The sequence below is a fragment of the Piliocolobus tephrosceles genome, chromosome 10 (assembly GCF_002776525.5).
Source record: "Piliocolobus tephrosceles isolate RC106 chromosome 10, ASM277652v3, whole genome shotgun sequence".
Lineage (NCBI taxonomy): Eukaryota > Metazoa > Chordata > Mammalia > Primates > Cercopithecidae > Piliocolobus > Piliocolobus tephrosceles.
In genome coordinates this window covers 44,834,140-44,902,762 of record NC_045443.1, presented here as the reverse complement: position 1 = coordinate 44,902,762, position 68,623 = coordinate 44,834,140, and the positions used below count along the sequence as shown (strand labels likewise).

At 53.9% G+C, this 68,623-nt stretch overlaps 2 protein-coding genes and 1 long non-coding RNA gene across 15 annotated transcripts; 1 reads left to right on the top strand and 2 right to left on the bottom strand.

Annotated features, from left to right (window-relative positions):
* Positions 1-12,927: 12,927 nt before the first annotated feature.
* On the top strand, positions 12,928-51,806 carry HDAC7 (histone deacetylase 7). Of its 11 annotated transcripts, none has more exons than XM_023231234.3 (26): positions 12,928-13,369; positions 32,027-32,077; positions 35,353-35,540; positions 35,673-35,763; positions 36,106-36,217; positions 36,819-36,934; positions 37,182-37,307; positions 38,053-38,144; positions 38,335-38,445; positions 38,584-38,764; positions 39,043-39,167; positions 39,418-39,591; positions 40,783-41,002; positions 42,371-42,504; positions 42,669-42,789; positions 43,067-43,116; positions 44,443-44,550; positions 44,785-44,840; positions 45,015-45,102; positions 46,200-46,319; positions 46,556-46,653; positions 47,824-47,942; positions 48,663-48,796; positions 49,077-49,161; positions 50,321-50,459; positions 50,649-51,806. In XM_023231234.3, the coding sequence occupies exons 1-26, from the start codon at positions 13,351-13,353 to the stop codon at positions 50,692-50,694; spliced, it is 2,904 nt and encodes a 967-aa protein (XP_023087002.1). In that variant the 5' UTR covers positions 12,928-13,350; the 3' UTR covers positions 50,695-51,806. The 11 variants fall into 11 exon arrangements, with proteins under 11 accessions (XP_023087002.1, XP_023087000.1, XP_023086996.1 ...); XM_023231232.3 differs by having other exon boundaries at positions 39,397-39,591; XM_023231228.3 differs by having other exon boundaries at positions 38,971-39,167.
* LOC111555302 lies at positions 48,546-49,905 on the bottom strand. The gene is made up of 2 exons (XR_002735485.2): positions 49,732-49,905; positions 48,546-49,290 (listed from the first exon to the last, which is right to left on the bottom strand). It is a non-coding gene; the product is annotated as an uncharacterized LOC111555302 (long non-coding RNA).
* Positions 51,775-61,380, bottom strand: SLC48A1 (solute carrier family 48 member 1). 3 transcript variants are annotated; one of them, XM_023231240.2, is made up of 4 exons: positions 60,932-61,225; positions 55,292-55,459; positions 54,240-54,384; positions 51,775-52,310 (listed from the first exon to the last, which is right to left on the bottom strand). In XM_023231240.2, the coding sequence occupies exons 1-3, from the start codon at positions 61,065-61,067 to the stop codon at positions 54,248-54,250; spliced, it is 441 nt and encodes a 146-aa protein (XP_023087008.2). In that variant the 5' UTR covers positions 61,068-61,225; the 3' UTR covers positions 51,775-52,310; positions 54,240-54,247. The 3 variants fall into 3 exon arrangements, with proteins under 3 accessions (XP_023087008.2, XP_023087007.2, XP_031792160.1); XM_023231239.2 differs by having other exon boundaries at positions 51,775-52,613; positions 60,932-61,222; XM_031936300.1 differs by lacking the exon at positions 55,292-55,459 and having other exon boundaries at positions 51,775-54,384; positions 60,932-61,380.
* Positions 61,381-68,623: the final 7,243 nt, after the last annotated feature.

Genomic DNA, 68,623 nt, shown 5'->3' with positions numbered 1-68,623 from the left:
CCAGGGCTTAATCTCCAAGTCCTAAGGCTAGAGGCCTTCCCAGCAGGGCATTCCTCCGGTGGAGCTGGGCTGGGGAGGTGGGTGGGTGCCGTCTGGACCTGCCCTAGCCCCTTCCCACTGTTCCCCAAGGGGTCAAGTGGGGAGGAGAGGGGTGGGGGTGGGGGAGGCGGCGCTGAGTTTGGGATGCTGGGGCTCAGGAAGACAGGGTAAGAGCTGGGCAGGACACCGTGGGAAGAGGAGTGGTGGGACCTAGGAGGGAGGGGTACAAAGACCAGGGTGCCTGGGAGCTGGAGGTTTTAATACCTCTTGACAACAAATGAATCATAGGCAAATTCTGTGGAAATGATGGCGTAAAGAAAGATGTGTTATTTCAAGGCCCCAGTGTGTTGTTGTGGGAAGAGAGTGGAGGGGGAGGAGCAGGAGGCCCAATGGCACTGCAGGTGGGGGCCTGGGTAGAGTTCCTGGGGGCGCCGTGGAGGTGATGGCCCCTGCATCTCATGTCACCTTCGGGGTGATGTGAAACAGCAGGTGGCCAACCACAGCCCACCAACCCCCACCCCAGAGCAGAGAGGCCCTCATACCCGCTGAGCTCCTCACCTCACTGTGGCCACTACTGTAGATGCTCTGTTCCTCCTGCAGTCGGCCCTGTCCTCTGGGGGCTGTCCCCACAGGCGCCTGCCATGGCCTGCTCCTCAACAGTAGTAGAGGAGACTATGGGGCTCCAGGAACTTCCCATGCATGGGAGGGAATCCGTGGTGAGCACCTGGCCGGCGTCCCTCATGGTGGGCTTTTTCCTATCAGGAGAGTGCTAAGCTGATACCCACAGTGACCGCACCTGCCTTGCGGTCGGAGCTCAGTCCATTAAGTTGCCAGATAAATGCATTCATGGCCTCTGGAAGGTTGTCAGGTCCCTCCCTATAGCTGAGACCCAAATCTCAGCTTCTGGTCAACCCTCATTCCTGCTCTCCACAACGTTAAGACTCATTAGATGAGACCAAAACCATATATACCCATTCCACGCTACATAATCATTACCTATGGCACATACTTCCTCTTTACCTTCTCCTCCATGCATATATGTTTTTTAATACAGTTGCAGTCATAGGGTATGCACCAATCTATGTTCTCTTGTGATGCTAGGTTGCATATAAACATCTTAACAGTTTCATGGTTTTCTATTAAGTGGAAATATAATATCATAATTTGCCTCCACAATTTTCCAATCATAGTGTTCAAATTGTCTCTAATTTTCTATATTATAAGCAGTGTGATGGGGGACATCATTAGGCACATATTCTGCTCCTCCTCCTCCCCCAATTGTGGCTATAGAAATGTAGTTTAGGATATACTGAGTGGGGTTATTGAGCCAAAGGGTGACAGCACGTTATAGCTCTTACTATATATTGCCAAACTGATTTCAAAAGAGGTTACGCCATTACCGACAGCACACACACTTCACCGAGCTCTTGCTAATGTTTCAAAAAGGCACCTACCTTTGTCTCATTTTAATTGGTATTACTTTGATGACAATCAGGTTGAACATACCCCTACCTTTACTTGTGAGTTGTGTTTCCTCTGTTCCAGAAGAGTCTGTTTCTGGGCTTTGAACTTTAGTCTCCACTCTTCTAGTGCTTCTTAACAGTTTGTGTGAGCTCTCTTTATAAGAATGATGTTAGGGCCAGGTGCGGTGGCTCACACCTGTAATCCCCAGCACTTTGGGAGGCCAAGGCAGACAGATTGCCTATGGTCAGACCAGCCTGGCCAACATGGTAAAACCCTGTCTCTACTAAAAATATAAAAATTAGCTGGGCCTGGTGGCAGGTGCCTGTAATCCCAGCTACTCAGGAGGCTGAGGCAGGAGAATCACTTGAACCTGGGAGGTGGAGGTTGCAGTGAGCCGAGATCACACCACTGCACTCCAGCCTGGGCGACAGAGCACAACTTCATCTCAAAAAAAAAAGAATTATTTTAAAGCATTGTCAACTGCAACCAAGTGTGAGTCTCTGCTTCTTGATATTCTCTTCCACTTGGGATTCCAATGTACTTCCTCTTGCTTCACTGAAATCTGTGACTGCTCCTGACCTCCTCCAGCTTCCACTCCTCGCCCATCTGAAATCTTTGTTTTCTCAGGTTTCTGTATTTAGCCATCTTCCCTGCCCTCCCGTTCTCTCCTCTCTTCTCTCCTGCTCTTGTGATGTCATTCACTCTTATAATTTCATCTCTCACTGATGACCTCCAAATTCTTCCCTGAGCTCCAGATACCAACTGTCCACTCAACAGCCCCCCTTGTTCATCCCACCAGCACCTCAAACTCCACCTGTGCAAAGCTCCATTCTGCATTTTCTTCCAAATTTGCTTCTCCTCCCATATTCCCTAACTCAGCTACTCAAATACCTTTGGGGTTGGAGTCGCTTTTGGAAGAGGAAAGAGGAAGGTGGAGGCTAATGAGCCTGAAGAGGCAATCGGATTCTATCAACCTTCTGCTCAGAGAAAGAGCGCTGGGAAGGGCAGGAAAAGGCCAGTTGTCAGGGAAGATGCTGCTCCATGCCTCAATTTCCTTGTCTGCCTGGACACTAGAACTGATCCAGGTCTAGAGGCAAATGCTTGAAAGCCAAAGGGAGTGGTCACCCTCCTAGAGCAAATTAACCCTTTACACTGACCTCACCAGCGTTTTCCTTCACCTCTTGAGCCTCTTCTCCAACAAGAGACTGGAAGGGATGCAGAAGAGGCAAAGCTATAAGTCTAAACTTGTGCTGTTCATACAGTAGCCAGTGGCCACGTGTGGCTACTAAGCACTTGAAATGTGGCCAGTCAGAATTGAAATGTGCTATAAGAATAAAATATACACTGGCTTTCAAACACTGAGTATGGAAAAAAATGTAAAAGGTTTCATTAGTAATTTTTTGTTTTGATTGCATATCACAAAATAATGTTTTAGATTTACTCCATTAGGTTACATAAATATACTACTAAAATGAATTTCACCTGCTTATTTTTCCTTTTTTTGATGTGGCTAATAGAAAATAAGTTACATATGTGGCTCACATTCTGTTTCTATTGGACAGCGCTGATCTAGACCCTCCCAGCAGGTGAAATGTGGGGCTCCAGGCTCAGGAGACAAGGGCAGTCCATGACAGACACAGGTACAGACCCTACTAGAGGTGTGGGGCAGCCAGAGCTCCAACCAGATGTCTCCAGACACCGATGGACAGATTCTCAGTGGCCAGCCTCACTCAGGCAAAGCAAAGCCAGGCAACATTTCCTGGAAAATTCCTTCAGTCTTTGACTTCATGAGGGTCTCTGGACTGAGGCTTAGCTCTCCTGAGCTTGTCCCTGTAGATGCCCCATTATTCTGGAAAAGCACTCACTCAGGACCACCCAGACCTTTGAATTGCCTCACCTTGATAGTTCATTGGAAGATTTTTCTATCATTCCACCTAGGCCAGGTCCTGGATCTCTTTCCAGAAGCCCAGAAGTGTCCTTCCCCCTGTCTAGAGCCCTCCCTCCTACCCACCTGGGCTCAGGCTCAGCTCCCCGCAAGCTGGGAGGGGATGAGAGATGGAGGTGTGCTCAACCTGACCTTGAACCTCCCTGTATACTACCTGGGTCACAGGCACATTTTGAGCTCCATTTCTAATGCCTATCCTTCTTGGGGAACAGAAGGAAACAGGAGGGGACCAGGGGTGGCAGATATACTCCATTGGGCTGCCCTTCTCTGTCTCATTCTCCTTTTCCTGTGCCCCGGCTGCGCCATTTGAGGGCACTGAAGCTGGGGCCCAGTCTGCGTGGGTCTGCCCCTCCCTCTTCTTGCCTAGATGACTCCACCTCTCCCAGGTCCTGGCTGGGATCCGAAGGCCCCAGGCAAGTGGGGGAAGGGGAGCCACTCCCACTTTCCCAGAAGCTGCTGCTGCCTCTTCCTGTTTTGCTAAAACTCTGGCTCTGGACTCAAGCAAGGAGGGGGAAGTCACCAGCTCCTGCCCCCCAAAGGTCAACCTTGGCCCCCTGGTCCTCTTAGTTATTTATAACCCCCTGACCCCCCCACCCCCAGGCACTGGCTAAGGAGCTGGATGTCTCCTCCCTCAAATAGCAGCTGTGGCCATTGCCCCAGGGATGCAGCCAGATGGGCAGATCACTCCAGATGTGCAGTGTTTTGGGAGGGGAGGCCAGGCCCTTTCTGCAGTCCCTGTGGCATTCCCTGCAGCCTGGTCCAGGTTCCCCTCAACTTCAAGACAACACTTGAGGATCTCAGGAGGATCAGGAAGGTTGCACCTATTTTCCCATTTCTGTAGCCTGGCTGTACACCCTAGAAAGGTCAGCTTGGGCAATAGGCCCTATTGGATTCATTTGCATAAATCAGCTCAGTGATCACTTTGAGACCTCAAATTATAGAGGAAAACAGGTTTAGGGAGACAGAAGAGACAGGACACTGTCTTTCTTCTATTACTGATGTGAGCATTGGAGCTCTGTCCCTAACAGCTCAGTGTGTGTCAGGCACTATAGCTAAGTACTTCATGTCCCGATCTCATCAGTCCCTGCAACAACCCTAATATAGCAGGCACTTCATCCCCTAATCTGCAGATGGGAAACCAAGACTCCTCGAGGCTAAATAATATTGTAAGGTCAAGCAGTGGGGAAGCAACAAGCTCCAGCCCAAGCAGCTCGATACTAAATCTTTGTTCATAACCACAGTACAACATCTCCTCACTCTGTCCACTCCTCTGGGTGCTTTTAAATGATCTCTCTTTTTTTTTTTCTTTTTGAGGTGGAGTCTCGCTCTGTCACCCAGGCTGGAGTGCAGTGGCACAATCTCAGCTCACTGCAACCTCCGCCTCCTGGGTTCATGCCGTCCTCCTGCCTCAGCCTCCCGAGTAGCCGGGATTACAGGCGCCCGCTACGAGGCCTGGCTAATTTTTGTGTTTTTAGTAAAGACAGGGTTTTGCCATGTTGGCCAGGCTGGTCTCGAACTCCTGACCTCAGGTAATCTGCCCACTTCAGCCTCCCAAAGTGCTGGATTTACAGGTGTGAGCCACCACGCCGGCCTAAATGATCTCTTAAAAGCTCAGTGCAGGGGGCCGGGCTTGGTGGCTCATGCCTGTAAACCCAGCACTTTGGGAGGCTGAGGCACATGGATCACCTGAGGTCAGGAGTTCGAGACCACCCTGGCTAACATGGTGAAACCCCGTTTCTACTAAAAATTCAAAAAATTAACCAGGCGTGGTGGTGCGTGCCTGTAATCTCAGCAACTCGGGAGACTGAGGCAGGAGAATTGCTTGAACCCAGGAGGTGGAGGTTGCAGTGAGCCGAGACTGCATCATTGCACTCCGGCTTGGGCAACAAGAGTGAAACTCTGTTTAAAAAAAAAAAGAGAGAGAGAGAAAGCTCAGTGCAGGGAACCCTGGAGCCCAGGACTCAGGGCCTGCTCAAGGGAGATGTCTGCACATTGTCTCTGCCTCCTCTGCCTTCCCACCCCTAGCCATTTAGGCCAAGCTGGAGTGAGGGATCTGATGAGACAGACTTCTAGAATCACTGTTCTGGGTTTCCTCAGATCCCAAGCACAGAGGAGAGCAGGCGAGGGCAGAACCGTCTCCCCAATCCACATTGATCCCAGGATCCATTAGGTCTCTCCCTGCTTGGAACTCTGGTGACTCTGAATCCACCCTCTCCTTTGTGGCATATGTTATTCGAATCCCTCATCCAACAGTTTTCTCCACTGCAGGTTCTGTTCTTAGACTGTATCCTGCTCCCCAGGAGGTGATGAATTCCTCACTGTGGCTTTTTTTTTTTTTTTTTTTTTTTGCCTCTGTGCCTGAGAGCCTGACACGGTGCCTGGCACAGAGTAGATGCTCAACAAATGTGTGTTGATGAAGAGGAGTATAATGGTGATCATCACGGGTGGAGTTTTTCAAGTTCTCAGCCAGGACACCCCTGCTCGCCTCCCAGCTTAGCCGCCCTCAGCTCATTGCTCTCTTTCCTGCCTCTAATCTCCTGATTCACAGGTGCATAATCCAAACCCACCCTAAAAGACACTCCTGGGGAAAGAGAGGTGAGTGTCCTCAGGCCAAGACCTTCTCAGGGGTCTCTCCTGGAGATTCTGGAGTCAGAGGTACGTGCCTCCAAATAGGAAGCATTGAGATTTGTAGTAAAGTGGGATCCTGTCTGCCAGCCAGTATAGCCCCTGGGCAACTGGAGGGTTGTGCTGGGGCCTATGGCAAGGCCGAAGCTCAAGCCTACCAGCGGGAGGATCACAGTACCCCTGCAGGGGCCCACTGGAGCAAGTAATGGTAAGCTGGCTGCAGAAAGGCATTTTGCAACTCAGACGAATTTCTTCTCACTCATGATTAGAATATGGCCCAGTGGCTGCCTCCCTGACCATAATCTCTGCTGGCACAGGCATCTCCGGGCTGGGCAGTGAGGGCTGTGGAAGAAGCGCTGACCTAGAAGCCTGGGGGCCCGAGTTCTCTGCCTGCCCCGGCCCTGATTAACCATGTCATCTCTGGCAATTTACATCCTCCTCATGTCTTCCATTTCCTCATCTGTAAAAGGAATGGTTTGGATTAGACCAGGGAGTCCCAAACTTAACCACACCTTAGAATTACCTGTGGTGCTGCAGGTTCCTGGGTACTATCCAACCTTCTCAAAGAGTCTGATGGGGTCTGGGATAGGACTCAGGAATCTTTTTTTTCACAGGTTCTTTTAAGTGGTTTTTATTTACTTATTTATTTTTTGAGTGAGTCTTGCTCTGTCGCCCAGGCTGGAGTGCAGTAGCGCAATCTCAGCTCACTGCAACCTTGACCTCCTGGGTTCAAGTAATCCTCTGCCTCGGCCTCCTGGGTAACTGAGATTAATGGCATGTGCCACCACACCTGGCTAATTTTTGTATTTTTAGGCGAGGTGGGGTTTCCCCATGCTGGCCAGGCTGGTCTCAAATTCCTGACCTCAGATGATCCACCTGCCTTGGCCTCCCAAAGTACTGGGATTACAGGCGTGAGCCACTGCACCCAGCCTACGTGGTTTTGATATAGTGTTAGGTTTAGGGGATCCTGGAGACTAGATAATCTTATAAAACACTTGCAGCTTTTGGGAGCAAATATTCTAGTAAATGGAATGGGTACATCGTGAGGTTTTGCTGCTGAGGGGTTTTATCAGAGAGCAGGTGATGGGTAGTTTTATTTCATCATTATCATTATTATTATTTTGCTGCTGGCACCATTGTTATAGAAGGATGTGGTGGGTGCCCATCTGTGTGTTTCCGCCATGAACAAGGTTCTGGCCTAAGCGGGGCCTTGCTTACCTCAGGGTTGGGAGTGAAGCTGGGAGACGAGGGTAGGGAGGGAAGGGCTTTCCCTGGTGGGTGGGGCCTCTTGGCAAGGGGACCCTGCTTTCCCTCTCTCCTGGGTGGAGTTTGGCTCCACAGGCTTTGGCACCGAACTCGAACTCGGGCTGAGAGCGTCTCTCCCCACCCATATTCCTCCCCCACTTTCACATCTTAGCCACTCAGCCCTGGGACTGCCTCCTTCTAGTCTTCCTTTCCCAACTTCCTCCCCAGGCCTCTCCAATCCTGCCAACCTCATTCCTGAGCCTGGCTAATCTGTTTGCCACCCTCTGCTTCCTTGCCTCGCCCTTGCACATGCCATTCTCTCTACCTGGAATGTCACCCCCTCTTCTCTCCCCACCCTGATTCACATCTCTGGGCTCTTTCAAAACCCAGTTTGACCGACACTTGCCAGCTTCACTGAGGCCATGTTGAGCCCTGATGTACTCCGGTCTTCCCTCTTTGCGATACATTTATTTACACTTGGACTAACAGAATCAGAAAACTGCTTTAGACTCAGAAAAACAAATAGAGATGATCTAAAGCAGCCCCCTCATTTGATAGATGAGAAAACTAAGGCCCAGGGTGGTTGCAACTTGGCCAAGATCACACAGTGAGATTTTTAAAATAGTTGGCGTTGCAAGAGGCTTTCAAGTATTTTATGTGTTTGTTTTGTTTCCTCAACATTCTGTGACCGATAGAAGGGCAGGGGCTTTGTTTTTGTTTTTGTTTTTAATGTTCTTATCTCCGCACTCTGGGTGTGTTGTGTATCCAGGAACTAAAGTAAGCAATTGTAATATTTGTTATGCCATCAGGACAATAATTCTAAAACTCACAGTGGTACAAATCCTTTTATGTATTCTTCATCTGATTTCAGGCCAGCCCTGTGAGGTAAGTAGCCAAGATATTGCTATTTACAAAGCAGGAAACTGAGACTTAGAAAGGTGTGACCCAGGAAGTTAATGGCAGAACTGGGCCTAAAACTCAAGTTCCCTGACTACCAGCCCAGGCTCCTGATCCCCACAATGTCTCCTTTCTAGCTCTCTCCTGATGCTCCTGGCTGGGGACCTGGCATAGTCAAAGGGGTGACCGTTGCCATCTTTTCATTCGTGGTACCTTCTCTGTCTTGGGCTTGAGGAGACTGTCTGGCTTCCTGCCCCTCCCCATCCTGTCCCAGTGCTTTCTCCTTGTGTCCCCTGCCACATAGTTGGCACATAGACACATACACGTATATTCAGAACTGCAGGTGTCTAGGGCAACAGACCACAGGGGAAACCACATCACCTTTGTTGACTCTGTAGGGAGATGGGGGTAAGGGGAAGGGACCAGCTTAGTTCTCTCCACCTGCCCCAGTCCCCACAGTCATCTACCCTCCCAACCTGAGGCCCTGGTACTTATAGCCACACTGCAGCCTCTTCTTGATCTAGCCATCCAATTCTAGCCCAGAAGGATTTGGCACCTCTTCCCTTAGATCGTGAAATCCTAGATAGGGGACTGCCTGCCTGTACCCCAAAGCCACACCCCCAACCCTACCTAGAATACTTAGACGGTTCCTCTGATTCTGCCTGTGCTGTGCAACAGAGAAGGGTGGGAAACAGGGATGAGACCACATGGTTGGGGTCAGAAACTCGGCATCTGGAATGAGATGTATAGGGACCTCAAGGAAGCAGGCTATACTGAAACAGGAGACCCTGGCAATGGCTTCTTCATTGTTTTGACCTGCTAGGAAATTGTACAGGCTCTGAATCAGACATACTTGGGATTAAGTAACTTACTGGCTCTGTGGCCTTGGGCAGATCATTTTGTCTTTCTGAGTTTTACTTTGCTCATGGAAACAATGGGGATAATAATGAGATTTAAGTGAAAGGGCTTTGAACAGTATGTGATATGTAGAACATGCTCAATAAATCCTAAATTATCTTTCTTACCTTCTTTTTCTTCCAGGCCTTCCTTCCCTCCTTCCTTTCCTTTCCTATCCTTTCCTTCCTTTTTTTTTTTTCCATTTCTTCTTTCCTTTCTTTTTTCCTTCCTCTACTTCTTATATCTCTTATGTCTGGTCCCATTAAACCCTTTATTTGGAGTTGGGGACCTAATCTCCCCTACTAATCTGCAAGTCCCAAACCCTATGAACTGGCATTTGATTCCAGATCCAGAAACTGAAATGCAAGATCCAAACTAACCCAACACAATGGGTGTCCACTGAGATCTCACTGAGGCCTTGGGGAAGGAGCACTTTCTGGTTGGCTTTGTGGGAAGTGTGTGAGGATAAGCGCAGGCTAGGGGAGGAATTGTGGCTGTGGCCTCCACATCTAGAAGGTTGGGAACAGAGGGTATCAGAAAGTTTGGATAATTTTCTGGGGCTTTAAATCCTGGCACAAAGTAGGCACCCAATAATATTTGTTGAATGAATGAACGGCCCCGTCACTTACTAGTTGCGCAACTTTGGTCAGGTTTCAAACATAAAGGCCATGCTTACTCATGAGCATAACAAGAATTATTGTTAAGAATAAATGATCTAATGTTTGTCCAGGGGATAGCAAGGACTACTACACAGTGAATGGTAAACAGTAGCTAACTAAGGAAAGAAGGGGAGGAAAAGGAGAAAGAGAAGGTCAAGTAGGCCCAGAGTCCCAAAGGGAAGCAGATAGGGGTGTCTTCAGGCTTTGTGCTGGCCAAAGACTCTAGAGAAGGCTCAGGAAGCCAAGGCAGGTCCTCTGGGGCCAGTCTCTTCTGCTAGGTGTTCAGCTGAGCAAGCTATGAGAGGCCTGGACTCAAGAGCTTTTTAAAAAAAAGGCTCCCCACGGTAACCAGGCTACAGGAGACAGAGGTAGCTTGCATTTCTCTGTCTCATGTCTCTAAGGTTCTTGGAGGCTTTCTAATTTATCCTGGTAAGGGACATGTGACTTAGAAACTGGCTTAGGATTCTGCCATGAGGCGGGGTCTGGTAAGTACATCTGGCAGGGGAAGGAGAGACACAGTCCAGCTTTCCCAGATGCAGGTTGCACATGCTGTCTTTTTCTCTGACCGTATGTTGGAGGCAGTGAGTCCTGGTCTGTGTAGAAAGCCACATGTTGGGCAGTGTGTGGACAGACAGGCAGGGAGATAGCCTTTTTACTCAGATCACTCAAAATCCAGTGATGAGGTTAAAAAGAGAAAGAAGACTCACAAATAAATGCATGCACAATGCACATGGAAGAAATGAGCATAAAAGGGCCTGGCTTTAGTACAGAAATAGCTACATAAGAGCTACGGATATGTGTGTGTTGAGGGTTGGGAGCAATTGTGGAGCTAGACAAGGGAGATAGCAAGCATGTGGCTGGGGGTCTGCAGTAACCAAGTAGTTTTTCAGGAGTCTGTGGACACCAAAGAGGCATGTGGAAGGAGGATGATCTGGCTTGGAATTGAGGGCTGGGGATGACATCCCTAAGGTGGAACAGCATGTGTCTTGGAGAGTCAGCATGGGTAGTTATGGGGTGAAAGAGTGTACTGTAGGTGTCCAGTTGGAGTCTCGCTCTGTCGCCCAGGCTGGAGTGCAGTGGCCGGATCTCAGCTCACTGCAAGCTCCGCCTCCCGGGTTTACGCCATTCTCCTGCCTCAGCCTCCCAAGTAGCTGGGACTACAGGCGCCCGCCACCTCGCCTGGCTAGTTTTTTGTATTTTTTAGTAGAGACGGGGTTTCACTGTGTTAGCCAGGATGGCCTCGATCTCCTGACCTCGTGATCTGCCTGTCTCGGCCTCCCAAAGTGCTGGGATTACAGGCTTGAGCCACCGCGCCCAGCCTGGAGAAGGTTCTTAAAAGTCATGAACATCAGTCCCAATTGGACAAATAACTCACAACAAGTTTGAATTCTGTGCAAGACACTGCAAGAAATGCACCCATGACTAAGGCAGTAGCTGCACTCATGGATATCCACTCTTGAATGCTCTTGGAAGGAAGAGTTGATACAAGTAGACTAGGTGGGTGAAGGTCAATGTATAAAGATCACACAGTTCAGGGAAGAATCCTTCTTGGCTATGGGAATCTGGGAAAGCCTCCCGGAGAAAATGGTACAGTCACTTTCTTTTTCTTCCAGTCCTTCCTTCCTTCCCTCCATTCCTCCCTCCCTCCCTCCCTCCCTCCCACTAGATAGGGAGTGGGTCTTGAGGATTGGAAAGATTTCAACAGAAGGAGAACGGGGCTGGGGAGGACATTTATTTTGGAGGGAGCATGGTAAGCGAAGGCAAGGGAGTGCGGAAGCGTGAGGACATGATGGGAAGCAGCTAGCAGCCCAGTCTGTTGGAAATAATGATAGTAATAATAGCGACTAACACTACTGAGCCCGAAGTACCAGGAGGCACTGGGCAGGGATGTGTATGGAGTCTGGTGCCAGGTTGTAGTAGGGCTTGAATGCCAGGAAAGGCATTTGGGAGGATAAGTTAACAAGCGCAGAAGGGTTGGATCTGCCTGTCAACGGAGAACTGGGACAAGGAAAGGGGTTGAAGTAAGAAGTCCCATGCTGAATATGCTGGTAGCAACAGATAGTGAGTCCTGAGCTGTGCCTGAGGGAACAGAATAGAATCTATGGTTTGAAGTTCACGACCAGCATGGCCAAGCCCTCCTAGGCTACTGTGGGCTCCTGCTTCCGATCAGACCTGACTCCACCTCTGGGGCTGCCTCAATTTCTCCTTCTCTGGATTCTTGGGGTTTCTTAGGATTGTGGGAGATAGGATGGGGTCAGGGGAAGCTGCTCCTTGGTTTGCAGTGGTGGCACCTCAGGCTGCAGAGGCCAGTGTTCCTGTGTGGTGGACCTCTCCTCTTCCTAGGAGCAGCTCCAGATTGCTGGAGGCGGACATGGTTGACCAGCTAGCCCAGGAAGCACAATGGCGAGGTCCTTAACCCCTGACCCCTGACCCCTGAATCTGACCTTCTCTCCAGCTAAAAGAGGAGGGAGAGGCAGGGAGGGCCACTGCCTAAAGCCGGCCCTGAGCTGAGTTTATTAGCTGAGGGAGGGCTGGAGGCGGCTGCATTCCGACTCACAGACTGGAACATTTCTGTGATCCGCTGTAATGCACTGGGGGACACTGGGCACATTGCTGAAGTTTGACTCATAGGGACCGGGAGGGGGAAATAGGGGGGTTGTGGAGGGAGAGGAATGGGAGGAAGAGAGGAAGAGGAGAGGAGGGAAGGAAATCCCTTGAGAAATTTCTTTAAAAAAAGAAAACTTTCAAAATCTGCACCACCCCCACACCCTTTTTCTTTTAATAGGAACAGGCTGGACCCTTCCGTTCCCCTCAGCAGGCATGGTGTGTGTGTGGGGGGGTGCCAGGGGGGGAGGGCTGGGCAGTGATTCAAATCAGATCCTGGAACTTTCCTGAGGCAAGTCGTGCTTATGTGTGTGTGTGGTGGGGGGTGTTCGTCTGGGATTCCTTGTATGGGACATGGGACTCCACGCGTGTCCCACTGTGCCCGCGTGCTTGTGGCCCGTACGGATATGTAATGTGTGCACGGGGGTCCACCCCGAAGCCCCAGTGTGTGCTGTGTAAATGATTCTGCCCCTTGTAAACATGGATGCGTGCTCGTGTACGCTGTGTATGCGAGGGTGCGTGCGCCCAGGTAGCTGGGTTTCCGGGAATTGTGTACTGCACCGAGCGCCTCGCGGCGGCTCGGGCTCGGGGCCGCGGCCGGCGTTCCGGCTTCGGCGCTGCCTCCCTGGCGGTGCGCCGCACCCCGCCGCGATCCGGCCGCGCGTGGTGTCTGCGGCCCGCCTGTGCGCCGCCCGGTGCAGTGTCTGCCGGGGCGGTGTGTCCCAGGGCCGCGAACGCCTGCCCCCTCCCTCCCCTCCCCCTTGGCCCGCTCTCAGACTCAGATAAAGCATTTCCTTCCATTGTCATCCTACCCGGCCGGCTGGGCTGCCAGGGCCCTCCCCCTCTCGGCCCCCTCCCTTCCTCTCGCCGTCTCACAGTCGCTCTGCAGCCTCCGGCGACTGGGGGGATGTGAGGCCGGCGCCCCAGCCCCCCGCCCCGCCATGAGCCCCCCGCTCTGAGGGCCCCGGCCCCTGGATGCACAGCCCCGGCGCTGGTGAGTACTGGGCGGCCGCCCCCCGCCCCGCCCTGCGCGCGGCACCCAGCGCCGCCCGCCCAGGCTCGGCCTCCGGCTCCGGCTCCGGCTCGGGCTCCGGCTCGGGCTCCGGCCGGCCCCGCGGGCCCAGCCCGGCGTGCACCCCCAGACCGCGCCCGTCCCGCCCGGCTCCGCTGGGCTCTGGCAGGCTCCGGGTCGGGGCTGGTTCCGGGGGCCAGAGGGCTCGGGCCTCCCGCGGGGCGCCCACATCCGCCCGCCCCGGGGCAGCAACAGGCCCGAGGGAGGGAGTTGGAGGCCCCGGCCGCCGGTGCGCGGGCCCCACGTCCCATCACCCCTGTTCCCGGGGAGGACGAACCGAGGAACCGGGGAGGGAGGGACGGCAGCGGTGGCCCGGCGAGGGGGCGGTGCTCCGGGGCGGAAGGTTTGGAAGCGCGAGGGCAAAGGGCAGGACCCACTGAGTTGGGGCTGGGCTTTGTGGGGCTGGACATCAGCGCCCCCATCCCGTGGAGCCGGGCAGGGCCCTACTCAGATCCTTCGGCGGGGAAAGAGGTCCCTTGGAGGAGTCTCTGAGTGGGAGGTGTCTCTGAGCATCGCCCCCCATCCTTGTTCACCCATCAGGGTGAAGAGACACCTGTGCCCTAGTGAGCTGTGGAGGTCAATGCCGGCAGCGGCGCGGGAAGGGGGGTGCCACAGGCTGTGTGAGGGATGGGGGACAGGATGTGCACCCCCCAGGCCTGGGGTCTGTTAGTGTTGGGGAGTGTGAGAGCAGGCGGCAAATCTGGCGGATGGGCTGGGTTGCCACCACCAGAGTTTTAGGCCTGTGGGCTAGGAGAGAGCCCTTTGGGGCGCTCAGGCCACCTAGTGCCCCCACCCCCATTGCTTCCCGCTGTGGCTGCCTGTTTGGGTCTGACCTCCCCAGCCACGGCTGCTCCTCACTCCTCATCCTCTCTGGCTGAGGAGGCCACCCAAAGGCCTCCTGCACACCCAAAGGCCTCCCCCTGCATCTGGACAGTGGCTGTCTGGCTGCCAACACTCCTTGCCCACTCTCCTAGGCAACATCTGCCTGAGGCCCAGCTCTGCCTGCCGCTTTCTAGGGTGAGAATGGGGCATCGGCCCTCAGCGGCCCTGCTGGGAGCTCAAGATCGACTTCTCAGCCTGTTCCCTGGACTTGCATCTGGACCTGTGGGACCTTCCTTAGGACCGCTATTCAGCCATAGGGCTGGAAGGAGACTGTGACTCAGGTCCTTGCCCTCTAATGAGGCGCTTTGGTGGCCTTTTCCTCCTCCATAGGCTGCTGCTACCCATGAGTTATTAAGTCATTTTCTTCTTCTCTGCAGTCATTTCTGAGGGAAACTAAGGCACAGAGTAGTCCCACTGAGTGGTACCCATCCCAGCAAGCCTAGACTGTAACCAGGTCTTGGATCTACTGGGACTAGTCCTCTGCCTTTAGTCCCCTTGATGTCCCTCCTTGCCCAGCCGGGCCAGGCTCAGACGCAAGCTCAGAGCTGCCTCCTGGTGTTGCACCTGGAATGGTGCTGGTGCAGTGTTCTCCCGAGGCCTCTGTGTCCCTTATTTGGTGGGTGTCTCTGTGGCCACTAGGTCTTACAGTGGGTTTTGGGGCAGGGAAGTTTGCATGTCTAAGCAGTTCACTCCACTTTCACACTGAAGTTCAGTTTCCCCTTCAGTAAAATGGGGAGAAAATTCCAAGCACACTTCTCAGAGCAGAGCAGGAGACGTTGACTGTGGAGAGGAAAATCAAGGTTCAGTGCCATTATCCACCGCCTCCAGTTTGCTTAGGGATAATGGACCTCAGCTTTAGTCCTTGGTGTCCTCTGGGCATGGAAGCTGGAACTTTCTCAATTCTGATATAAAACCCTTGGGCAAGAGAGAAACTCATGTGTGATGGGGTAGGGAGTGGAGACCCTCTGGTAGCTGTGGGCATGCTTGCCCAAGGACTTGGAAGACAGAAGCCTGTGAAACCCCATCTCTCTTTGCCTTCTTTCTCCTGGCCTTTCATTAAGGGCTGGTAATTTTGAAGTTGGCAGGGGCCTGAGAGAAGGTGAGCTAATGCAAGGCCCAGGGTCACTCAGTCAGGGAATGGCAGGCAGAGGGGGGCCAGAACCAGGCCTTCTCACTCTGCCAGTGCCCATTCTGCTGGCCCACCCTCCACAGCTTGACTCTTCCTGGCCTGCCCTCAGACTTGAGACTGGGGCCTCCAGTGTGGTGTGGGGCATTGCTGGAAGCAGGGCCTGAATAAGGCCTGGGGCCAGGGGGAGGGCATCTGTCCTCCCGGAGGCTCCCAGGACTGTGCGTTTGTGTGTGTTGGATTTGTTCACTAGATGGGGCACTTCCTCTGGGGCAGGAAGCTTTGATTTCCTGTGGTGATGGTGAGGAGGGGTTGGTAAGGATTAGGAGTTGGGGGCTCTTGGGGGCTCAGCTCTGGGCCATCCTCGATGTTGTTGTTTGGAACCACGGAGGGGCAGGGTTTCTGCTTAAGACTACTTCTTCCAGCTCTTGGGAGGCAGGAAGGAGAGCCTTGGTAAGGAGGCCCAGGCAAGGCTGGAGAAGGAGGCTGTGAGAGCAGTGAGCTGGGGGTGGGCAACACAGCAGGAAGCCCGGTCAGCAGGTGACCCTGCCGGGTATTGTGTTTCCTTGTAATATTTTCCCCCTGTTTCTGTGGTAACCTTCCCTGGAGGCCCCAGGCCTTAGGGCTATAGGAAGGTGCCCCCAGACAGCCCTTTCCTTAGAGGCCTGAGTATTAGGAGGAGTCCCTAGATCTAGCCACCTCCCTAACCCTTTTGGCGCCCTAGGACCAGGGGCCTGGGAATCTAAGCAAGTGGCCTGAGTGAGCATGGACTCGGGGGCTGGGTGGAGGCCCTTTGGCATCTTCTGGGGGGAAGGGAGAGGGAAAGAGGGGAGCTGGACACCCGGAAGGGCTCTGAGCAGCTTGAGTCGCTGGCCTAGCCTCTGCCTCCTCCCAACCCATCCCCACTGCCCTCCTCCAGTCTCCCTCCTCCTACAAGGGAGAGGTGGGTAGCATGCTGCCTGGGGCAAGGGGCAGGGGTGGGGGTGGCAGAGGCGGGAGGGATGTTTTCATCAGCAGAGCATAGCTCCTTTGGTCCTGGACCAGTTCCCAGAGGCAAAATAAATTCAGGACAGCGTCTGTTTAGTGTGGGTCTGCATGAGGTGTGTGTGAGCACACACTGAGTGTGTGGTGGGTATCTGTGTGTGTACCCCTTCCCCCCGCCGTGTATGCTGATGTGGTGGCTCCCGGCTATTTGTGATCTATGTGGTGGTTCTGTGTTAGGTGTTTTGGGAGTATGCACACATAAAAGACAGATGTGTATCATCTGTATGGTGCACACCTTTGCAGGTTATGGCCCTGTGTGGGGTATGTGGAATACATGGACATGTTTTTTGGGGGTATATACCTGGGCAGGAGTGGCTTTTTAATAGAAGTCTAGATGTTGGCTTGTAAAACACCATCTCATTCGGGATTCTCAAATGCGGGTTCCTTGACCATTTGCTTCAGAGTCACCTGGGGAATGTGTTAAAGATAAAGATCCTGGGCTGGGCGGGCGCGTTGGCTTACACCTGTAATTCCAGCACTTTGGGAGGCCGAGGCAGGTGGATCACCTGAGGTCAGGAGTTCGAGACCAGCCTGGCCAATGTGGCGACACCCCGTCTCTACAAAAAAATACAAAAAATTAGCCAGGTGTGGTGTGTGCGCCTGTGATCCCAGCTACTTGGGAGGCTGAGGCAGGAGAATTGCTTAAACCTGAGAGGTGGAGGTTGCAGTGAGCCAAGATCAAGCCATTGCACTCCAGCCTGGGCGACAGCAAGACTCTATTAAAAAAAAAAAAAAAAATTTCCTGGCTGGAAGCGGTGGCTTTGGGAGGCTGAAACAGGCAGATCACTTGAAGGCAGGAGTTTGAGATGAGCCTGGCTAACAAGGCAAAACCCCATCTCTACTAAAAATACAAATTTAGCTGGGCACAGTGGCGCAGGCCTGTAGTCCCAGCTATTTGGGAGGCTGAGGCAGGAGAATTGCTTGAGCCCAGGAGGTGGAGGCTGCAGTGGGCCGAGATCGCGCCACCACACTCCAGCCTGCCCAATAGAGTGAGACTCTGTCTCAAAATTAAAAACATTAAGATCCTCAGGCCCATTCCAGATTGACTAGTCAGAATCTGAGGGGTGGGGCCTGGGAATCCAGATTTTAACATGTGCTTCAGGTGATCCTGGGACAAGGCTGTATTTGAGGACCACTGCCCTGGGTCAACCTCTTCATTTTTTCTTTTGAGGGAACAGACCCACAGAAGGTATGTAGTTTCTCTAAGGTGCTGGGCCATTAAGAGGAAGAATCAAGAGAAAACTCAAGGCTTCTAAGACCTGTCCAGGACTTTGTGCTCACCCATCTCCCCCCTGTGTGTGTGTGTGCATGTGTGCTCATAACTACACTTCGTGATGACGTGAACCTGATTGGGCTGGTGCTGATTGGGGCTGATCTTTCCTCTGGGGTCTTGGCTTTCCTGTTTTCTGATCTTGTTCTTCCTGCTACATTCTGCTGCCTCCTTTTTGGAGAACTCCTGGAACTGTTGAGTGTCATCCCTAAAGGTCAGTGTTGGCAACCAGGGAATCATGTTGCTGAGCCAGTCATTCAGCAATTCATCCATTCACTGGATCCTAGCTGAGCCTTGCAATGTTCCAGGCACTGGGTACAGATATTCAGTGAACACATAGGCACAACCTCTGACCTCAGGGAACTTCCACTCTCGTGGAGAAGACAAACAGAACAAGTAGGCAAGTAAAGGAATGAGTATGTGTGACTAGTTACACACTGTGATAAGCCTTAAGAAGGAAATGAACGAGGTATGGCAATAGAGAATAACAAGGTGGGACTTCCTTTGATAGGGTGGCCAGGGGAGGACTGCCTAAGAAGGTGACATTGATGCCGTCTCTCGCCTCCCCAGGCTGGAACTGAGCTGTCAGAGCCTCCGGAGCCGTGCTTGGGAACTCCCTGGATCCAGGTGGAGGCCCTGGGTTGAGTAATGGCTGAGGGTTGGAGCTGAATTGCCAGCCTCTCACTTGGCATGGAAGATAGCAGTCTCCTCGCCTCAAGCATCCCCAAAGGCTAGCAGAGGGGACAGCAGAAGGGGGAGCTGTACAAGGCCAAGATCAAGGCCACTTCCTTGCTTGGGGAGCACCTTTTTCTTCCATGGGTCTGAGTTCAGGGCCCTGTGGCCATACTGAATGTTGAGAAGGAGGCCGCATCTCCCCAGGAGCTCTCCTGTTTCACCTTCCTCCCACCTCCTTCCCTTCTCCGCCATCTCACCCATTGGGGAACTGCTGTGCCAAGTCCCTCCCCTCTGGTCTAGCCTGTTGCCTCTGTGGCCACTGGGATTTATTTACTTGGCTCAGGAATCACCAAAGAGAGAGGATCAAGGCCTAGAGAGGACCTGGGCCCTGGAAGAGAGGACAGAACTGGAAAGAAGGGCTGGGGTCGAGACAAGAGAGGACAGGGCTCAAGGGAGGGCGGAGGCTGGGACAGGAGAGGCACACGGGGAAGACCTGAGCCCAGATGGCCCTTTGGCTGGGCTCTCCAGAGTCTCTCCTGGGCCCTTGGAATCTGCTGCCCAAACTGGGGGAGACTCTGAGACCAGATGGCCAGATGGGGCTGATTCAAGCCGCGGGCTCTACATCAGCTGGGAGGAAATGCCCCGGTGGGGTCCACCTGCAGCTCTAGGGCTTCACCCCTCTCAGGAGGTTAACTTTCACATCAGCAACTGGGGCGTCAGGTTTCGGCTCTAGACCAGCAGGCCTCACCCCCTCTCACCTCCAACCTCTTCTCCCAGGAAGGTTTTCCTGGGAACCCAGAGCTTTGCTGCAGGAAGGTGTTGCCTGGCCCTTTCCTTAGATTCTTGAGTGTCCAAGGAGCCCTGACACCAGGCCTGCTTTCCCCCCTGCACACTGCCAAGGCTGTCTTCCACCCTGGGCCTCTCTGGAGGCTGCTCAGTGCTCTTCCCCACTCCCAGGCCTTCCCCACCCAAGCTCCACAGCAGGATGGGGAGGGGACTTCTCCTCCTGAGGAGGGCCCTGGGCTAAGCTCACCATCCCCACCCTGTCTCCACACCACTTCCTTTTTCCTCCATGTTGCCTGCAGGGATTGTAAACCCTGGTGGTCAGAAGCTTTGGGCCTATAGGGTCAGCCTCTCACCCTGGGGATCGGCAGGGGAACTCCATTCCCCTTCAGTTCAGCTTCCTCCCTGCAGGGCCCGTTCCAAGGAGCCTAGCTTAGGCTCCTGAGGTGACCCCAGCCCAGAAGTCCCATTCTCCTCTACCCCAGCCCCCAGAATGGCAGGAGGAGCAGGGCAGTCGGGGAGTGACAGGTTCGGAAAGAGTCTGGGGTGGGGGAATTCGGCGATTGGGCTGTAACCGTCTTGTTTTGCTTGCCCCACAAACCTGCACGTCCGGGGCGTCCGCTGCGCCCTCCCGGGCGCGTTCAGGTTATAGAACTGCTCTCAGAATGACAGGCTGGTGGCACCCGGCTGGGGCGGGGGGTGGGGAGGTGAAGGGGGGAGCCCCAGGCAAGGGGGAGCTGGAGGGTTAAAAATAGCAGCAGCCTTGTTTCGGTTAGCAAATGTGGAGGCGGGGAGCTGGAGGCGGGGCGGGCGGCGGACGATGTTTGCCCGCAGCGCAGGGCTGTGCTTCCCCTGGGTCCCGGGAGTGAGTCACGGCGGAGACGCTGAGGAGGTGCTGGCGCAGCACCCCACCCCCACGGGGCGAGGGGCTGAGCGCAGTCTTCGCCCCCCCGGATACCAGCGCTAAAGGAGGTGTGGCAACCGGGGCCGCCTTGAGTGTGAGCCAGGGGCATCGTGTGATAATAGGGAAGAAATGTGCCATTCTGACGCCGGAGACCTGAGTTTGAATCTAAGTCGAAAGGTCTGGGATCTTGAGTAAGGATGCAGATGGCTCTGAGACTTGATTTCCTAGTTTCAAGTGGGGCTTTTCTCTAAGCATATGTAAACACTTGGTGCTTAAAGCACTCTGCAGATGTTAATTATCGCCTTAGACCCTACTGTATATATGGCAACGCCTGGCAGGAGAGCATCCTGTAAGGACGCAGAGGGAGGAATGGGATGGCCTTGGCTGAGTCTTGGTTTCTCCTGCAAGTGTGATTATGGGTACATTTTGCTCTGTGCCTCCACTTCTTCATCTGTAATGTGAAAATAATCACAGTTTCAACTTTATGGAGTTGCTATGAAGATTAAAGGAGATAATGTAAATAAAGTTAGCTCCGTGCTGGTATGAAGTCAGTGCTCACTGAATATTCATCATCATTATTAATGTTATTGTTCATATTTTTTGAAGGTCAGGGATAGGGAATGTTGCAGACACGAAGAACAGAAACTGGGCCTAGCCCCAGTTCACAGAAAAAACCAGGCCAAATCCCTGTTCCAGATTCCTCCACCCATCAGGGCCTGGAACAGCCAGAGCTGTAGCCAGAAGTCATAGGGTGGACCCCTGCTTCTCTTGTTCACTCCTCCCCCAGCCTCACCCAGTGAGGCAGGGTGAGGAGGGACCCCAAGGCCCTGAAGCCAGCTGCTCCTGGAGAGGGGCTGCTGTGCCAGCCTGGGGAGGGTCTGGGACGGGGCTGCCCTGATGGCCCCGATGTGGAGTACCTTGCCAGCATCTGCTGGGGTGACCTTTATTTTAGCCCTTCCCTTGTTGCTCTTATGAAGAACAGAGGAGGGGTGGGCAGGTCAGTGATGTCAGCAGTGAGTATTCCCAGCACAGCGGCTCTGGAAGAGGCATGAGGCATTTCTTTCAGGAAATGATCATTATTCAGCCAGAAGGCATTCATTAAGTAAGTCCTGACTTTGTGCCCAGCCCTGTGCTAGGCCCTTGGCGAGATTCAGGAGAGGCAGAGGACGCTGGGTTGTAGATAACACGGAACCTCAGAGGATGTATGGTCCAAGAAGACACGGGGGCGATGAAAGCCCTGTGGACTAATTCTCACGGGAGCCCGAGGTCACACTTTGACTTTGCTACCATGGGCTGTGTCTATGTACGTATATATGCTGCTTAATTATTACAGAGGCAGTCCATGTGCATTGTTGATACTCACACAGGACAAACCAGTAAAAGCTAAAAAATAAAAAATATCACAGACCCATCAGTCAGAGATCACTGCACATCTTTCCATTTCCTTGTGTGTCTTTGTGTGTTGTAATTTTTTTTTTTTAATTCTCCCATTTCATTTATTTATTTTAATTTTTTTTTTTTTTGAGATGGAGTCTCGCTCTGTTGCTCAGGGTGGAGTGCAGTGGTTTGATCTCGGCTCACTGCAAGCTCTGCCTCTCAGGCTCAAAGGATTCTCCTGCCTCAGCCTCCCGAGTAGCTGGAATTACAGTTGAATGCCACCATGCTTGGGTAATTATTTTTTTGCATTTTTAGTAGAGACAGAGTTTCACCATGTTGGCCAGGCTGGTCTCAAACTCCTGACATTGGGTGATCCGCCCACCTCAGCCTCCCAAAGTGCCGGGATGACAGGCGTGAGCCACCGCACCTGGCCAATTCTCCCATCTTAAGGATTTAAAACTTGAGGTTTAAAGAGGTATAGCCGTCTGTCCAACCTGTATAGCCAATGCTAAGATTTATCTCTATTTAAAATTAGCTGGTGAAACTTGTGTGGGGTGGAGTCAGAAAACAGGGGAGGGCAAAAGTAAACAGGTGATGAAAGAACAGAGTGGTAGGGGAGGAAGAGGGTGAAATGGGAGAGAAAAGGAGAAGAAGGCCAGGCACAGCGGCTCACACTTGTAACCTGAGCGCTTTGGGAGGCTGAGGTGGGAGGATCACTTGAGGCCAGGAGTTCCAGGCCAGCCCGGGCAGCTCAGCAAGACCCCGTCTCAACAACAACAAAAAATGAACCAGGCACGGTGGTGCGTGGCTGTAGCCTTAGCTACTCAGAAGGCTGGGTAACTGGGTCAGGAGGATGGCTTGAGCCCGAGAGTTTGAGGCTGCAGTGAGTTATGTTTCTGCCACTGCACTCCAGCCTGGGCAGCAGAGCCAGACCCTGTCAAAAACGAAAACAAAAATAAAAAAAGGTGCTGCAGCGGCAGAATGGTTGGCGGTGGCAGGAGGCGCAGGTCCGGCGGGGAGGGGGCCTGAAGATGTCGATGGCTTCTGGAAGTTCTGTGAAGAACTGGATCCTGAAAAGCCTGCTGGTCACTTTCTGCAAAGCCTTGGGCTTCAGTTAGTTGGTCCTTCTGACATCCTTGTGGAACAGGGAACCACGAAGATGAAACGGAGAGATAAGAAAGTTGTGATGAAGGTCATTCGTGGTGCAGGCTTGGCTGTTCCAGTGGATAAAAATCATGTTGGGTACACAGAGCTCCCTGAAACACATGCTTGTGTGTTGTAATTTTTATGAAAATGAGATTACTCTGCATATACTGTTTTTTCAATCAGTGATTTCCACCTTCCATTACGGTAAATGTTCATCTTACTGAATTCCCAGTTGGCCAGAAATTGTCCTTACAGCTGGTTTGTCCACATCAGTACCTAGGACCATGCATCTGTCTGTTGAGTGACCTGAAGGCTATGTGAGCACCCTAGTTGTATTTGTGATCTGGAAAAACCCCTTCAACCAAGTCTCAAGGGCAGCCTGACTTCAAAAGGGAATCAGGTCACCTGGAGAATCTGCCCACTAGACTTCTGCCATCTTCCAAAATAATAGGCAAAAGGAGGGGGATTCTAGAGCACCACTGGGATGGGACCTCTAGGGTATTTACTGTCATTAATGTGAATGTGACATCCCTGTGAGTGTCAGGGTTCACAGCTTGTGGCTATTCACATCCGAGATGCCTCAGTTTGGTTTGCCTGGTTCTTACTGAGTGCAGACCAGGGTCTCCATTGTGGTTTTTGCCTTCCTCTGCCCCAGATCCAGGGATGCTGATAGCCATGTGGCTGTGTTCCTAGTCCCCAGGAAGCGGCCCTGAAGGTAGGTGCTCCCTTTTGCACTTGTGGGTGCTTCCAGCCCTTCCACCTGCCCAAGGCCTGCACGTGAGAGGGGGAGGAGAGAGACACACACACAGAGAGAGAGAGAGAGGGGGACCTTTTCCTCCCAAGGGAATTCACCCCCCAAGTACCCACTCTGAGGGTGACTTGCTCTGGTTATGCAACCCACATTTTGTAGAGGGCTTGACAGTTTCCAGAGAGCTCACGCAGTGTTTGATCCTCTGTGGCAACCCTGGGAGGTTTGCTTGTTTAGTTATACCCTGCTGGAGGCAACTAACAGGAAACACTGTAAAGCGTTTAAATGGTACACTTTAAAATGGTAAAATGTACATTTAAAAAGTAAGGGAAATAGATGATGGAAAAGGAAGGGAGGATGGCAGGGGTGGAACACGGTGCACTTTGTGGGAACAGGCCGGCACTGGGGGCATACCCTAGGACCTCACTGTGTCTTGCATCCCCTTGTCCCCTTGGTGGTCTCACTTCATCCGCTAATAGGAGGCAGGCTGAGTAGGAAGTCCACGCCAGTGTACCGATGCTAAGCTTAGGTTCTGGAGTCCCAGCAGCTCCACATACCATCTGTGTGACCTCAGCAAGTTTCCGAACCTCTCTTAGCCTCAGTTTCCTCATTTGCAAAATTAGAATAATAACAGTATATAGGCGGGGCGCGGTGGTTCATGCCTGTAATCCCAGAACTTTAGGAGGCTAAGGTGGGTGGATTGAGTGAGTTCAGGAGTTTGAGACCAGCCTGGCCAACATAACGAAATCCCATCTCTACCAAAATACAAAAATTAGCTGGGCATGGTGGCTTGCATCCGTAATCCCAGCTATTTGGGAGGCTGAGGCAGGAGAATCACTTGAACCCGGGAGGCAGAGGTTGCAGTCAGCCGAGATCGTGCCACTGCACTCTAGTCTGGGTGACAGAGTAAAACTCTGTCTCAAAAACAAAACAAAACAAAACAAAACAAACAAACAAAGCAGTATCTGCCTTACAGAGTTGTGAGGACTACTTGCAATAGTAAATTAAAATGCTTAGTGTGGGCCTGGCGCGGTGGCTCACGCCTGTAATGCCAACACTTTGGGAGGCTGAGTTGGGTGTATCACTTGAGGTTGGGAGTTCGAGACCAGCCTGATCAACAGGGTGAAACCCCATCTCTACTAAATATACAAAAATTAGCCGGGCGTGTTGGTGCATGCCTGTAATCCCAGCTACTCAGGAGGCTGAGGCAGGAGAATCGCTTGAACCCGGGAGGCAGAGGTTGAAGTGAGCCGAGATCGTGCCACTGTACTCCAGCCTGGGCGACACAGTGAGACTCAATCTCAAAAAAAATAAAAAAAAAAAAAAATAAATAAATAAATAAATAATGCTTAGTGGGAGGAGGTTGCCCTCCCCCCGCCAAAAATGCCTGGGACAATAGCCAGCACACAGTAAGCATTAACACATGATTGATCATTATTAATATTATTAATTAATTAAAATAATATAACTATTGTTGATATTGTAACTTAAACATTTCCCTGGCAGTCTTGGGAATGGGCTGCGTGGCCTTGTGGGTGGCACAGGTAAGAAGAGTGAGGAACGCACATCTCCTCTCTCGGCCTGCAGCTGGGAGAGGCAGAACCAGTGGGCAAAGCAGGAGTAGGGTACATAGAGGGGCAGGGTCAGCCCGAGGAAGGCCCAGGAACTGGGGTGACAAGGAGGGCAAGGGAATGAGTGTGACATCTCAGAGGGGAGAAGAAGCCGCCCCTAGAGGCAGCCTGGGCCAGTGACTGTGCTTCCTGTTGGGGCAAACACTGGCCCTTGAGAAAGACTGGCTCCCACTGGCTGCTAAGAGGGAGCAGCTGGTCTAAGTGGGGCACCAGAGGGGTAGGGGAGAAGGGGAGAGATGAAGGCAGAAACTGGCCGACTTATCCCCATGTTACAGATAGGGCCTCAAATCTTGCTTGCTCAGGATGTTTTGCTTATGATAGGACAGATTGTGGTTAGACATCATGGTGAACTTCCTATCTCAGGGACTGAAGATACTGGAGCAGAGGAGTGAGGATGAGTGTGGAACTTATGTCTTTGAGGGCTTTTCGGAACTGAGAAATCCTAGGGCAGTGTGGACTAGGGGAACCCACTGGCTCAGGAATTCCCTAAGTGGGCAGAGCAGTGCAGGGGCAGGCCAGGCTATAAGCCGAAGGCCATGGGTAATAGGAAGTAGATGCAGGCCCTCCAGGCCTGCCACCCCAGGAAGTAGCTATGCCCTCCCCTTCACAATGGACTTGCAAGGAGGCTGAGTGGTGGCCCGAGAGGTCCCGGGAGGGGGACAGGGCTGGGAGGACCCCTGTTTTTCTCTGTCAGAGGTCAGTAAGGGTCCCCAGAGAGTGCCAGGCCCGGAAACCGACAGCCATACGCGACTCAGAATGGCTCAGCTCCCTGGCCTCAGGTTCTGCCAGGTCTCCATCCTTGAGAGGCCACAGGGTGGAGCTGGGGATCTGGGGTGGGGGACAAAGAACCAGGGAGGATGCTTTCCCACCCCCAGGGAGCTCAAGCTGCTGCTGCCATGGTTACATCTGCTTCCTGTTTGATTCATCTCAAACAGCAGAAGTGGAGGTGGGGTGGGGGGCGACGCTGGCTCCTTGCTCAGGCGGCCGCTGCGTGGGGCTGTTTACAACAGCCGCGTGTGGGATTCCCAGAAAGAGACTCCAAACCGGACATCCTGCGGCTGCAAAATACCCAGGTGTCAAGAGCTAAAAATAGCTGCCTCAGGGCCCCAGCTGCCCCGAGGTGGCAAGAAAGAGGCACGCTTGCTGTGGAGGCAGGAGGCTGGCCTCGCCACCCTTATATCCAGCCTCCTGCTTGGTGTGCAGGAGCTTCTCTGTCCCCTTGCCTCGGACTGACGGAGGCCTTCGTCTGGGTAGACAGGCATCCTGGCTGGCTCACCTGGCAGTTAAGCCGCTGCCCTGATGGGCAGCTGGCTCCTCTGCCAATACAGAGAAATGGTGGAGCTTGCTTTGGGACGCTAATGAGGAGTCCTAGAGGGACTTGGGAGCTTCTAGAGAAGGGATATGGCAGGGCACTGAGAACAGGGGAGTTGGAGCCGAGGGTCCTCTAAGACCCCAACCCATTGCCAGCCCCCTGTTCCCAGCATACAGTCCCAAATCATTGCTTGGTTTCTACAAAGTCAACAGTTGCTCCAAATGCTTCTTTGGGATTGTCTTCACGGGTACCCAAAGATGACATAGCTTCTGCCCTCTCACCTGCACAAGGCTGGGGATTGCTGCTGGCATGGGTCTCTATGGGGCTGTGTGATTTTTTTTCATCTTTCTGCATGCCCATCTAGGTCCCGCATGTGTCCCGTGCTGGCTGGCCTGTGGCGAGTGGGAATGCTGGGGAGGAGGGGTAGAGTGTATTGGTTGAGAGCGTGGATTCTGAAGCCCAATTTCCTGGGCTCAAGTCCCAGCTGAACCTCTACCACTTGTCTGTGGCCTCAGACAAGTTATCTAATACTGCTGGGCCTCAGTGTACTCATTTACCTAATGGGGATAAAACAAAAAATACCTCATAGGTTTGTCATGAGGACTAGATCAGTTAGCAAATGTAAGGCACTTAGAACAACTCCTAGCACATAATAAGGTGTTCGCTTACAAAAGTTCAGGTGAAAGAGAAAGGGAAGAGTTGGGAGAGGCTGGCGGTAAGAGCTAGGGCAGGGGGCTGGGCATAGTGGCTCACACCTGTAATCCTAACACTTTGGGAGGCCAAGGTGGGCAAATCACCTGAGGACGGGGGTTTGAGACCAGCCTGGCCAACATGGCAAAACACCGTCTCTACTAAAAATACAAAAATTAGCTGGGCTTGGTGGCTCATGCCTGTAGTCCCAGCTACTTGGGAGGCTGAGGGAGGAGAATTGCTTGAACCCAGGAGGCAGAGGTTGCAGTGAGCTGAGATTGTGCCACTGCACTCCAGCCTGGGTGACAGAGCAAGACTCCATCTCAAAAAAAAAAAAAAAGAGAGCGCGAACGAGCAAGATGGGGCAGGGGCATGCATCCAGGAGAAAATGGTCTGTGGTAGAGGAAGGAGGAGAGTTGGGAGCAGACACTGAAATGCTGATGCCAGGAAGGAGGCTGCAGACAAGTGCAGCAGGCAAAGTACCACGAAGGAAACCACCCCCCCCACCCCCTGCATGTGCTGGGTGCATCACAGACAGCATTGCTAATCTCAGGTGACCTCTTTGAAGTAGGTATTCTTTTGTTTTGTTGTTGTTGTTGTTTTTGAGACAGAGTCTTGCTCTGTCGCCCAGGCTCTAGTGCAGTGGTGTAATCTCAGCTCACTGCAGCCTCTACCTCCTGGGTTCAAGCAATTCTTGTGCCTCAGCCTCCCAAGTAGCTGGGACTACATGCTCCCGCCACCATGCCTAATTTTTGTATTTTTATTAGAGATGGGATTTCACCATGTTGGCCAAGCTGGTCTCGAACTCCTGACCTCAAGTAATCTGCCCATCTTGGCCTCCCAAAGTTCTAGGATTATAGGCGTGAGCCCTCATGCCCAGCCTGAAGTAGGTATTCTTATCTCCTGGTTACAGATGGGGCAGCCTAAGCAGGTTAAGTTGTGTTTCTGGCTTGCCTAGCCAGTCACCGAGGGAGTCAGGGCTTAAACCCAGCCCCATCTGACTGCAAAGCAAATGTCCTGTGTGCTTCAGACCTTCGATTCCCTCACATTTTGTGGCCTGCCAGACCTCATGTGGCAGGGGCTTCCAGCCCACTCTGAGCCCCCTGCTGGATTCTGGATAAATCTAAGCAAGAAGCATTCAGTGCCAATCCATGAGCAGTGTAGAGAATTCTGGAAGGGAGACATAAGAAGCTGTTAGAAAGGGTGGCTTCCAGGGAAGTTCTAGGGAGTCTGGGATGAATGAGAAACTTATCCTAACAACTTTTGGGCTCTCTGAATTTTTTTAGTATCTGCAAGTATTGTACTTGTTCAAATATGTTTAAGGCTGCAGGCTGTATTCTAAACTCCTTGAAAGTGAGAACCGGGTTTCACTCGTATTTCCATCTTTTCAACCCCTAGATCAGTGACTTCCCATGGAAGTAGTACCTGCATTCGGGGTCGACCTTTGGGTTTCCCCTATACTGGTCTGGCCTGGCCTGGCTGGACCACTGGCTGGCTGGGTGGCTGTGACCTCGCCCCTTCTTTCTCTTTCCTCCTCTATCAAATGAGAATGTTGGTCTGAATGATCTCTAAAGCCGGGAAAAGGAGCTGATCCCCCTGTGCTCAGCCCCCACCCTGTGTCAGGGATGCCTGGCAACCACAGTGTTCTTTCTCCTGTTTATTTATTCTTGGATCTTCCTGAAGCTATTTCACCACCAGCCTTCATCTTCTCTGCCAGCACCATGGAGACTCAAGCTTTTTCCAGCCTATGTCAGGGAAAGAGAACCAGAGACAGCAACCTCGGGTGGGAAGGGAGTCAGCACTGAACCCAGGACTATGGCCTCCTGCCACTGCCTGCTTTCCTCTTGCTGCTGGGGCCTAGGTCTTCTTGCTGCTGCTTCCTTTTCAGCTAATCAAGAGTCCAGGGTGGTGGGAACAGCCTCAACAAAGACATTGAAGGTGAGCGAGGAGGATCGCTTGAGCCCAGGAGTTATATAGACCAGCCTGGGCAACAGGGGAAGACTTTGTCTCTACAAAAAAACAAACCAAAACAAAACAATTTAGCCAGGCATGGTGGTGCATACTGTAGCCCCAGCTACTCGGGAGGCTGAGGCAGGAGAATCACTTGAACCCAGGAGGTCAACTCTGCAGTGAGCCTTGTTCACACCACTGTACTCCAGCCTGGGCATCAGAACAAGACCGTAGCTCAAAACAAACAAAAAAAGACCCTGGAGGCATTGGGAGGGGGCATTCTAGGTGGCAGTGCTCCTTTCTGTCCCACTGAAGACATGAAGCTCCTGGGAGAGCAGGTGGTCGGCAAGGCTCAGGTTTTCATCCACCTTGTGCAGATCTAGGAGGCAAAGTCATACCTGCTGGGCAGGGAGGACCAAGACTGGAGCCTGAGGCAATAAGGTAGGAGCAGTAGGGAGGTCAGTTTGTTCCAGGTGCTTAGAATTATGTTTGTATCTACTCTGGAGGTTGCTGAGGGCTGGGGTGCACCCATTGGAACAGGGGCTCCATAGGTTTTTGGGTAAAATCAGGTGTTCTGGTTTAAGAAGGTGACTTGCTGGCCCACGTGCCCCAGTGCCAAGTAAACTGTTTCTTAAGTCTGACTGCAGTTGCCTCCAAAGAAGATAGAAAAGGGTAGAGTAGCCAGGATTCCAAAAAGGAGAGTTCTCCAACCTGGCAGAGAGCCATGTGGAGAAGGTTCCAGTGCTAGATAGTATTCCTGGTACCTTGGGTCCATTTACTTCTCTTTTTTTTTTTTTTTTTTCAGGCTGACCCCAAATTAGTAGTAACAGCCCTTGGAGAGAGGCAGTGATGGGAAAAGAGGTCCCCACACTCAAGCCAGAACTGGGATGCAGGATGTTCATGTTCTGGCTTCAGTTCAGCTACTAACGGGGTGCCATTAGATACCTTTCCTCTCCGTAGGACACAAAGAGAGCTGTTCCCAGGTCTTATCTCTGTTGCTCTGGGTTCTTCTGAACTTGATGGCCCTCAGCACAGGGCCAGGGAGCGGGGGAAAAGCAGAACTTTTTCCAGGAGTTGCTATTGGAAGCAGCCCCCATTGCCAACATACACGCACACATGCACACAGCTTTTCTGGACAGACTTTATATTATGGATTATCACCACAAAACATCCCTTTGGGTCCTGGTAGCCAACACCACAGAGTTCAGGGTCATTCATTTTTCTCCTATCCAGAGAGTGCATGGTGTCCAGAATCTGTGGTCACCAGGGGAGCAAGGCGCAGAGAACCTGGCTCTGCTCCCAAGCATGAATGCTTCTGACCAGCCCCTGGGCAGGGACTGGGGAGGTGGGACAGAATTCCCAGGAGGCAGGGGACTCAGCCTGACATAGTCTCTGGGAGTGCACCCTGGAGCCCAGTCCAGAAACCTCTGGGAGGACTAGGTCCTGCAGAAGAAAGAAGAGGTACTAAGAAGGCCTGGGATTGGGGGTTACCATGTCGTGGGGAGGGGAGTTTGCCTCTGAGGCCCACCACCTTGAGAAATATGCATGCTGTGTCTCAGGCAGGTTGTCAGGAGAGAGTCATTGTATTTGATTTGCCAGTTACTAACAGATCCTGCCATGTGCCCAGTGAGCTGTTTGGTGCAGACGGCCATGGCTTCCACAGGGCACCACAGAGATCATGATAAATGAAGTGTCAAGGTAGTAGACACAGAGCGAGTGCTGTGGAAAAGGAGGAGGGGAGAGGTCACGGGGAGCTTCCCGAGGAGATGGACTTGGGCTGGACCTCAGAGGATGGGCAGAATTTAAATAGGTCGAGCAGCATTTTCTGACTGAACTTTGTCACCCAAAGCGTGGGATGTTTTGAGGGCAGTCGGTGGTAGTCTCCCTGTGCCCAGGCTGCCCCCTCCCCCAGCAGCGCCTGCCTGCAGGAAGTTCTCATTTCTCAGCTCTGAAGAGGAACTGTGGCTGCCTCTGTGACACAGAACCAAAGGAGCACCCTGGCAGTTTCTCAAAAAATACCCCTTTTGCCCCAAGTCTGGCCAGCAGAGGGCTTCTGTGTCCACCCAGTACCCCCTCCAGGCAGCCTCTGGGTCTCCTGGCCTCCTGTCCCCTTGATCCTGAACTGGACAGCAAAAAGGAAAGGTGTCTGTCTTGGACAGGTGGCCTCAGGACTCATCTCTGTCTTCTCCAACCCCAGCCGGCCTCCACGTCCCCTGGGGGCCTTCTGCTGCTGACCAGAAAATCTGACCAGCTATAGGTTTTCTTGTTGGGCTTAGGAGCCTGAGAGAGGTAGTCATTTCCCAAAGAAAAGATTTCTGTCTCAGATAATCTGGGAAAGAGGCTGAGTAGGTCCCTTCTCTGAGGAAACAGAGGCAGCAGGACATAGGATGGGGCAGTGTGAGGAAAAGGGTCTGCACTACGGGGTCCTTAGGCTGTGCACTCCTGCCCTTACCACTTCACAGTTCCCACCAGATCTGACTTGACCTCCGGGCCGTGACCCAGTCCCTCCCCCACTCTGGAAACCTCTGTGTCCCCTCCTGCTCCTTTCACTCCCACTTGGGAGGCTCTGAGCAGGCCAGGTTCCCTCTCTCCAGGCCTGTTCCTGCCCATCTCCTCCTGTCCCCACGGCCGTCCCCCTAGCCGGGCTCTCCCACCTCTGGCCCCACCTCACCTCTCGCCCCTCTTCTTTCCCTCGGGCGACGGGAGCCTGGTTTGGCTGCCCAGGGAAGGAGGGAGGGCTAAGGGCATTGCTGGGTGACCTGAGGCCTCCTTAGGTTCTTGTTCTGTCTGAGCTCAAGTCATTTAGAGTGAGTGACTTGAGGAAGAGGGAGCTGGGAGCCCTTTTTGCCAGCAGGGGGATTGGAGAAGTCGAATGGGGTAGGGTCTTCTCGTTTTGATTAACTTCTGGTGGAGGTCCCAGGCTTTGGCGTGCTCAAGCTTGGAGTGGCAGGGAGCAGGCCTGGCTTGACCCTCTTTCCTTCCTGCTCCCTCTCCTCACCCCTCCCTGCAGCTCTTTCACTCCGTCTCTCTTCTCTCTACAGATGGGACCCAGGTGAGCCCGGGTGCCCACTATCGCAGCCCCACTGGCACAGGTAAGAGTCAAGCCCAGGGGAGCCCATGGTAGGAAATGGAAGATGAGGGGTGGAAAGGCTGTAAGAAGGCGAGAAGCTGAGGGGTTGGAGAAGCAGGATCGCTGCCTGGTCTGCCAGAGAGCCAGGAGGTGGGGGCTCCAGGGAGGGGCGAGGAGCCGGGGTAAGAGAGGCAGCTCTGGATGCTGGCTGGGCGCAGTGCTAGGAAACACAACAGGAAAAGGAAACACAGGATGCCCTTCTTGTTCTTGCTGGGAGCAGTGAAACAGGAAGGAAAGTAAGAAGCTAATATTTATACTGAGATCCCTGCCCCATGTCAGGCACCAGGCAAGGTGTGTTCTTGTGTGTGGGCTCATTCGGTTCTCACACCGGCCCTGCAAGGTGGGCACGGCAGCCCTTGCAGAGCCCTTGCTCTGCTGGAGGGGAAGTGTTCTCTCACCGTCTGCACCTCTTCCCTCTGCTGGCCCGAGCCTTCTCTGCTGCTAGTCTGCCCTGGGGAAGGACTGGACTTCCCTGCTGCTGCTTTGGTTTAGGACATGCCCATAGGGCCAGGTCTGGACTAGACGCCGTCTGCCCTTCCTTCAGTGCAGCCAATAGCAACTGAGGGCCTACTGAGTGCAAGATACACAGCCTGATGCCTAGTAATTCCATATAGCAGGGAGAAATGGAGTCCAGGTATCCTCCTTGCTTTAGTCCTGGCTGTTGAAAAGCTAACAGGCAGGTTAGGGAGGAAGCAAACACAAATACAAAGAGAAAAAAAAATAGTAGAATGCAGTAATGTGACCAGCGCCCAATGAGAGGACACTGATTCATGAGTTTATCTGTTTGTTCAAGAATCATTAATGAGCTCTGTCTCTGTGCCAGGGTACTTTCCTCGACATTTTAGGAGAGACACCGATTTATTCATTGATTCTATGTTTGTGGAGTGCCTGTCATGTGGTAGGTACTATTCTAGGTGCTAGGAATAATAAGCAATGCATGAAACCAAGTCCCCGCCCTATGGAGCTTAACTCAGACATGGTGCCTGCCCACAGATCCCTGATGCTGGTATGGAACGGCCACATGATTGGAGTCCAAAAGAGGGAGGGGTGCTAGACGCTGGCTGGGTCCAGGGATGAGGGAGGACTCCAGCTGAGCTTTGAGCAGAGAGTAGGATTTGGAAAAGTAGAATGTAGGGATGAGGACAGCACAGGCAGGGGGACATTGTGAACAAAAGGTCAGAGAACAGAAGAGATGTGGATTTGTGACAGGTGGAAGCTGATGGCCAAGGTGGAGGGTTCATGTTCAGATGCAGACCAAGTTGAGAGAAGCCAAGTTAGGACCAGACTCTGGAGCCTCAGGAGTGCTACAGCAAATACCAAAAAGTATTTCCAGGGCTCCAGGCAGAGCCCATCCTGTATTCCCTTCTGCTGTGGAGGCAGTGGCCATGCAGAGTTTGAGGGGAAGGGCCGCTGCTGGGGGCTGCTCATAATCCGTGTGTGGCTGAAGCCACTGGTCTTCGGTTCAGGTGGCAAACCGAACCTGAGGTTCCCCCAGGCCCCTCTTGCATAATCAGGGGAGTCATCCCGGGAAACCAGGACACAGAACATGGAAGGACTGAAACCCTTCCTGGGGCAGGAGTGTTTTCGTATTCGAAACCCAGACTCAACCCAAATGAGAATCCGGATTTCTTGAGAGGCACCGTGAACAAGGGGTGGAGCATCAAAGCTGTGCATTTTCTACTGCGGGCAGCATCTGGGTGCATAGCCATCACCGTCCCTCTGGGCCTCTTGATATTCGGGGGGCATGGCGGGCACCTCCTTGCTGGGCTCCTGTCTTGTGTTCGTGTCACAGTCAGGGAATGTTAGAGTGAATGTCCTTTCATGACAGCCTACTGCAAACCCCTGTTCTTGGCTTAGTGAGAAAGCCCCTTGAGGGGAGGTGAATTACTGAAAGTTGGTGGAAAACTGGAGTACCTGCCTTGGTAGGACCAGAACCCATGCTAGCTCTGCCCCTAGCTGGGTGACTTTGGACAGGGCCCTTCACCTCCGAGACTCAGTTCCCTTATCCTTATTTAGAATAACGAGATAGTAATGACTACCCCCAGGGCCAGTGGGTTGATGAGGTGAGAGGGTTTTGTACATGTTCACTCGCAAGTGCTGTAGATGTAAAGATTGTGGTTAGGAGTGGCTGGCTTGGGCCTGGAGGCTATGATTTCTGACTCCTGGACTGGTGCTTTGCCACCGGCCTTTCCAGCCCTCCTCAGCCCCAATCCCTGAGGACAGTCTGTGGCTGCCCCACTGGGAGATGCCCAGCTTTGGAATTGCTGAAGGAGACCTCTCCAGGAAGGCTTCTCCACTTGTGTGCCCCGCCATGGGGCCGGCCTGCTCCCACCCCACCCACTTCCCCTTCTCCAGGATAAGCCCGATGCAACAGCTCCATCTCCCAGTGTCTCAGCCTCTCTGGCTGCTCAGCCCAGCCTGGTCCAGCTGGCTATGCTGGCATGGACCCTAGTCTGGTGGCTAGTTATAAATAGCCCCTGCACCCACAGCCTTGGAAGGGTACTTCTAACATGGGTGCAGAGGATTCTTGAGAAGAGGCAGCCGTGCCTGCCATCCTGACCATGCCAGGCCCAGAGCTGCCGTGGAGGCACCCAGGAGCAGGCCCAAGGGCACATGGGCCCTGTGAGCTGAGGAACCTACCCTGGGCACAGGGTTTTGCAGGCCCAACATGGCTGGTCAGGGCTGGCTGTCGGCTTGAGGCATCACTTTATCTCATGACTGGGGATAGAGCATGGGAGGGTGGCGACCCAGAGGGCCTGTGAGGCTTGGGGCTGGAGGCGGAACAAAGTGGGCCTGTTTGCCTGCCTGATTGCTTCCTTTGAGCCCAACTCATTAAAGGGCAGCTGGGCAAATCCGCTGATTCCAGGGAGGAATGAAGGGAGGGAGAAGGCAGGGCCAAGAATGTCCCATCATAGATCACCGGAGCCCTCAGCCCCAGGCCCAGGGAGGATCATGTTTAGTGGAAGAGCACTGTGGTGAAGTCGGAAGGCTCCATTCCAACACCACCAGCGATACAGTGTAACCGTGTTCAGTTCAGTGACTTTTTTCTCACCAGTAAAATGGAATTGATAACACCTACCTTGCAGGACCATGACAGGATTAAGTGAGGAGAAACCCCCATGAGAGTGTTTTGCCATTGTCAAGTGAGCCTGAGGGAGGCTGAGGGAGGACCAGGCTGTAGTCATGCCCCTGAGGAGAAACTTTCCAGCTCACCCTGCTCCCTCTCTCTGTCCCCAGGCTGCCCCAGGCCCTGTGCAGACACACCAGGCCCTCAGCCCCAGCCCATGGACCTGCGGGTGGGCCAGCGGCCCCCAGTGGAGCCCCCACCAGAGCCCACATTACTGGCCCTGCAGCGTCCCCAGCGCCTGCACCACCACCTCTTCCTAGCAGGCCTGCAGCAGCAGCGCTCGGTGGAGCCCATGAGGGTAAAGATGGAGCTCCCTGCATGTGGGGCCACCTTGAGCTTGGTCCCCAGCCTCCCCGCCTTCAGCCTCCCTAGACCCCAGTCTCAGTCCTCAACTTCTTGTCCCTTTCTGGGCTGCCGGCCCTGCCCACAGCTCTCCATGGACACACCGATGCCCGAGTTGCAGGTGGGACCGCAGGAACAAGAGTTACGGCAGCTTCTCCACAAGGACAAGAGCAAGCGAAGTAAGGAGGAGGCCGCCCCAGCCCAGCCCAGCCCAGCCCCACCAGCCGGGTGCCTGTGGCTGCCTCTGTAGCTTGTGAGGGGTGAGGTGGGAGGGGCGCAGCCAGCTGAGCCGAGGCTTTCCCTCTGCTTGCCTGGGCTCTGCCTGTGAATGTGTGTGGGATGTGGGGTCGGGTGGGGAGTGTCTGGAGGCTTCAGGGAGGGGTAGGACCTCAGGCTTGGCTCTTGCCCGGGGAGTCCCTGGGACGCCTCCTACTGAGGATGGGGACAGGGCAGTGGCCAGGGAGTGTCATGAGGCTGCCTGTCCACCCACCTCCAGCTGCTTCGTGACTGTGCCCCTACAGGTGCTGTAGCCAGCAGCGTGGTCAAGCAGAAGCTGGCGGAGGTGATTCTGAAAAAACAGCAGGCGGCCCTAGAGAGAACAGTCCATTCCAACAGCCCTGGCATTCCCTACAGGTAACACCCTCCTCACCTGCCCTCCTGACCCCACATGCAGCTGGTGCTCCCTGCAGTCTCTGAGCCCAACCCCCACCCCCGTGTTAGCCACGAACACACACACACGCCTCCTTCCTCCCCAGCTGCCACAGCCAGTCCTTAACCTTCTTCTCAACACAATGCCCCCAAGCCCCTCTCTCAACTGATACGTGCCCTCTTCTCTCTTTAAATTCTCTCCCCACTCCCACCCCACCCGAGGCCCTTCACACACACACACACACACACCCTACTGGCTTTTTTCTTGCACATGAGCCCCTTCTCTCTTCATATTTTCCCTGAGCACAAAAATGTCCTGGTTCCCAGAGCAGGTTCCTAGTGCAGGTGACAGAGCCCCCAGTGGGCTCTTCACCTACGCACCAAGCACCTGGCTTCTATGCCTAGGTCAGAGCTCTGCACTGTAGCTGCTGGAGAGGACAGGTGGCCCACTGCTGCCACCTGGAGATGGTCCCCATTCCTACCAGCCCCACCTTGCCCAGCCCCACAGGTTCCAGGGCTGGTGCTCAGGGTGGTGCCTGTGCAGTGTCCCCACCGCTCTGAAGCAGCCTCGGCACTCATTTTGTAGAACCCTGGAGCCCCTGGAGACGGAAGGAGCCGCCCGCTCCATGCTCAGCAGCTTTTTGCCTCCTGTTCCCAGCCTGCCCAGTGACCCCCCAGAACACTTCCCTCTGCGCAAGACAGGTGAGCTGGACAAACAGGTGGGACCTTCCAGGCAAAGGAAGGGGGAAGGGCCTTGGACGTAGGGGAGGAGTGTGCAGGGGTGGGCGGGCTGGACTGGGCCAGGCCAGGGAATCGTCGGTAGGCTAGGATCTTCTTTCTGGTTCTGCCTTCTCTTTCCTTGACTGATAGAGATGACTGGGACTGAGGGACTAAAGGGTGGAAAAAAGAAGGGTTGGGGGGACCTGAGTGACGCTGGTGCTCCCTGCAGTCTCTGAGCCCAACCTGAAGCTGCGCTATAAGCCCAAGAAGTCCCTGGAGCGGAGGAAGAATCCACTGCTCCGAAAGGAGAGTGCGCCCCCCAGCCTCCGGCGGCGGCCTGCAGAGACCCTCGGAGGTGAGGGCCGGCTGAGCGGGTGCAGTTGCCATCCTCAAACCTGGCTGGTCTTGTCCCTTTGGGTCAGGCCCCACCTAGACAGGGGTCCCCTCCTTAGGACTGCCATGCATGGTTGTATGGGGGTGTCCCACACACTTGCCGAAGCACGGGAGTTGGGGCTGAAACCCAGTCCCTGCTCTGTCAGCTAAGGTGACATCTCCCAGAAAAGGAGACACCCTTCAAAAAATTGTGCAGAGGTTCTGTAGGCCAAAGGTGGCCTGCCTTCTTCCTGCTCTTATGGGAAGAAAGCAGGAGGCCAGGCGCGGTGGCTCACGCCTATAATCCCAGCACTTTGGGAGGCCGAGGCAGGTTGATTACCTGAGGTTAGGAGTTTGAGACCAACCTGGCCAACATGGTGAAACCCTGTCTCTACTAAAAATACAAAAATTAGCCGGGCATGGTGGTGCATGCCTGTAGTCCCAGCTACTTGGTAGGCTGAGCCAGGAGAATCGCTTGAACCCAGGAGGTGGAGATTGCAGTGAGCCGGGATCGTGCCATTGCACTCCAGCCTGGGAAACAGAGCAAGACTCCGTCTCAAAAAAAAAAAAAGAAAAAGAAAAAGAAAAAAGAAAAAAAAGGAAAGCAGGAAGCAAAGGTGCCCGTTAAGGAAGGGGCTGCTCCTGGGTCTCCTGCACCTGGTGGCCTGGCTGTACCCTTCTGCCCACCCTGGCCTCTGACTGCACTTCCCTCTCTCCCCAACCCTCAGACTCCTCCCCAAGTAGTAGCAGCACGCCTGCGTCAGGGTGCAGCTCCCCCAATGACAGCGAGCACGGCCCCAATCCCATCCTGGGCTCGGAGGTAAGGCCTTGCTGAGACTGGGCTCTCCTGGGGCAGTTCTGAGGCTCAGCCTTCTTCCAGCAAGCGGCCCTACCCGGGCTGGGGCTGCAGGGTCTGGGCAGCCCCTGCCAGAGCCTCCTGGGTGTTCTGGGGAAGGTGCGCTGGGGTAGAGGTCTGGGACCGGTGACCCTCGCCCTGCTCCCTATGGCAGGCGCTCTTGGGCCAGCGGCTGCGGCTGCAGGAGACTTCTCTGGCCCCGTTCGCCTTGCCGACAGTGTCCTTGCTGCCCGCAATCACGCTGGGGCTGCCCGCCCCTGCCAGGGTGAGTGGCTGGGGTGCCCACCCCCACTCCAAGCCCCCCCAGCTTCTTTCACTCCCTTTTCCTGCTGCCTCACCCCAACACCTTCATTGTTCTCTGCTGGCATCTTCTTCCCCATGACTTCTCCCCCCTCTCCCCCAGGCTGACAGTGACCGCAGGACCCATCCGACTCTGGGCCCTCGGGGGCCGATCCTGGGGAGCCCCCACACTCCCCTCTTCCTGCCCCATGGCCTGGAGCCCGAGGCTGGGGGCACTTTGCCCTCTCGCCTGCAGCCCATTCTCCTCCTGGACCCCTCAGGCTCTCATGCCCCGCTGCTGACTGGTGAGTCTGCTGCTTCTCTAGAGAAGGGGCTGGGTCCCTGCATCCTGCTAAGGGCCAAGCTTGGGATGGGCCCATCCTTCGTCCCCATCTCTGTCCCCCTGTCCTGCGCATCGCCCTGCTGCACCCTGGCTCCCCACCCTGTACCCTCACTTCCTTCCATTGCTCCCTGTGGTTCCCTCCTTACTCCACCCCCCGATTCTTTCCAGTGCCCGGGCTTGGGCCCTTGCCCTTCCACTTTGCCCAGTCCTTAATGACCACCGAGCGGCTCTCCGGGTCAGGTCTCCACTGGCCACTGAGCCGGACTCGCTCAGAGCCCCTGCCCCCCAGTGCCACCGCTCCCCCACCGCCGGGCCCCATGCAGCCCCGCCTGGAGCAGCTCAAAACTCACGTCCAGGTGATCAAGGTGAGAGGAATTGGGTAGTGGAGGTGTTGAGGGGGTGCTTAACTGGGACCTTAGGGGCTGAAAGAAGAGGGGTACTTAGAAAGGGCAGGGACCTGCAGGACAAAAGAAGGGGATGTGACTTCTGGGAGCCCAGAGCTGCATGGCAGCTGGAGTCCTAGCAAGATGATTGCTGCCTGGCCCAGCGCACTACCTCCCACCCCATGCCCCTCGCTCCACCATGGCTTCTCAGCCAGGGGTCTCCCCTCCCCAGAGGTCAGCCAAACCGAGTGAGAAGCCCCGGCTGCGGCAGATACCTTCGGCTGAAGACCTGGAGACAGATGGTGGGGGACCGGGCCAGGTGGTAGACGATGGCCTGGAGCACAGGGAGCTGAGCCATGGGCAGCCTGAGGCCAGAGGCCCTGCTCCTCTCCAGCAGCACCCCCAGGTATGGCAGTCCCCACCTGCCCCTCAGAAAGCGTCCTCAGAAGACTCTGGCACCTGGCATAAGATGGGGAAGGGAGGGAGATACGACATTAGTGCAAGACGCAGCTCTAGGACCCATGGTTGTCCTATAAGATCCTGGGTGCTGGACCCACACCAAGGTGTAGGCACACACACACACACACACACGTATGCACATTCACACACCCATATACACACATACACACAACAGCTTGCCAGTCTCAGGTGAAGCATGTCCCTTTTCCAGCAGGGAGTCTGGCCTTTCCTGGAGCCACACACACTCTTGCCCTGGTATGTCTCCCTCTTTCCAGAAAGGTGGCTAGGGCCAGAGGTGGAATGGAGCCAGGCTCCAGCATGTCCAGCAGAATGCTCTCACTGTGGGAATCAGGACCCAGTGCATTAGCTTGCCAGAACTGTTGGGATATGTGCTATAGGCTGGGTGCCTTAAACAGCAGGCATTTACCGTCTCACAGTTCTGGAGGCTGGAAGTCGAAATGGAGGTGTTGGTAGAGTTGATTCCTTCTGGTGGCTGTGAGTGTGAGGGCAGGGGCTGTTCCAGGTCTCTCTCCTTGGCTTGTGGATGGTCGTCTTCTTCCTGTGGCTTCACGTGGTTTCCCTCTGTGTGTGTCTGTTCAGATTTCCTCTTCCTAGAAGGACAACAGTCATACTGGGTTAAGGCCCACCCTAACGACCTCATTTTAATTTGATTACTTCTGTTTGTGAAGACCCTATCTCTGAATAAGGTCATGTTTAGAGGTACTGGGGGTTGGGACTTCAGCATATAAATTTGAGGGTGGGGAACATAATTCAATCCGTAACACATGATGACAGGCCACATACATGTTCTTGAGCAGTTACACAGTCCAGGAGATGAGGACATCCTGGTCAGCGCAAGATCCAGTGCCCCTCCCCTGGTTCCTGGCTTTGGAGTCCCAAGGGCCCGGGGAGCTCTGATGGAATGAGTGGTTAGTCTGGGGTGCAAGCCTTTCAGGGGGCTGCAGGGGTCAGGGGGCTTAGAGAGTCAAAGGCCAGAGCCCCACTGGACAGCAGGTCTAGGTTTATCCCGGAATCGCTCTAGGAAAGGGGCCTGCTTGGCAGTTCCCGAGATCTCAGGCAGAAGTAGAGGGAGCAGGACCCTGAGGCACTGGAGACCAAGGCCTCATCTTTCCCCCAGGTGTTGCTCTGGGAACAGCAGCGACTGGCTGGGCGGCTCCCCCGGGGCAGCACCGGGGACACTGTGCTGCTTCCTCTGGCTCAGGGTGGGCACCGGCCTCTGTCCCGGGCTCAGTCTTCCCCAGCCGCACCTGCCTCACTGTCAGCCCCGGAACCTGCCAGCCAGGCCCGAGTCCTCTCCAGCTCAGAGACCCCTGCCAGGACCCTGCCCTTCACCACAGGTGAGACCAGGAGGAGGGTGGCAGGTGGAGGGAGGGGCTCAGCTGCACGAGTCCATGTGGGTGTCGTGGTGTCACTTGGGACGTTTTTAGAGGCCACAGAGCGCTTAGCCTTGTTAGGCCCACGCAGTACCCATGGAGCACATGGAACAGCTGGTTATTGCGTTTCCCCTTTGAAGACCAAGGCTCAGGAAATCTAAGGTGACAAAGCCTGTGGTCAAATAGCAAGTGGTAGTCAAGCCAGGATAAGAATTCCAGTCTCCTGCCAATGCACTCAGACCTTTTAAAAATGATATTTTTTATTGTTTGCTCTGCTTGTAAAAAGAGCTCAGAAGTATTTTAGACATTTTGAAGAGTACAGAAAAACCTAAGAAGAAAAGAGAAATCACCAACCAGTATCCCACCACCCAGAAGTAACGCCTCTGAAATTCTGCTGTATTTCAGTCCAGGCTTTGTTCTGGCCATATGTACATGTGCAGATGCCATGAACACATGAACTACGTTTTGTATCCTACTTAGTTAACATATTATGAATGCTTCTTGGCATAATTAGTCTTTGAAACTGAGAGTCTCATAGTATTTCATCGTTGTATTTTATTTTTACTGAGGGATTCCTTACCAGTTAGACATTTAGATTACAGTTTATTTGAATTTCCTTATGCATAAATCTTTCCTCATGCTTGGGATTATTTCCCAAGGTTCACTCTAAAGGAGTAGCATTCCTGGGTCACATGGTGTGAGCATTTTGAGGGTCGTTGGTGTCCTAGACGCACAGAAATTGACCCTCCCACCCGCAATGCACAGGTCCCTCCTCTGAAGACTTCCCATGGGTCAGACTGAAATAGTCACTTCTCCAAAGCTGGATTTGTCTTATCACATGGTCCAGTGTCATTGTGGGCTTCTTAGCTCCCGGTTTTGGGGTTTCCTAGGAATTATTTCCCCTCCCAACCCCCCTTGGTAACCTCTCTGGGTTCATGACACCCATGTGAGATGCTGTACTTTAGACCTCGACTTCATGCTTTGCTCTGAGCACTTGAGTGCCTGATGCTGGGCCCTCGAGTGCTGGGCCACCCAGCAGTTGTGTCCGCATGTGGGAAGGCCATGGCTCTGTGGCAGCCGTGTTGGCTGGAGCTGTGTCGGTGTGTTGGCTGCCGCCACCTGGGCAAGTGTCTGGGCGTGTGTGGACAGGTGTGAGGGGCTGGGGCTGGGGCAGGGGGCAGGATGAAATGCAGGCCTGTGTGGGTGTGAGGGGTGTGTGCCTGCCCGGCTCCGTGTCGGTGCCTGCTGTGGCGGTGCTGGCATTTTCTCTACAGCCAAGGCCATGGGGCGTGAGGACTCCCTGGGTCCCCGCTCTGACCCTTGCTCCCGCAGGGCTGATCTATGACTCGGTCATGCTGAAGCACCAGTGCTCCTGCGGTGACAACAGCAGGCACCCGGAGCACGCCGGCCGCATCCAGAGCATCTGGTCCCGGCTGCAGGAGCGGGGGCTCCGGAGCCAGTGTGAGGTGAGGAGGTGCCGGTGGGGCCCGAGGAGTGGGTGGAGGGAGGAGTCATGGGAGGGGAGGGGTGGGGGGCCCTGAGGCCCGTGAGAGATGAGGGGCACACGGGCTGGTGGTGACGGGAGGGAAGGGGCGAGCATGGGTTCAGAGCTCTGTGGTCCCCTTTTCAGTGTCTCCGAGGCCGGAAGGCCTCCCTGGAGGAGCTGCAGTCGGTCCACTCTGAGCGGCACGTGCTCCTCTACGGCACCAACCCGCTCAGCCGCCTCAAACTGGACAACGGGAAGCTGGCAGGTAAGGGCCTAGTGGCCCTGTCTCCCCGTGCGCGCTCACCTCACCCAGCTCCCATGCACTCCTGTCTTGGCTCTGCCCGCCCAGCTGGCCTCCTCCCACTCCCTGGACGTCCCTACTCCAGCTTGCTGCCGAGCCCCTCCGCAGCCCACCTCCACCTCTCCCTTCCATATTTCTCTCCCCCAATACTCACCCAGCCCTGCTATCTGGGTTCCCTGCTCCCTATTGGGCCAAAGGCTGAGAGTATTCACGCTGACGCGGGCTGGGCCTCTCCTCGCAGGGCTCCTGGCACAGCGGATGTTTGTGATGCTGCCCTGTGGTGGGGTTGGGGTAAGTGTGCCCAAGGGTCTCAGGGGGCATTGCCAGGGCTCTCAGCTCTCCTCCCTGTGGTTCTCCCAGGCCCAACCCCTGCAGAACCTCTGCTTGTTGTGGTTCTGCCAGACAGGGTGGGCCAGGGACTTCCTGAGGTGCCCTCTGCAGCAGGAAGCTCCTTTCGGACAGGCGTGTCTCGGACCCACAGTGTCCCCCGAATGCGGAGCCCAGCCTAAGCCTCGCCCCTAGAAGGTGTCTGGTAGATGTTGAGTGAGGTTTCAGGAGCAGGGCCAAGGCTGGGGCTTAGGATCATCTCTCCCTTCAGAGACCCCCATGATTGGGCACTGGCCGCCAGGCTGCTCTGTCTGCTCTGAAGTGGGGTACCTCAGCCTGGTCCCCAGACCTTGGGCTGCCTGGCGTGACGTCGCGGTGGTGCTTCCAGTGTCCTTGGCGATCCCAGCACTTCCCTACTCCGGGACACAGCCCCAAACTCATGAGCTTTGCTTCCTCAGTCCTCACCCCTTTGTGAAGGGAGCTTCCCGCCCCCTCTGGCTCAGCTCTCCTCGCCTAACACTATCTCTGCAGTAGTTTCTCAAGCAAGGTGTGTAGAGGCAGGGGATGGAGGCCGCATTCTGGAGGGAAAGTGGGAGCTGTAGCTGGTGGGGGACTTTGGGAGGCAGTCAGTGCCCTATTCACAACTTCCCATTTCTTGCCACTTTCTGGTTTTTCCAACTGTTGTTGCTTCTGTTTTCTCCTCCCTCCTCTCCCTCTCTGTCTTTCCCTCTCTCTCTCTTTCTCCAGCCTCTTGCGACTCTCTCTGCCTTCCTCGCCTCTCTTGGTCTGCCTCGCCCTTCCCATCTCCCCATCATGCCCCCCGGCCCCTCCCTAGCCTTGAGGCCCAGGGACTGGGTTTGGGGGGCCTCCCAGCCTGGGCTAGGGGCCCTGAGTGGAAGACAGTGGTGCAGACGGCCCCTCCAGCTCCGACCGTCCCGCAGGGCCTGAGCAGAGTCAGCTGGGGCTTAAAACCCCCTCCCGGCCCAAACCCCAAGTCCCGCCGAGGTAACGCCATGCCCCCTCCCCTGGCCGGGGAGGCAGGCGTGATGCTGCCAGCAGAGTGCTGGCCAGATAATGGGCTGGTGCTGGGACTTAAGCTGGGAAAAAGTCATGCTGGGATTGGGGGACACAGGAGGCCTTGCCTTTGGGCGGTGGGGCACTGGGGAGGCAGCACTGTCTGCCCAGCTCCCTGCCCCTGGGGTCCTGGCCGTGGGGTGGGGACCGCCCCCTTGGGCCCTGGCTCCTGTGTGAAGCCTTGGATGATGCGGGCCCTGACTCTGGCTCCCGCAGGTGGACACTGACACCATCTGGAATGAGCTGCATTCCTCCAATGCAGCCCGCTGGGCCGCTGGCAGTGTCACTGACCTCGCCTTCAAAGTGGCTTCTCGTGAGCTGAAGGTAGGAGGTTTGGGTTGAAGGTGAGCACACCACAAAGGAGGCAGCAGAGTGGGGTAGTGGGGAATCTAGTCCCAGAACCCCAGGCATTGCGTTCATCTTAGAAATTGCCACAGGGTTTTCGAGGGGAAATTGAGGGCTCTGGGGACCAGGCTGAGATTCAAACTGTTGGGGTATGTTCATGCAGCTGTGGGAGAGAGCTGTCTGTTGATTGACAAGCATTCTTTCTTTTTCCAGAATGGTTTCGCTGTGGTGCGGCCCCCAGGACACCATGCAGATCATTCAACAGCCATGTGAGGCTAGGGGAAGACCTGGGTGGAATGAGGTGGGGGGCAAGCCCCCAGGAACTTCCTTTAGGGACATTCTTTCTTCTTCCCTGAGCTTTCTCAGGCTGGGCCAACCCACGGGCCTGGGGAGGTGAGGGCATGTGGGGAGAATGGGCTGGCAGGAGCCGTCTCTCCTTCCAGGGGCTTCTGCTTCTTCAACTCAGTGGCCATCGCCTGCCGGCAGCTGCAACAGCAGAGCAAGGCTAGCAAGATCCTCATTGTAGACTGGGTAGGTGCCTGTTCGTAGCACCCTCTGACTCGAGAGCCCTGGGGGAAAAGCCCTGAGCCTGATGTTAAGAGATGTGGCTTCATGTCTTAGTTCTGCAGTAGCCTCTCTGAGCCTCAGTTTCCCCTTGTATAAAACTTGAGTGAAGATAACACCCACATCACGTTGGGAGGCCTAGAGGGGATGGTGTGTGGGAACGCATTCGGCCATCGCAAACCCCCGCAATGGGTAGGAGCTGTCATTTGAGTGTTGTCTTTTGACCTCTATTGGCTTCTTTTGGCAGATCTAGTAATTCCTGCATTTCCTGTACAGGTAGCGATGATAAGAATAATAGCAGATAACATCAGTACACCACTAATTACATCCAGACACTGATGGTTTTACACATGATAGATTTAATCCTGACTATAACCCACTTTACAGATGAAAGTGAGCACAGAGAGATTAAGTAACTGATACACAGTCATTCGTAAGTCGTGAGATGGATTTGAACCCAGCCCGGTTAGCTCTAGAGTGCTTGCATTTAACTGCTAAGCTATGTCCCTTCTGCACTGACAGCTGTGAAAGAGACGTTTCTAAGCAGATGTTGAGAACAGTGGAGGACCTTTGCACACTTGAGTCCCCGCATGGTCCTGTGAGTCAAGTGTAGGGCCCAGCTTTCCCTAAGAGGGATGGGGCTGGGCCTCGTGTACCTGCCACTCTGTAACCGAGCTTGGTTTCTGATCGCCTCATAACTTCATGACTTTATGCAAGACAGAGTGGTTCCTGATGTGTGTAACCCTGAACCCTTCCCTCTCCTTGCCACTAACCCCATGTCCACACAGTTACTCCCTCAGGTGGGCTGGCCTGAGATTGGGACACCTCCTCTCCTTCAGGATCTTATATTACAGCCAGCCCTGTCCAGCACAGAGAGGCCGAGGTTCCGAGCTGGGCAGTGGATTACTTGGGGCCACTCAACCATCTGGCTCTAGGAACCCCAGGTTCCTGATCCCCAGTCTAGGGTCCTGACCTCAGAATGGCCACTGACCTTGAAACCCTTCTAATCTGTCCTGGCCTCCGTCTCTCTGCCTTCCCTAATCACTGCCCATCTCCCTACACAGGACGTGCACCATGGCAACGGCACCCAGCAAACCTTCTACCAAGACCCCAGTGTGCTCTACATCTCCCTGCATCGCCATGACGATGGCAACTTCTTCCCGGGGAGTGGGGCTGTGGATGAGGTAACCGCATGTCAGAGCCACATCCTCCAGCCTCATTGACTCTCCTCCTGGCACTTACTCTGCCTCTGTCATGATGAGCTGTGTGATCCTGGGTAGACTGCTGAGCCTCTCTGATCCTCAACTTCCCTATCTGGAAATGAGGAGGCTGGATGAGCTGGGGTGGCAGCTCTAACAAGCTGGTGTTCCCCTCCTGGGACTCTGCTGTCCTCATGTCTCTCTTGCCTCCTGCTTTCCAGGTAGGGGCTGGCAGCGGTGAGGGCTTCAATGTCAACGTGGCCTGGACTGGAGGTCTGGATCCCCCCATGGGGGATCCTGAGTACCTGGCTGCTTTCAGGTATGTGCTCTGGGGGCCCAGAGGGGCAAGGCCACCCTCTCCTGTCCGTTCTTCCAAGAGCACCAGGGTGGAGGTGATCAGTTGGATTGTCAGCCTGTCCCCACCAGTTCCTAGACACTGTAGGTGAACACTAGTGAGAATAGGACACACAGAGAGAAGAACGCAAAAGTCAAAGCGTGCTTTGCAAAGGCATACATTACCAAGAGCCAATGTCAAAATGATTGCTGGCAGATGGGCAGTGGAGTGAGCAGAGCTGGCACATTTAGTCAGAGAAGGCTGCCTGTAGGAGGTGGGCTTTGAGCAGAAGAGCAGACATTTACATTGTGGAGAAAGAGAGAAAGCAGATAATGTCCATATTGGGGGAGTAACTTAAAAAAAAGTCATTCTGGAAGAGGGCCTTTGGGATTTGTTCAGGAGCCCTTATATATTTCACACTGGGGTCCCTGCACTCCATTTGGGAAAAGAGAATTCTGGAAATGGATCTTCAGACACTTTTCTGGAGTTATCTCCATGACAGCTAATTCTATGAGAGCCCTGGGCTGGAGTTCCTGGAGTCTTCTCAGAGCCCAGGGCTACGAAGAACACCCAAGCAGACCCCAGAGTTGGATCAGGGTAGAGGGAGGCAGTTGTGGGGGAGGGCTGGAAGAGGGAGAGGATGGAGAGAATGTAGCCAGGTGGCCCAGGACCTCAGAGGACCTAGTTGTCCCCACTCAGCTCTCAAGTAGTGAGTAGCTGGGTGTGGTCAACTCAGTCCAAAGGACTGAGCATTTCTAGTCCCTGAAGCCTCATGACCCGAGTCCATCTCTGCAAGGCCGTGAGATTACCCTTTCCCTGTGGCTCAGGCCGCTGCACCCCACAGATGCTTCCATGCACACACACGTGCACACACACACGGTCACACACACTCCTCTTTCATTCCCTCTGGTGCCCCATCCTTGGCTCCTTTCTGCCTTTTGCTAGTTAAGTCCCCTAGGGGGCTGAGTCCAGGGTGTGTGTGCCAGGGACATGGGTGGCCAGCCAAGATCAAGGAGGTCAGAGAAATCTGCCAGTTGTGCTGGGGCACTGGGAGCCTTGGAGGCCTAAGAACAGGGTGCCCCACTGCAACGTTGGCAGAACCGCCCCTGGCAACCCTGCACAGTATGATGATCACCACTTCTTGTGATCTCACAGGACAGTCGTGATGCCCATTGCCCGAGAGTTCTCTCCAGACCTAGTCCTGGTGTCTGCTGGATTTGATGCTGCTGAGGGTCACCCAGCCCCACTGGGTGGCTACCATGTTTCTGCCAAATGTAAGGGAGCCTCAGCTGAGGGGGAGATACAGGGACTGAGAGCCAGGCGGTGCGGGCAGTGGGGAGGCGGTGCGGGGAGTGGGGAGGCACTCCCAAGGCTGAAAGGGAAGGTGGCAGTGGCCAGCCCAGTACTTTCAGCCTGAGGACTGGAGTATGGCGGCTGGCCCCCGGGATCTGAGCACAGCCCAGGCCCTTTCTCAGGACCAGGCTGGTTCACCATAGAGGGCTTGACCAGGTCATACTCATGGGGACTTAATTCCAGTAGGCAGGAAGCTCAGCCATGGGACTCCCCACCCCAGCTGGGTTGATCCCAGGTGGGCTGGCGGCTCCTCCAGAGGAAGGGAGAGAGGAGCAGCACTCTCAGGATAGAGGGCGCCCACTCAGCCCACTGGGCCACAGGGCCCACAGGACAGAAAGAGGAGAGGGTGCAGCTCAGTGAAAAAGACACAGGCTACAGTCAATGACCCAAGTTCAAGTTCTGCCTTGCTGCCACCTACTAGCTGTGGGGCCTTTCCCAAGGCCCTTAACCTCCCTGAGCCTTGAGTGAAGCATACTAGTAGGTTTTGCACGACATTCAATGTGAAAGCACTTTGGAAACGGTGATTGATCCATGTGAGTCATTCTTTATTAGGGAGGAAGCAAGCAGGGAAGCCACAGGGGTAGGGAACGGGGTCACCTCTCCACTCCCGCCCCTCCCATTTCTCCCCACACAACCTCTAGGTTTTGGGTACATGACGCAGCAACTGATGAACCTGGCAGGAGGTGCAGTGGTGCTGGCCTTGGAGGGTGGCCATGACCTCACAGCCATCTGCGACGCCTCTGAGGCCTGTGTGGCTGCTCTTCTGGGTAACAAGGTGAGCCATCTCCCTCCCCTATCCGTGTTTCTGTCAGGCAGGTTAGCCTGGCTCTCCCAGGACTACCCAAAGAGCAGGCAGATGGGGTGGGACAGGGTGGGAGTGGCCAGGCCTGAAACAAGGTAGGCGAAGCGGAAGCCTCTGTTCCAAGTTAGGTCTGGGCAGCGTCTCCTGGCCTAGGTAGAGTGTGCTTGTGGCAAGCAGGCCGGGGCCCCTGGGGTGGGAGTGAGCTGGGCCTGTGGGTCCCTGAGACTGGTGGCTGATGTACTGTTTTCTATAGGTGGATCCCCTTTCAGAAGAAGGCTGGAAACAGAAACCCAACCTCAATGCCATCCGCTCTCTGGAGGCCGTGATCCGGGTGCACAGTAAGTGTGGAGATGGGACACGCGCTGAGCTCAGACTGAAGGATCTTGGTGGTACCCTGCCCCACGTGGCCAGAGTCCTAGGGCTTCCAGTGCCAGCCAGGTGACCTGCTGTTGGTCTGGAGTAAGATCCTGTGAATGACCCGGGCAGCAATGGTGAGCACCCCCCGAGCCAGGGGGTGTCCTCTGAGCCTTCCCGACGGAGCCGGCAGGGCCCAGCAGACAGTGGCCCCTCAAGGTCGTGACTGGCCTCCATCTCTAGCTACAGCCCTAGACCAGGGCCAGGTGAACAGCAACACTCAGGCCTTGTTTGCCAAAAGGCCTCGTTCCCATCCCTCCCCTCAGTCCTGGCCACGGGGGTCTCAGGAGCTCTGCTGGCTTGGGGGCTGGGTCTTAGGATAACCCCCACATTTGTAAAGTACTTTAAATTTTCAACTTCAACTCAATATCTATTGAGCATCTTATGTCAAGACTCATAATCTGTACTAGGGATAAAAATGAATAAAATAGATTCCCATATCAAGGGCTAGGTACAGGGGCCACGATGGTAAAGACATGGCTGATTCCTCTTACGGTGGGTACCCTCACACTGAGCCAGGTTCCAGGACATGGTTCCTCACAGCAGCAGGCAGGAGGAGCATTCTTCTGGCCTGGGCACCCATGCAGAGCGGCCGTGGTGATGGTCAGCTCTCCCACGTCGTGTTCTTCCCACCTCCCAGGCCCTGCTTTCCTGAGTGCTGGGCTGAGCACTGGTGGGGGCTGCATTTAAGTGGGAGGCCCGAGCTTGGGGCTCTGGGAGGTCACTGTGACACAGACCCTGTCTGCAGGCAAGCAGGCCCTCCTGATGCTCTCAGGAGCCCCGCACCTGTGGGGAATGAGTCAAAGGTGGCCTTGCAGCCACAGGGGATGAGAGAAAGGCTGGGCACCTGCTAGGATCCCCTCACAGCCATGTTGAACCCACTCTGCTTACCCTGTCAGGCTGTGGGGGAGGGGGAGCGAAGTGAGGAGAGGGGCAGGTGGGAGAGCCAACCCCAAGTGGAGGACAGGCCCGCTACTCCGGGGCCCCGGGCCTGAGACACCAACCTCAATATCCAGTCTAGGACATGGTGTGGGGGGGGGGGGTGCTTTCTCCAACCCTTTCTGACCTGGCATCTTACCCCAGGTAAATACTGGGGCTGCATGCAGCGCCTGGCCTCCTGTCCAGACTCCTGGGTGCCTAGAGTGCCAGGGGCTGACAAAGAAGAAGTGGAGGCAGTGACCGCACTGGCATCCCTCTCTGTGGGCATCCTGGCTGAAGACAGGTAATGCCAGACCCCCCGCCCTGGGCCCACAGCCTCTCCACCGCTTCATTCTTCCCTGCTTGAAGACCCCAGGTCCCCTGTGCAGCCACCCCAACCCTCAGGCTTCCTGACCAGGGTTGAGAGGAAGCTCAGCTGAGGCCCTCCCTGCAGCCCTGGCGCTCCAGCGTCCCACCCTGTCCCTCCTCGCAGGCCCTCGGAGCAGCTGGTGGAGGAAGAAGAACCTATGAATCTCTGAGGCTCTGGAACCATCTGCCCGCCCACCATGCCCTTGGGACCTGGTTCTCTTCTAACCCCTGGCAGTAGCCCCCATTCCTGGGTCTTTAGAGATCCTGTGGGCAGGTAGTTGGGACGAGAGAACAGCCTGCCTGCCTTGACAGTCATCCCAGGGAGCCTGAGAAAATCCCTGGGTCTAGAATGGGGACTGGAGAGGACCCTGAGAGGAGGCGGGCTGGGCAGCGACCCCCACAGGGCTCTCGAGAACACATTCTTCCCTCCGGTGTGGGCCCTGGCTGTGGCCCCCCTTCCTCAGGACTGCACAGAGGAGGACTGGCTCCGGCTCCGTCGGGCTCACCCTTAACCACTATTCCTGGCTCTGCAAACCCCAGACTTTGCACACAGCCCCGGGCTCCACACAGAAATGTGAACTTGGCCTCAGGCAGGCCGGCCCTTCCTAGGCTCTAGGGGCTGGCGGGTAGTGGGGAGCCAATAGGTCCCATATTCCTGAGTACAGGGGGAGTCCCTCTCACCTGCTTCCTCAGATGACTCTGGAAGCTTCCCTTACCACCGGGCACTGAGACGAAGCTCCCTGACAGCTGAGACTGGCAGCCCTCATCTGGTCTGTGTCCTCGCCAGAGGCCCCCTACATCAACCTCCTGGCGATGCCCTGGTGGAGCGGATGGGTGCTCTGGGACTCCTGTGCTTCCTGATCCAATGGTGCCAAACCCTTCATCTCCCCCGGAAGCACAGCATACCCCTGGGATCCCTCGACCACTGCCCCCTCCGGGAGCCTTCTGTTTCTGGGGTCTCCCCGACCACAGCTCTGACTCCCACCCCACATAGGACTAGCCTGGCTGAGGGGGAAGGGGTGGGAGAGAAGATACCGACATGGAGGAGGGGAGGCTGCTCTGGCAAAGTCTTCAAGGCTGTTGGGGGTCCAGGCCTGGGGTCAAGAAGGAAAATGTGTGTGAGCACGTGCGTGAGTGAGGAGTGTGTGTGAGCGTGTGAGGTGTGTGTGTGTGTGTGTGTCTTTCCTAGGACCCACCATACCCTGTGTATGTATGCATGTTTTTGTAAAAAGGAACAAAATGGAAAAAAATCTGAACAATAAATGTTTTATTTGCTTTAAAAGTGCCTCTGCAAGGCCCCCCCGGAAGTGAGCAGTGTGCCGTCAAGCGGGTGTGCAGGGCACACGGATGCACGGCACAGTGTGGGTCTGAGTCAGTGCCGGAGGAGGGACCAGGGTGGTCTGGGCTGCAGCCCCTCTAACTCTTTGCCCTTCGTGCCCTGCAGGAAGAACCCATTCTGAACACACCCTGGCTATCCCTGGCTGCCCCACTTTGGGGTGACAAAGAGGAGGCAGCCCTGGGCTGAGTCCACAGAGACCAGCCCTGATATGGTGGAAGTGGGGGTCGGGTGGGGGAGTGGGAATACAAGAGCTCAGCCCCAGCTCACCACGGCATCCCCAAACAGTTGTGACTCAGACACGCCTGGGTTTAAGTCCCAGCTGGGAGCTCAGGTAAGTCAAATAGTCTTCTGGGGCCTCTGTTTATTAGTAGAAGGCTCCAGAAGTATACACTGTTGATGGTTCCTTCCTGCTCTGATGCACCATGCCTGATTAAGCATACGTTGAGCCTGGAAGAGAGAAGGGGTGAGGCACAGGCCCGGACAAGCTCGCCCAGCCTCAGCAGAGAGGAAGGCGCCAGGCTGGCAGCACCTGCCTTTGTGGGTCTGAATCGGCCCGGTTTTTCCAGCAGGAAGACGAGCACCTCATTACCTTAGACCTGGCCCAAGCTCCCAGCAGCCTGGCAGGGTGTGAGGGAAGAGGTGTTAATCCCTTTCGCATCTGGCCTGGCCTCTTGGGTGTGGACACCAAATCCCACAGGCAGGGGTTGCTGCAGCTATGCCCGTGGGCATCCTTGCCCTGGCTGGGGTGTGCTAGAGAGAGGAGAGTTGGAGGAGGAGAGCTGAGCTGGTGGTTACCCCATGCCAGGAGGGCCAAGGCAAGAGGGCCTCCAATCCCAGAGAGACTGACCCTGTCCCCTGCCCTCCAGGGCACAACTGAACTAGGGGAATAGCTTAATCAGACAGCCCGAGAACTGCCACTAGCACTGCCTCCCTGCCCACTCCTCCCAAAGTCCACCTGTCCCCACAGGATTCCCACCTCACAAGCAACCACCAGAGGCTGATACAAATGGCCGCTGTATTTTTGCTAAAGTGACAGTGACACAGATAAGGCAAAGAGCTGAGGGGCAGGACACATCAGGTGGGAAGGGGGAGACCGTGCAAAATGGCAGCCTAACATAAAATCATCCTTGTAACAACAGCCCCTTCCCTCCCAAGTTAGGTGAGCCCTTGGGCCAGTGTATGGGCAGGAAAGCAGACTTGTGTCCTTCAGAAGGGAAATGTAAAAAGGTGAAAGCTCTAGTTGAAGGGCAGTGAGGGGCTGGAGTGGGAGAGAAGGTCTCTCCTGGCCGGTGGTCCGGGTGCAGTAAGGGCACTCTGAGAAGGCAGAGTGGAAACACAGGGCTAGAGGGGCATGGGAGCAGGTTTGGGGGCTCCTTCCAGCCTCTGCCATGTTGCCCCCTGCCCCAAAGCCCTTCCAGGGGCGAGAGCACATTCCCCATGACCCTGAGTCTGGCCTCATTTGGGAAGTCCTCCGGGGTACGTGGGTGCCTGTGTGTGTGGGTGAGATGGGTGGGGGGCCATGGCTGTTTGGCTCTAGCACACTCATGGGAGACCAGCTCTGGGAACAACAGGATGGGGTGTTGGGATGGGGGCTTAAGAGGTCTCTGCTAGATATTCCTGAACTGACCTCCCCAGGTGCCCACCCTGGCCCTGGGAAGAGAGTGCCTAGGGCAGCAGGGATGAAAGCCCTTGCCTGCAGCATAGGTCCAGGCCTCATGGCCCTACCCCTTAACCTCTTGACTTTGTTGCCCTGGCCTTACATACAAAGATTCCTCACTGCGTGCTAAGAAAACAGATCCAGGCTGGGCACAGTGGCTCACGCCCGTAATACTAACACTTTGGAAGGCTGAGACGGGTGAAATCACCTGAGGTCAGGAGTTCAAGACCAGCCTGGCTAACATGGCAAAACCCCGTCTCTACTAAAAACACAAAAATTTGACAGGCATGGTGGCAGATGCCTGTAATCCCAGCTACTTGGGAGGCCGAGGCAGGAGAACTGCTTGAACCCGGGAGGCGGAGGTTGCAGTGAACTGAGATTGGGCCATTGCACTCCAGCCTGGGTGATAAGAATAAGACTCCATCTCAAAAAAAAAAAAAAAAAAAAAAGGAAAGGAAAGAAAACAGATCCATTTGTAGAGGTCTAAAGCTGCCCTCTGGACAGGCTGATGAGGAGCAACATGGCAGGATCCCCTGTCTACCACACCCAGGTCTCCCCCAAAGGGGACGGGCAGGACAGCTTCCTGGGAGACCACACTCGTCCTGCTGTGTATTTTTTGCCACAGTTCTGGGGTCCCCAGGGGGTGGGAGTAGCCTCTCCCAATGTCTCAGAGGCTGAGTCCAGGTCCTAAGGACCCCCCCGGGGTACAGAGACCTCACCCCCTGGGTCAGAAATCGCTGAGGATGCTGATGTCGGCAAAGTCAGCCCGGTAGCGGTGGGCATAGAGGCTGAGCAGGAAGGCCCACTTGAAGGAAATGAAGCTCCAGACGCTGGAGAGGTAGTAGCTGGTGGGGTCTGTGAGGCCTGCAGGGAGAGAAGAACCGACAGTGACTTGAGCAGGCCCTGCCCTCAGCCTCTGCACTGGCCACAAGGCCAGGGCCACCCTCCCCACTCAACATCCCTGCAACCTCCCGGCAGCTGAACCAACCCTTCAGAAAGAGATTGTGATGGAGGTTTTAGAGCCATGGTCCCCAAACCTTTTTGGCACCAGGGACTGGTTTTGTGGAAGGCAATTATTCCACAAAAAAACTGGGGGAAACGGTTTTGGGATGAAACCGTTCCACCTCAGATCGTCAGGCATTAGATCATCAGGGGCACGCAGCCTAGATCCCTTGCATGTGCCTCACAACAGGGTTTGTGCTCCTAATGCCCACCGCTGACCTGACAGGAGGCGGAGCTCAGGCGGTAAGGCTCCCTTGCCCTTCACCTGCTGTGCGGCCTGGTTCCTAACAGGCCACGGGCCACTACTGTTCCACGGCCTAGGGGCTGGGGACCGTTTTAGAACATTCCAGGGTTTTCAGGCAGGAGGCCATGGGGATTAGGAAAGGGCAGGGCTGGCCAATCACAGGTCTGTATCATCCACTCTGCTTAGCATCAGACTCCAGGAAGAAGGGCCTCTGGTTACTTCCAGCCACAGCCACCAGAGGGCGCGCCCATCCCAGAGCTGGGCAGAGACTAATGGGTCCCAATATCATGGGTGTTTGTATGGGCTATGCACTGCTCAAGACTGCACATCAGTTTCACTGAATCCACCTAACTTGGGAGGTGGGGACTTGTTCTCTCCACTTGAACATAACAAAACCCGTGCCCAGGGAGGTTAAGTGATCCACCCAGTCTCTTTGGAGGTAACCTGTGGAACCAGGATGGGAATGCTGCTAAAATCCCCCCTGCTGTCCCTCCCATGCCCTCTTTCCCTGGGACCCGCCCTCACTCTGATGCCGGGTGATGGCCAGCACGAGGAAGGTGCAGAAGGCAGCGATGGAGACAGCCGAGAAGAGGACACCCACGAAGAAGAAGCCGCGCAGCCCCTTGAGCCAGGTCCTCCAGTAATCTTGCATGTACATAACGTGAGTCACCAGGACCCACAATGCCAGCACCCCTGCAGGAGAGAGACATCAGGGCCCGTCTCCAGGGTGCTCCAGGGCCCTGTAGATCCACTAGGCCAGGCCTATTTACATAAGAATACCAAGAATATGGTCTTGTCACTCACTCCCTCATAGAATGGAGTTTTCCTTTTCAGGGGCTGTGATATCAGAAGCAGGTAAGAGACTGAGCTGCTTGCTAGTAAGCCCAACATTAGAGAAACCTGCAGAAATACAAAACCCCACCATTCTCATTTTTTTTTTTTTTGGAAAACATGACTCTCACAATGCTAAAAAAGTTCCGTTTTAACTTCTAATATAGTATATATCAATAGATAAAACTCACATACATAAAATTTGCATGGAGTTTCACTACTTTTCAAGAATATAAAAGGATCCTGAAAACCAGAAAATCTGCGCCTCAGGAGCCCAGCCTGCTTTCTGGGAACTTGTCACTGTCTACCCTGAGGGCCACAGAGCAGGGAAGCCATGCTCCTGCCCCATGCTCCTCCTCCACTCAGCCCTCAGAGGCCACAGTCTCAAAGTCACAGGGCCTGCAGGGCTCTTCCCAAACTGCCTGAGTTGGTTTTGCAGGATGCAGAGGTCCAGCCATGAAGACTCCAGGGTCACGCAGCCCCTGAGTGGCCTTATTGTTCTTAGCCAGACTTCATGCCACTCCCTCCATTTTGCGGCAAAGGGCAGGCCATCACCACCTGTACCCCCCGCCCCGTCCCCAGCTTTTCCTGGGCCTGGTCTCTGCGCCTGGGTGGACACTTCCCCTGGGATGCCAGCTGCCACCCAGCCAATACAATACAATACAGAACAACCCTCTGTGCCAGGCAGTGACTGCTAGTGCAGCCCAAAGAGTGGAACAAACATCAACTCCATTGGCAAGGGTCCGGGCAGGGCGGTGGATCCCGGCAAGGGACAAATGAGGAAAGAGGCAGAGCCAGCTGCAGGCTCTCAGCTGGTTGGACTGCAAGGTGTGGGCCACTCAGGCCACTGCATCCTAGGAGTCAGGAGGCCTTTCCAAAAGGCAGCTGCATACACGCCACTCAGAGTAGTTACCAAATGTGCCCAGGAAGGATAAGCATCTGGTTGGGGAAAGTGGTTATCTCTGGCAATGGAGACAAGGAAGGGAAGTTGATGGGGTGGTTCGGGTGGGGAAGTGCTTGGAGGGAATCTATGCTATTTTATCTATGCTATTTTCTTAGGCTGGGTGATGAATACAAGAGTGTTTGTTAAGTTGTCTATCCTTTTTTATGTGCCTAAAATATTTCATAGTTTTTTTTTAAGGGGGAAAAAGGCAGGGGGAAGCTAGTCACCATGGAGCTATGCTCTGGTTACCAGCTCAGAGGCTGTCCCAGTTCGGCTGTCCTCAGCCAGTCCAGTGAAGAACAAAAATCCATGAGACTCCAAGCCAAGAAATCGGGAGCCTGGCACTGCTGTGTCCCAAAGCCCTGGTGTTTCCACATCTAAAAATGGGTGGGCCCAGGGGTCCTGGCAGTTTGGGTAACCGGGCCCAGGGTTCTACCCTAGTGAGGGCGAAGGCCTACCAAGCCTACAGCTTCCCTTAGTCCCTGCCACTGTTTGACCCCTCGAACACTCTCCCAGCCCTGCCCCTGCCCACCTCCACTCTTCCTCAGGGGGTGGGGGCCTAGAATGTGGGTCCCCCTCCCACTGAGATCAGGGTGGGCCAGGACAAGCATCTGTCCCTCCTACCTAGTCTGGATGTTGGAGCGGGCCAGAGGTGGACAGGACAATCATCTCATAGCTTCCTCTTCCCTCCTACAAGATCTGGATTTTACAGCAGCCACCTTTCCCAGAAGTCCCTCCCACTCCTCACATGTGTCCCATGTTTTCATTTGAGGGAGCTGTTTGGTTTCTTAAAGGGCTCTAGGCACAAGGCTTGTCACTGAGCACACTGAAGGAACAGTCTGATGGGCACTTGTCTGGAACAGGTCCCCTCGCCCTCTGTCTCCTCGTACCACAAGGGGTTGGGGAAGTTGAGCTCTAAGATCCTTTCCCACTCAAAGATTCTAGAAGCCAGCTTGGGAGAAAAATAAGGTCAGAACAATTCCTCTGTGACTCAGCAGTTTCTGGGTTAGGAAATGCTGAAATAGGGGCCCATGAAGATGCCATCTCTTAGTCCACTGATCACGATCCAGTGGTTGCCCAAAACTCCCACCCCCACGTACACGCACATACCAAAGAGGGCTGACAGCAGGAGGGAGAGGAAGACGGCCATCTGCGGTGTTTCAGGCCCTGTTCTTTGTTAATAAGCAGGCATGGTTTAACCACCTCTCACCTTCCCTCAACCCTGCTCCAGGCCCTACACAGAGGCCTCCCCTCCAGATAAACACACACCAAGTTTGGAGGCAGGCCTGCTGCCCACGCCCTGGCTCCCACCACCCTCCTGGGGAGGGAGCTCTCCACCAGCCCTACCCCAGGGGGTCACTGAAGGAGGTGGAGCCCCTCACTGGTCCCCTCCCACACATCAGGCAGGAGGCAATGTACCTCCCTAATACTCTTCCTTAGCACACTTGGGGACTCTAGGAAGCCTGGTTTGTAAAACTCGGGGTGGAACGGACAGGTTACCAACCCCAACTAGCTGCAAGCCCACACCAGACCACACCATTGCTCCATCCTACCTGTTTCAAGGAGCAGAGCCCTGCTTGGCCTCTGGGCACACAGGAAATAAGCTAAGGGCAAGGAAGGCATAGGGGAGGGCGGTGAAAGCATCCCCAGTGGCTGGGCTGCAGGTGAGGAGACAGGAGACACCTGGGCGATCCCACAGGGTAAACGCAGACAAGAAGGACACTGGGCCTAGGTCAGGCCCCTCTACTCCTTCCTAGGAAGAAGACAGTCCTGGAGCTCCAGGGCTCTTGCTCACAGCTCACGTGGGGAAAACCTAGAGCTGTTTAGACTCCAGGAGCAACTTTTCTTTTTCCTTTTTCCTTGGTCTACTAAACCCAGAGCAAGAGTCTGTGTTTTCCCCTAGGGCTCCCACAGCAAAGCCAGACCAGGTAGATCCAACCCACACCTGCCCGCCTCCCCAGGAAAAACAGCCTTGCTTCTGCCACTGCCTTTCTCCAAAGCCACTTCTTCGAAGGTGCCCATCAGGATGGGAGAGGGTGTCCCCACCCGTGAACACTCTGCCCACCAGATCCAGGGGCTTCGTGACTCTGCTCCAGAAACCGGCACACCCAATCAGTCCTTGCCTGATCCAACATGGGAGAAGGAGCACATTGGGGCTGCCCTTGGGTGACTCAGCAGATTCTGAGCTATAAAATGCTGAGTCACAAGGAGGGTGCTCACAAGTTAGTAAATCTGCTGACACTTTAACCCCAAAAGAGGAAGAAGGCTGACTGGCCACAGACCCTCTGAGAACCCACTCATGGTGGGGAAGGTTGGAGGCCCAGGCTTGGCAATCCCTCTCGCTGCCACCATCCACCACCACCACTACCAAGCAGTTTTGGCTCTTCCACCGCCACTGTCAAAGATCACACCATCAGGGAGATGCCAGGACCCTACTCCAGCTGGCTGCTGCCCTAGCGCCTCTCTCTGAAGGCAGCTCCACAGCTGGCCTGCCACATAGGCCAAGGGAAGCCTGGGGGAGGGAGAGAGGGCAGAGTTGGGTGGGAAGAAAATCCCAGGCAACTCCCTAGAGTATAAGAAAGAAGGCCTTTTCCACAGCCCTCTAGGAGGCAGCTGGAGAAGCAGGGAGTGGGCAGCACTGCAAGATTTCAGATCTGGAGGGAAGTCAGATGTCTTCCGGGGACATCTCCTCCCACTCCTAATAGATGAGGAAACTGTGGCCCAGGATGGGGTCAAACGGCCAGGTAGGGGTCACCTCCACTTGCACCAGGCCAGACTCAACGTAACCCACTGAGATCCCAGGCTGGTCCTCCCTCCTCATCTTTCTCTCGCCTTAGGTCTTAGCAATGCAATCACAGGGCTCTGACGTCGCCTTCCAGAGGGGAAAGCAACAGGCCCAATAGGAAACAAAAAAGTGGCAGGGAGAAGTGAACCTTGAAAAGCATGAAGAGTGGCGGGGTGCAGAGGGGAAAGGAACTAGGGCTCTGTAGATAATGCGCAGAGATGGGCCAGGTGTCCTCAGGAGCCCACAGGTGGTGAGGCAGCTGGCCAGGCAGAGAACACCCTAGCCACGGTACCCACCCCCCCTTCTTGGTGACCCAGTGCTTTGTTGGCATTGTGCAGGGTGGGGCCATGTATGCCCCTCTTCTAAGGCATTAACCCCATCTCATGCCGCGACTCTACCCAGGGATGGCACTCAGCGTGCCCCGTGGCCTTGAGTAAATTAGTTATTTTTAGTTATTCCATTTAGAGTTCTTTTGGCAGAGGATTTTAGTAATGGAATATGATCATCATATGTAAAAGTATTATCCTTATCCGTATTTTCTTCCCAAAGTCCTTTCCCACACATATTATTTCATATAGCTCTGTAATCCCGAGTAAGCAATTTATTTAACTTCAGGCCTCAGTTTCCTTATCTGTAAAATGGACATCGTAATAATGCCTACTTCTTGAGACTAATGTAAGGATTAAATGAAATAACGGAAGCAGGTTGCTTAACATAGTGCCTGACACATAGAAAGCATTTTTTTAAATGTTAGAAAGTAGAGACAACATTTTTCATCTTCATATCAACTCTATGGCACAGACAGGTTAAACTGCGATCCCAAATGTGCACAGCAAGGAGCACTGGTCAGCCCAGAGCCTCCATCAGCGCACCGATGCTTCCCCTTCCCTCCCAGAAGCACAAAAAGGGCGGCTGGGCTGCAGGATTTGGCAGACCTTGGCTGAGGAGCCACAGCAGACGGGTGGCAAAAAGGCACCATCATGGGTGGAAAGAGAATGTCCAGTTTCTATGAGATCCCTAACACGGTCCTCCCGGTGGGTCTCAGCAGAGGGCTCTGCGGAGGATGGGGTACGCACTGGAAGGAGGCAGATGGGCTTCCCCAGCCACCCCTAGCCCTCTTCCTTTCCCACTTCTTCTCTCTCTGCCCTCACCCAACACCCGGGGAAGGGGCGCCCGGGGGGCAGGGGATCCCTCAGAACAAGCGTGTGTGTGTGTCTGTGTGTGTGTGTGTCTCTGTTTGGGGACAGGAGAGGACCAGCGCCGCAGGCGCGCGGAGGAGACACTGTCGTGGGGCAACTGGGCGGAGGGCGACAGGCAGTGTGTCGGGACAGATAACACCGGCGGCGCGGCAGGTCTGCGCAGCCGGCAGTGGCGGGTCATCGGCACCCCCAGGTGGCGCCCGGGCGGGCATCGGGTCCCGGAGGCACCCAGGAATGCCCAGGAGCCCGGGCCCGCGTGGGGCCTGCCGCCGCCAACCGCCGTTTTCTAGTAAACACTCCACCCGCTCCGCGGGGAAGCGCCGCCCGGGAGGAGCGTCCTGGAGCAGCTGACAGCGCCCGCCCCGCAGCCGCGCACCCGCCCCGCGCCGCCCAGCGTCCCGGGGTACCTGCGAGCCCTCCCATGGCCGCGGTCCCCGGCTGTCGGTAGACCACCGTCCAGACGAGGAAGATGGAGAAGCCGGCCACGGAGCTGATGCCGGAGTAGGCGGCGCGGAGGCCGAGCTGCAGCCGGGACGGGGCCATAGGGCTGCGGCGCCGGGCGGGCCGAGGGCTAGCGCTGCCGAGACTCACAGGTGCAGGGCCCGAAGCCGCCAGCCGGAGCCGCGGGAGCCGCCAGAGCAGCTGGAGCCCCGCGCTCCGCCCCCGGCCCGCCCCCAGCGCCGCCGGCACAGCGCCCTCCCCGGCCGGAGGCCGCCCGCGCCCGGAACCGCAGATGCCACCGCCGCTTTGCGAAGCCCCGGTGTCGTTTGGGGGATTCCTGCTAAAAAGGCGGATTCCTGGGCCCATCCCCAGACCCGCGGTGTCAGGATAGTTGGGCCTTGGAAGGGACCGGAAATATGCCTTTATACGAGCCAGCCGCGGGGATTAAAAATCTTTACCTCTGAATAAAGGTATATTCAGAATATATTATTATATTATTCTGAATAAAGGTATATATAAAGAGGCGTATTTTCGTTTAAAATTAAAATTTCTTATTAAAAATTAATATGTAAAATTTACGAAATATTAGAGTACGCTGTGAATAGAATTCCTTCTGCCCGTCCCTCTATCAACCAGGTTCCCTCCCACCGTATCGCAGAAGATTCCTCCACACGCTAAAGTCTGAGAACCCCTGCGACCAACACCTTTTGACTGCACTCTATCCTCACGTACAGCTCCCCACAAATCCCTATTTTTTTTTTTTTTTAAACAGAGTCTCACTCTGTTGCCCAAGCTGGAGTACAGTGGCGCCATCATAGCTCTGCATCCTTCAACACCTGGATTCAAGCAATGCTCTCACCTCAGCCTTCCAAGCAGCCAGGACTACAGGTATGTGTCACCACACCTGGTAATATTTTTTGTTATTTATTTTTTCTAGAGATCGGGTCTCGTTATGTTGCCCAGGCTGGTCCCCAACTCCTGGCCTCAAGCTATCTTCCCACCTCGGCCTCCCAAAGCGCTGGAATTACAGGCTTGCGCCACTGCATCTGATCTCACCTTTCCTTTTATCAGCGCAAGCCTCATCCTCCTAAACGCCTCACCCTGACCCTCGGGATCATACTATTGTAAGGAAGAGACAGATCTGTAGCAGCCAGGAGCTGGAGAGAAAATCCCAGCACAATAACAAGGGCTTTGACAGAGCACTTAGGATCCACATGGGGAGGGCCATCATATACCTGCACAAAACAAAACATAACCAACACCCCTTGCATTCTTCTTCTTCTTCTTCTTCTTTTCTTCTTCTTCTTCTTCTTCTTCTTCTTCTTCTTCTTCTTCTTCTTCTTCTTCTTCTTCTTCTTCTTCTTCTTCTTCTTCTTCCTGCTGTAACAAATTATCACAAATTTACTGACTTAAAATAACATAAACTTATTATTTTACGGTTCTGTAGGTCAGGAGTCCAAATAATGGTTTCACTGGGCTAAAATGAAAGGGACATCAGGGCTGCCTTGCTTCTGGAGGCTCTAGGGGAAAATCAGTTTCCTTGCCTTTTCCCAGGTTCTTTTTTTTTGATACAGAGTCTTGCTCTGTCACCCAGGCTAGAGCGCAGTGGTGCAATCTCAGCTCACTGCAATCTCTGCCTCCTGGGTTCAGGTGATTCTCCTGCTTTAGCCTCCCAAGAAGTTGGGATTGCAGGCTTCCACCATCACACCCAGCTAATTTTTGCATTTTTAGTAAAGATGGGGTTTCACCATGTTGGCCAGACTGCTCTCGAACTCCTGACCTCAGATGATCCGCCCACCTCAGCCTCCCAAAGTGCTGGGATTACAGGTGTGAGCCCACCATGCCTGGCTGCCTTTTCCAGCTTCTAGAGTGAGGCTACCCACATGCCTTAACTCCCTCTTCCTCCTTCTTTTCTCTTCTAAGGACCCCTGTGATTAAGGGGATAGTCCAGGATAATCTCACCATCACAAGATCCTTAACTTCATCACATCAGCAAAATAAATCCCTTTGCCGTGGAAGGTGACATGTCCACAGGTTCTGGGATGAGGATGTGGACATCTTTGAGGGCCATTATCCCACCCACCACATCCCCTCTGGACCATAAACTTCATGAGCAGGGACAGTGCCAGTTTTGTTCACATCAATACCTAGAAGTGTGTCTGGCATGTAGTGACCCCTTAATAAATGTTTGTTGAATAGGTGAGTGTGAGTGAATGAAGGTAAGAATAAAACAAGAACAAAAGCAATTATACACAAGGAATCTAGACAGGGTGTGCTTAATTGGCAAACAAGGGGTGTAAACCAGTGTTAAGCACATTTGCCTCACTCTAGAATAATCTGGGAGCTTATTTAAAAATAAAAAAATAAACCCAGCTCCACCCCTGCCTATTAAATTTTGAATCTTGGAGTGTGTATTTTAATGAGAAGTGATGTCAAGGCTGTGAGCTCAGCGCCAGCCCTCCTTTAGGAGACGCTGGTGGAGAGTAAGTGCTCGTCCTGTGGAGGAGGAAGCAAGCCCCGTGGTCCGGAGTGCATTGCCATGGACGGCTTCAGAGCTGGCCAGGATGGACGGTACTCCAGGCAGTGGGAACCACATGTGTGATGGCCCAGAGGGAAGAAATAATACCGCTTTGGGAAACTGTAAGTCATTTGTGGCTGGAATGTCAAGTTTGAAGGAGGAGTAGCGGGTTTGGAGATTAGAAAGGTTCTGAATATAAAGGACCTTGCATGCTCTGTTAAGAAGGCTGTCTCTCTCCCCTTGGGGCTGGGGAAGAAAACTTACAATTCTGTGTTTTAAAACTATGGCCAGAGTAATAGAGTAAAGGTGAACTGCCTGTGAAACACTAGAAGCAGAGAGATGAGTTGGACAAGTTTCACCCCACAGTGCTTTAATTACCATGTCTTTAAAATGGAGACTGCAGTAATACCTACTTCAAAGTGTTATGATGAGGAGTGCTTGGAAGGGTGCCTAGCACATGGTAGATACTCAATAAATGTCAGGAAGTGGAATTAGTAGCAGCAGAAGGCTGCCATGGCAAGAGATGATGAGGGGCTTCAGAGTTGGTTCAGGCAGAAGCAGTGAGAATGGAAGAGAAGAAACTGCTTCAAGAGCTATTTCAGCTATCTGAACCTAAAGGTCAGGGGAGAATTCATTAGCTGAGCAGACAGAAGGAGGAGAGCAAAAATATTATGAGTGGACGTATTAGGAGCATGGGAGAGCAGTGAGCAAGCTTGCTGTGCTGGAAAGTGAGGTTGTGTAAGAAAAGAAAGAGAAATAATTATGTATAAGTAGTACTAGACCAGGCTGTACAAGGCTAAGGCCAGGCTTAAACGTTTTTTAAATTGTGGAGGCAATGAAGAGCTATTGCAGAGCATTAGACTCAGGTGGGGTCAGAGGCCCAGCTTCACCATTTGCTGTGACCCTGGGCAAGTGCCCCTAACTCACAGATGTCCAATCCAATCGACTTTCTGCCTGGAAGAAAATATTCCGTATCTGCACCCTCCACAGTGGTGGCCACTAATCACATGTGGCTATTGGATACTTGATATGTGACTAGTGTGATTGAAGAACTGAATTTTTAATTGTATTTAATTTAAATTAATTTAAATTTAACGTATTTAATTTAAATCAATTAAATTTAATTTAATTAATTTAAGTAGCTGCACATGACTAGTGGCTACTGTATTAGCACAGCAAGAACCTCTCAGGACTCCTGTCGCTCCATCTGTACACAGGGAATGATGATGATACATCACGGGCTTGTTACAAAGATCGAGATATATTGAGATACTACATTCAAAGTGCTCCACACAGTAATTCAACAAATTATTGCTGCTGCTGTTGAAATTGTTATTGTTATTATTGAACAGGGATTGCATGACATAGGCCAAGTCTTAGGAAGATTAATTAGACTATAATATCCAGTTAGATTTGATGTGGGGAAAATTGTAGAGGATAAAGCATTCACAAGGTTATTTCAGTGATAAGGTGTGAGAGAATTAAGATCTTATCCAGTGGAAGACCTCGAGAAAGGGAAAGAATGGAATGATTGTTGAGCCGCAAAGCACATGGGTGTGCACCACTCATACACATCCTCTCAAATCAGCTTCCTTCCAAGGTATTCTCAGAGAGCACACTCCCATCCCAGCCCAGGACAGACACTACTGTGATCCCTACAAGATGCACAGCCATTCTCCCTGCCTGCGCCAGAAACTACTAGTGCTCCACAACACACACCAACATTTGTGTATCTCTTTCTGGGCACAGGACCTCCCAAATTTGAACTACACTTCCCAGCTTCCTTTGCAGTCAAACGGATGCCATGGGATCAAGTTCTGAACAATGGAATGAAGGCAGAAGCAATGTGTGCCATTTCTAGGCTGGACTCATTTGAAAATCTCCCATACAGCCTGCATTCCCTCTTCCCATTCTGTGATGATTTTAGAGGCCATATGTAGCAATACCACATAATGGAAAGAACCTAGCCTTGAATGAATGGATGGAGCTAGAGCTACCCCTGTCCCCTAGGTCCTCACTGGACTACAGAACATGAGTGAGAAGTGTCAGTGGCTTTGTTATAGCTCAGTTGTTTGTTATAGCTAACCTTATTATCCTAATACATCATCCCTCATTCCACTGAAGTTCATCTAAACAGGTCCTATGTAGATTACTCGTCTAAACCATCAATCCCTCTGAAGTCTCTTTTGAACTGGGTCCCACCAATACTAAGACAGATTTCTAACTCCCCATCTGTAGACATCCTGCCTGCTGACATTCCTTTCTCACTCCTCCCAAAAACACACATTCCAGACATATCTTCTCCCACAATGCTAGGTCAAGGATATACCTACTGAGCTATCTTCCAGATGATTGAGTTTATTGGACATGCCAGGGCTTCCTCCTCTCTTCTTAATCCCAATGCAGAGAGACCTCTGATGTCCCTGGGGCATGTCCTTGTTTAATGTGGCTCAGACCCAAACCTGGGTGTTATCTCTGAGTCTTCTCTTTCCTTTGCTCCTACATCAAATTCATTACAAAATACAGTCGGATTTGCCCTGTCCTCTTTCTCCATTCCCTCTGCCACCCTAATCCAGCCACCATCATCACCACCTGCCTACCTGCAGCAGCCTCCTAATTGGTCCTCCTCTGTTCATTCTTCCCCCTCTGATCCTCTCTCCACTCAGCAGCTGGACCAATCTTTTAAAAATAATAACCATGGCCAGGTGCAGTGGCTCACGGCTGTAATCCCAGCACTTTGGGAGGCTGAGGTGGGTGGATCAACTTGAGGTCAGGAGTTTGAGGTCAGCCTGGTCAACATGGCAAAACCCATCGCTACTAAAAATACAAAAATTAACCAGGTGTGGTGGCACGTGCCTGTAATACCAGCTACTTGGGAGGCTGAAGCAGGAGAATCACTTGAACCTGGAAGGTGGAGATTGCAGTGAGCCAAGATCACACCACTGAACTCCAGCCTGGGCAGCAGAGTGAGACAATAAATAAATAAATAAATAAATAAATAAATAAATAAGAACACTTTTACTCCCCTGCTTCAATCACTCTAATAGCTTCCACAGCTCTTAGAGTAAATTGATTGGGGTCTTGCTGGCTCCAACCAGCCTTACTCACCCTTGCTCATTTTACTTCAGACACACTGGCCTTCTTTCTGTTTCTCAAACGTGCCACACTTGTTCCTGTCCCAGGTTTTTTGTGCTTTGTGCCCGGAAAGCTCTCCTCTGAGTGTTTGTAAGACTGATCTCTCATTCAAGTCTCAGCTCAAATGTTACCTCCTCAGAGGATTCCTCGCTCTGTTTTATTTCCTCCACAGCACTTACCACGACAAAAAATTGTATTTATACTTTCCACCCCTACTCCTGCTGTCCCTACTGGAATATAATCTCCAGGAAGGCAGGGTAACTGACTTGTCCTGACTCACTGGGGACTTTTCCAGTTTTACCACAAAAAGTTCCACATCCCAAAAGACCCCTCAACATAGGGTCAACTATGATAGTTATTCACTTTACGCCTGCCTTGATCACTTCTGCATTCCCCGTCGCTAGTATAACGCCAGGCGCCTAGGTAAGAACTCAATAAATATTCATTCAATACATATGAAAAGAAGGGCTGAATGTCCTAAAGAATTCTTTGATCCTGGCTCTAGGGGGCAGCCTTCCCCAACCTTGTGCCTGAACAGACAGCTTTGCAGGTTGGGCTGGTAGCTTGTGTACGTATGTAGTTGAGTTCCACAGGATTCTCCCTAGACCTTATGTGGTCCCCTTGCCGCGCCCCCCCCACCCACCCCCCAGCCCTTGTGGAGTTCACAGCTGAGGACCCTGGCTGTGGCAACCCAAGGCTGTGCCTGACACAGAGGTAGATTCCTTTCCTCTCCCCATTTTACCCCACCCAGGCCCCCATCCTGCAGCTTCGTCTTCCTCCTGAGGTCAGGCTTGTAGACCACAGAGCAGAAAGGGCTGTCCTAGACAGCAGCAGCAGGTGCCTGGCTGCAAGGAGGAGCTGGCCCCATCACCATGCATTCTAGGAGGTTGCAGGGAGGACTCAAATCTAAGGGTCACCTTGGACCCAGAATGCTGCTCCCAGGGCTAGGGCTGCCTTCTGCCCCTTTAGAAGGGGTTCTCCTCATTTCTCAGGGCTAGAGTGAAACTGCTCAGAGTCTGGTTTCTCTCTGAGACCCCATTTCCTCTGCCTGCCCACTGATAGCCTAGAGGTCTATGCGGAGGGCAGGATGGCAAGTGAGAAGATGTTGAGTGGAAACAGCAGGTCTTTGAACTCAGGAGCTAAGAAAGCATCAGAGGCAGGTGGCCTGGGGGGTCAGGGGGAGGGAAGGGGGATCACAGGTGCAGCTGCCTGGGGAGAGCAGCGTGAAGGAGCTGGGCCCCAGGCTTGCCTCCCTATCCTGTGTTCTCTCACAGTCTCCATCTCTTGACCTGAACCCCCAATCACAGGTACCTGATCTGATTCTCTTTCCCCTTTTACTGAGGGAGCTGTTGCTGGATGGGGAGGGTGGGGTGGATAAAGCCTGCAGTTCACTTCCACAGGGACTTGGGCCTGGGGGCAGATGGGGCTGACTGACTTCCTTGACTCCTTGGAAGCTGCCAGGGGCTGGAGAAGGGCAGGTTGCAGCACTGTGAGGAGTGAGAGAATAATAAGGCTTGAGGGCAGGAGGGGAGAGAATTAGCTCTTCCCTGAGGGAAAAGCCTGGCAGAGGGGTTCATCAATGTTTGCCCCTTAGATTTGAGTTTGAGAATTGGCTTTACTTAATGAGAAAGTCACTATGGAGCTTTCATCAGGGCATGTGGGTCCCCCTCTAGTCCAGCTGCATGGGCACTGGGTGAAGTAAAAGACTAGAAATAAGGCTCTCACCTGTGCTTAGTCCAGAGCAGAGGCCCCAAAAATGGCACCCTAGAGAGACTTGAGTGGCCACATCTCATGATACTTCTTGGAAGAGGAAGCGTTGGACAAGAGATGGAATAGGACAGTGGGAGGAATGACAATTGGTCAAGAACTGGGTGGACAGGCCCCAGGAAGGAAAGACAAATCTTGGGATGCTAAGAGGGAGGTGAGAAAGAACCATGGCAGGAGGGGGAGAAACTTGTTTCCTATTAATGCAAGAAACCTCTCCTGAGGGCCTTCTATGTACAAG

Bases quoted from the DNA above. Each gene is read 5' to 3' on its own strand.
- HDAC7 (XM_023231226.3), top strand. The intron at 38,446-38,583 runs GTGAGTGGCTGG...CCTCTCCCCCAG, and splicing joins GGCTGCCCGCCCCTGCCAGG to GCTGACAGTGACCGCAGGAC. The intron at 47,943-48,662 runs GTAAGGGAGCCT...CACAACCTCTAG, and splicing joins CTACCATGTTTCTGCCAAAT to GTTTTGGGTACATGACGCAG.
- SLC48A1 (XM_031936300.1), bottom strand. From the start codon at position 61,331: ATGGGCCCAGGAATCCGCCTTTTTAGCAGGAATCCCCCAAACGACACC. The intron at 54,385-60,931 runs GTACCCCGGGAC...CTCTCCCTGCAG, and splicing joins GGCCATGGGAGGGCTCGCAG to GCCTCACAGACCCCACCAGC.